This window comes from Bos indicus, chromosome 21, assembly GCF_029378745.1.
Source record: "Bos indicus isolate NIAB-ARS_2022 breed Sahiwal x Tharparkar chromosome 21, NIAB-ARS_B.indTharparkar_mat_pri_1.0, whole genome shotgun sequence".
Lineage (NCBI taxonomy): Eukaryota > Metazoa > Chordata > Mammalia > Artiodactyla > Bovidae > Bos > Bos indicus.
This window is the reverse complement of record NC_091780.1, coordinates 46,176,352-46,248,440: the sequence shown is the minus strand read 5'-3', so window position 1 is coordinate 46,248,440 and position 72,089 is coordinate 46,176,352. Positions and strand designations below refer to the sequence as shown.

At 38.6% G+C, this 72,089-nt stretch overlaps 1 protein-coding gene across 2 annotated transcripts; it reads right to left on the bottom strand.

Annotated features, from left to right (window-relative positions):
* Positions 1 to 17,312: 17,312 nt before the first annotated feature.
* On the bottom strand, positions 17,313 to 60,210 carry BRMS1L (BRMS1 like transcriptional repressor). 2 transcript variants are annotated; one of them, XM_070775462.1, is made up of 10 exons: positions 59,927 to 60,210; positions 56,080 to 56,170; positions 52,245 to 52,372; positions 50,385 to 50,464; positions 28,089 to 28,185; positions 25,403 to 25,486; positions 24,646 to 24,710; positions 23,903 to 23,942; positions 21,855 to 22,002; positions 17,313 to 17,628 (listed from the first exon to the last, which is right to left on the bottom strand). In XM_070775462.1, exons 1-10 carry the CDS (start codon positions 60,066 to 60,068, stop codon positions 17,511 to 17,513), a joined length of 993 nt encoding a protein of 330 aa, XP_070631563.1. In that variant the 5' UTR covers positions 60,069 to 60,210; the 3' UTR covers positions 17,313 to 17,510. The 2 variants fall into 2 exon arrangements, with proteins under 2 accessions (XP_070631563.1, XP_019839384.1); XM_019983825.2 differs by having other exon boundaries at positions 21,855 to 21,981.
* Positions 60,211 to 72,089: the final 11,879 nt, after the last annotated feature.

The window sequence follows — 72,089 nt, the reverse complement described above, 5'->3', positions numbered from 1 at the left end:
CTCAGTTGTATCCAACTCTTTGCAACCCCATGGACTGTTTGTAGCCCGCCAGGCTCCTCTGTCCATGGAATTCTCCAGGCAAGAATACTGGAGTGGGTAGCCATTCCCTCCTCCAAGGGATCTTCCAGACCCAGGGATAGAACCCAGGTCTCTTGCATTGCAAGCAGATTCTTTACTGTCTGAGCCACTGGGGAATTTCTACTTATATACTAAACATAGTTCCAGAAATCACTCCTTGAAGAACAAGAGGGCAGAGGAGTAGGTGGACGTGGGGTACATCTCTCTCCACGGATACATCAGGAATACACCTTCAGACACAGAACTGCATGCAGAACACCAGCTTAGAGGGGACAGGAGGACCTGACCAGTGGAAAGGAATATATAGAACCACGCAAAACTCGGCAGGAGGAAGGAACTAGGGGGGAAAACAGGAATGTTAGTAGGACTGGACCTGCCCTCGGTGGGTGGGGGAACTGAAGCAGGGGTCTGATCCTCACAGCGGGGCAGCTGTCTGAGTCAGAGGAGAAACATTTAAGGCTGAGAGTGAAACAGCAGACCTGTGGCATCCTTGCCACAGTCATATATACCCCAGATAGGAACCCTGGTCTCCGGGAAGGGGCAGAGGCTAGGAGCTGGAGTTTAGGGATTGTGGAGCAATCCCAGGGCAAGGGCTGCTGTTGACTGTGGAGAGACGGATTGAGGGGATGTGAAAGAGGGGATCATGGTGGGAAACGCCAGTGGAGAAAACTAGGCAGCCATGGAAGCAAGGCGATACTGCTGAGTCACGCATAGGGGGTAGAGCTATCACCGTAGCCTCTCTCTTCCCACACACCAGCATCCGCAGCTGAATAATAGAGAGGCTGGCCCACCAAACACCTGACCAATGAACTACACAGTAGGACCCCACCAGGATGTCCCTTTTAAGTGGCTGATGTGCTGATCTAGAGAGTAGGACCCCAACCAGGGGTCCCTCTCTATGTGCCTGATGCACCAAACAACAGAGAAGGACCCCAGGCAAGGGAACCCTCTAAGTGCCTGAACGGGACGGAGCTATGGAGAAAGACTGGCCAAAGAGGCCTTCTGATCGCCAGCTAGAAAGGCTCAAAAAAAGACCCTGATAGGGCCATAACGCCTGTGCTTGAGGCAGTCCATGTCCCTGCAAGCCAAGCAGCTGCACCACCTTCACACTCAACTCTCACTGGGACAGAGCTGCCCCCAGCAAAAAAAAAGTCTTGCGTCTATGCATGCAGGGTCACTTTGGTTGTGTCCGACACTTCGCAACCACGTAGACTGTGGCCTGCCAGGCTTCTCTGTCAGAGAGGCGGTTCTCCAGGCAAGAATACTGGAGGGTATTAGCCAATACTAGTTGCCATACCCTTCTAGAACACTATATTTCCTGCTGCCCTAGCCAACAAACCCCCTGAATACCTGGAGCTGCCAGAACCCCTGCGACCCAAGCAGCTGCACCACCTCCACACCTGGCCCTCACTGGGGTAGGCTCAAGTCCTCCAGGGCAGCTGCAGGAGCAAACTCCAATGGATGACTCATGTGCAGAGGTGGAAATAAAACCACAATTGAAACCCAGGGGCAGTGTGACTAAGGAAGAAGACCCAAAACCTTCCCATCAGCTGTACAAGCTGCAGATTAAATCCACACGATCAACTAAGCAGACTCTGTCAACGGAATACATAAAAGGCCACTGAGAGCTCCCACAAAAGAAAACACACCAGCTCTGATAGCTATTGACATTGGAGACAAGAACACAGAGGCGTAGGACCAGATTAGAATCTAAGCTACACCCACAGCAGGTCCAGAGATCAGCACAGTGTTGGAGGTCATCCTACGGAGGTGAGGTGGACTGTGACTCCCAGCGAGGGAAAGGACTCTGACAGCAGTGACTCAAGAAAAACATTTATTATTCTTATTTTTTGACTTGTTATGTAGATTCTTTGGGTCTTCTTTTTTTCCCCACCCCCTCTGTTGTAATTGTCAAATGTATTGGCACTAAAATCCAATTAAGCTTTCCAGCTTTTTTTTTTTTCCTCAGTCACATTTTTTGTTGTCATAAACCTCTGCCTCTATATTAGGCTTTTGCAGTGGCATTTTCCTCTTTTCTTTCTTTTCTCTTTTTTAACTTTTTAAACCTATTATTATTTTTTCCACATTTATTCCTTTGCTTTTCCTACTGTTCTTTTCCCCTTGCAGTTAATCGTTAATGTATATAAATCTTCCTTATCTACCTCTATTTAACTTTGCATATCTATTCTTTCTTTCCTTTCTCTCCTTTCATCTCAACATATTTGTTACTTTTATTTTCATTGCTTTATTCCCCAATTGGCAGCTTGCTTTAGTTTTGTTTCCCAGTTTGTGCTTTAATTAGTTTTGTTCTGGTAGATATAATTTTTGGTTTCCTTTGTTTGCAGGGTCAATCTATTGTACTTTATTTTGGTTGTACTGTTTTGATTCTTACTGTGTATATGTATATGTGTATATTCATTCACACATTCTATTGTTGTTATAAACCTCTGGCTTTACGTTGGGCTTTTGCAGTTCAGTGGAGGTTTCCCTTTTTTTTCCTTTTTTCTTTCTTCTTCCATTTTTTTTTTCTCTTTTTTCTTTTTTAAACCTATTATATTTTTTATACATTTATTCCTTTGTTTGCCTTTCCTACTGTCCTTTTCCCCTTGCAGTTAATTTTTAATGTATGTAAATCTTCTTAATCAACCTCAAATTAACTTTGCATATCTAGACTTTTTTTCTTTCCTTTACTCTCAACATATTTGTCAGTTTTGTTTTCATTGCTTTATTCCCCACTTGGCACCTTGCTTGAGTTTTGCTTTCCAGTTTGTGCTTAAGTTAGTTTTGTTCCTAACTGATAAATATAATTTTTGATGTCCTTTGTTCGCCAGGTCAATCTATTGTACTTTATTTTTGTTGGACTGTTTCACATTGCTCGTGGGTGTATATGTGTATATTCCATTATTTTAATTATTATTTCCCTGATTTTGTAACTGCCACTTGTCTGGGGTTCATCTTTGGTTTCTCATTTTTGGATATTTGTTTTTATCTCATGTAATGCCATAACAAACCATTTGTGGAATCTTTGTTCCTGACCAGAGATCAAGTCCTGAGTTTTTGGAGTACAGCACTGACTCCAAGACCCTAGGCTACCAGAGAACTAATCCTAGAGAGTATCAGATAGTGAGAACTCACACAAAGGAAACCACTTGAATACAAGATCCTGCATCACCCAACCACCAATAGCACCCTGTGCAGGACACCTCATGTAAACAACAAATAAAATAAAAATACAAATCCATCCATAAGCAGACGGGATTACCAACTCACTCAGCCTTGCTCATCAGAGGAAAAACAAACAAACAAAAATTCAGCACAAATCTCACCCTAAACAAAGCTCACACAAACCACTGGATGAATCTTAGAGGGCACAAACCAAAAGGAAGAAAGAATTTTACTTTCTTCAAGGAAAGAATTCAACTTTCCTTGAAGCCTGGGAACACAGACCTCAAACACAATAACTTAAAAAAATAATAATAATGAAAAGGCAGAGAAATGCTGCACAAATGAAGGAACAAACTAGAAAACCAGAAGTGCAAATGAAGGGGAAATAGGCAAACTACCTGAAAAAGAATTCAGAATAATGATAGTAAAGATGATCAAAAATCTTTAAAACAAAATGGAGAACATGCAAGAATCAATTAACAAAGACCTAGAGGAATGTGAAGTCAAGTGGGCCTTCGAAAGCATCACTACGAACAAAGTTGGTGGAGGTGATGGAATTCCAGTTGAGCTATTTCAAATCCTGAAAGATGATGCTGTGAAACTGCTGCTCTCAATATGCCAGCAAATTTGGAAAACTCAGCAGTGGCCACAGGATTGGAAACGTCAGTTTTCATTCCAATCCCAAAGAAAGGAAATGCCAAAGAATGCTCAAACTACCGCACAATTGCACTCATCTCACATGCTAGTAAAGTAATGCTCAAAATTCTCCAAGCCAGGCTTCAGCAGTACATGAATTTGAACTTCCAGATGTTAAAGCTGGTTTTAGAAAAGGCAGAGGAACCAGAGATCAACTTGCCAACATGCGCTGGATCATCGAAAAAGTAAGAGAGTTCCAGAAAAACATTTATTTCTGCTTTATTGACTATGCCAAAGTCTTTGACTTGTGTGGATCACAATAAACTGTGGAAAATTCTGAAAGAGATGGGAATACCAGACCACCTGACCTGCCTCTTGAGAAACCTGGATGCAGGTCAGGAAGCAACAATTAGAACTGGACATGGAACAACAGACTGGTTCCAAATAGGAAAAGGAGTACGTCAAGGCTGTATATTGTCACCCTGCTTATTTAGCTTATATGCAGAGTACATTATGAGAAACGCTGGGCTGGAGGAAGTACAAGCTGGAATCAAGAGTGCTAGGAGAAATATCAATAACCTCAGATATGCAGATGACACCACCCTTATGGCAGAAAGTGAAGAGGAACTCAAAAGCCTCTTGATGAAAGTGAAAGAGGAGAGTGAAAAAGTTGGCTTAAAGCTTAACATTCAGAAAACGAAGATCATGGCATCTGGTCCCATCACTTCATGGCAAATGGATGGGGCAACAGTGGAAACAGTGGCTGACTGTTTTGGGCTCCAAAATCACTGCAGATGGTGACTGCAGCAATGAAATTAAGAGACACTTACTCCTTAGAAGGAAAGTTATGACCAACCTAGATAGCATATTGAAAAGCAGAGACATTACTTTGCCAACAAAGGTCCGTCTAGTCAAGGCTATGGTTTTTCCAGTGGTCATGTATGGATGTGAGAGTTGGACTGTGAAGAAAGCTGAGCACAGAATTGATGCTTTTGAACTGTGGTGTTGGAGAAGACTCTTGAGAGTCCCTTGGACTGCAAGGAGATCCACCCAGTCCATTCTGAAGGAGATCAGCCCTGGGATTTCTTTGGAAGGAATGATGCTAACGCTGAAACTCCAGTACTTTGGCTACCTCATGCGAAGAGTTGACTCATTGGAAAAGACTCTGATGCTGGGAGGGATTGGGGGCAGGAGGAGAAGGGGACAACAGAGGATGAGATGGCTGGATGGCGTCACCGACTCAATGGACATGAGTTTGAGTGAAGTCTGGGAGTTGGTGATGAACAGGGAGGCCTGACGTGCTGCAATTCATGGGGTCGCAAAGAGTTGGACACGACTGAGCGACTGAACTGAACTGAAGAGGAATTAAAGAATAAACATACAGAGACAAACAACACAATTACTAAAATTAAAATGCTCTAGAAGGAACCAATAGCAGAATATCTGAAGCAAAAGAATGTATCAGTGAGCTGGAAGTAAAATGGTGGAAATAACTTCTGAAGAGCAGAATAAAGTAAAAAGATAGAAAAGAGCTGAGGAGAGTCTCAGAGACTTCTGGAACCATATCAAATGCACCAACATTCAAATTATTGAGGTCCCAGAAGAAGACAAAAGAAAGGGTATGAGAAAATTTTCAAGAGATTACAGTTGAGAATTTCCCCAACATGGAAAAGGAAATAGTCAATCAAGCCCAAAGGGCACAAAAAGTCAAATACAGGATAAACTCAAAGAGAAACATGCCAAGACACATACTAATCAAACTAACAAAGACTAAACACAAAGAAAGAATACTAAAAGCAGCAAGGGAGAAGCAACAAGTAACAAACAAGGGAAACCACATATGTTTAACAGCTGATCTTTCAGCAGAAATCTGCAGGCAAGGGAATAACAGGATATATTTAAAGTACTGAAAGGGAAATCTACAACCAAGATTACTGTACCCAACAAGGATCTCATTCAAAATTGATGGAGAAATAAAAAGCTTCTCAGATAAGCAAAAGTTAAGAGAATTCAGTACCACCAAACCAGTTTTACAACAAATGTTAAAGGGGCTTATATAGTCAAGAAATACAAGAGAAGAAAAAAGATGTACAAAATCAACCCCAAACAATTAAGAATGGCAATAGGAACATTTATATCAATAATTACTTTAAATGCAAATGGATTAAATGCTCCAACCAAAACACACAGACTGGCTGAATGGATACAAAAACAAGACCCGTATATATGCTGTCTACAAGAAACCCACTTCAGACCTCAAGACACACATAGACTGAAAGTGAGAGGATGGAAAAATATATTCCAAGCAAATGGGAAGCAAAAGAAACCTGGAGTAGCAATGCTCACATCAGACAAAATAGACCTTAAAATGAAGAAGACAAGAGATAAGGAAAGACACTACATAATGATCAAGGGATCAATCCAAAAGGAAGACATACCAATTGTAAATATCTATGCACCCAACAGAGAAGCACCTCAAAGCATAAGACAAACACTAACAGACATAAAAGGAGAAACCAACAGTAACACAATGATAGTAGGAGACTTTTAACTCCCCACTCACACCAATGGACAGATCATCAAAATAGAAAATTAAGAAAGAAACACAAGTCTTAAATGATACATTAGATGAGATGGATCTCATTGATATCTTCAGGACATTACATCCAAATGCAGAAGAATTACCAACAAACGTCCATCTAGTCAAAGCTACAGTTTTTCTAGTAGTCATGTATGGTTGTTAGAGTTGGACTATAAACAAAGCTGAAGAATTGATGTTTTTGAACTGTGGTGTTGAAGAAGACTCTTGAGAGTCCCTTGGACTGCAAGGAGATCCAACCAGACGATCTTGAAGGAAATCAGTCCTAAATAGTCACTAGAAGGACTGATACTGAAGCTGAAACTCCAGTAATTAGGCCACCTGATGCGAAGAACTGATTCACTGGAAAAGACCCTGATGCTGGGAAAGATTGAAGGTGGGAGAAGGGGACAACAGAGGATGAGATGGTTGGATGGCATCACCGATGTGATGGACATGAGTTTGAGGAGGCTCCAGGAGCTGGTGATGGACAGGGAAGCCTGGCGTGCTGTAGTCCATGGGGTCGCAAAGAGTTGGACATGACTGAGTGACAGAACTGAAATGAACTTCTCAAGGGCACATGGAACATTCTCGAGGATAGACCACATCTTGGGTCACAAATCTAACATCAGTAAATTTAAGAAAACCGAAATCATATCAAGCATCTTCTCTGCCCACAATGAGACTAGATATCAATTACAAGAAAAAAACTGTAAGAAACACAAACACGTGGAGATTAAACAACACATTTCTAAATAACCAAGATTATGGAAGAAATAAAAAGGGAAATCAAAAAATTTCTCGAAACAAATGATAATGAAAACACGACAACCCAAAACCTATGGAATGCAGCAAAAGCTGTTTTAAGAAGGAAGTTTACAGCAGTACAATCCTACTTTAAGAAACAAGAAAAACATCGAATAGATGACCTAACTTTACACATAAAACAACTGGAAAAAGAAGAACAAAAAACCCCCAAAATTAGTAGAAGCAAAGAAATCATAAAGATCCAAGCAGAAATAAATGAAAAAGAAATGAAAGAAAAAATAGCAAAGATTAATAAAACTAAAAGCTTTTATGAGAAGGTTCTATGAGAAGATAAACAAAATTGACAAACCTTTAGCCAGACTCATCAAGAAAAAAAGAGAAGAATCAAATCAACAAAATCAGAAATGAAAAAGGAGTGGTTACAACAGACGATGCAGAAATACAAAGGATTATAACAGACTATTATGAACAATTATATGGCAATAAAATGGATAACCTGGAAGAAATGGACAGATTCTTAGAAAAGTTCAATCTTTCAAGACTGAACCAGGAAGAAACACAAATTATGAACAACCCATTACAAGCACTGAAATTGAAGCTGTGATCAAAAATCTCCCAAAAAAACAAAAGCCCAGAACCAGATGGCTTCACAGGAAAATTCTATCAAACATTTAGAGAAGAGCTAATGCCTATCCTTCTAAAATTCTTTCAAAAAATTACAGAGGAAGGAACACTTCCAAACTTATTCTGCGAGGCCACCATCACCCTCATACGAAAATCAGACAAAGACAACACGAAAAAAAGAAAACTACAGGCCAATATCACTGATGAACATAGATGCAAAAATCCTCAACAGAATTTTAGCAAACAGAATTCAGCAATACATCAAAAAGCTCACACATCATGATCAAGTTGGGTTTATTCCAGGGATGCAAGGATTCTTCAATATACAAAAATCAATGTGATACATCATATTAACAAATTGAAAGATAAAAACCATATGATAATCTCAACAGATGCAAAAAAACCTTTGATAAAACTCAGCACCCATTTATGATTCAGTCAGCTCAGTTCAGTTGCTTGGTTGTGTCCAACTCTTTGCAACCCCATGGACTGCAGCACACCAGGCCTCTCTGTGCATCACCAACTCCTGGAGCCTACTCAAATTCATGTCCATTGAGTTGGTGATGCCATCCAACCATCTCATCCTCTGTCATCCCCTTCTCCTCCTACCTTCAATCTTTCCCAGCATCAGGGTATTTTCAAATGAGTCAGTTCTTCGCATCAGGTGGCCAAAGTATTGCAGTTTCAGCTTCAACATCAGTCCTTCCAATGAATATTTAGGACTGATCTCCTTTAGGATGGACTGGTTGGATCTCCTTGCAGTCCAAGGGACTCTCAAGAATCTTCTTCAACACCACAGTTCAAAAGCATCAATTATGATTAAAACTCTTCAAAAATGGGCATAGAAGGAACCTACCTCAACAGAGTAAAATATATGATAAGCCTACAGCAAACTTTATTCTCAATGGTGAAAAACTGAAGCATTCCCCTTGAGATCAGGAACAAGACAAGGGTGCCCACTTTCACCACTATTATTCAACATAGTTCTAGAAGTCCTAGCTACAGCAATCAGAGAATAAAAAGAAATAAAAGGAATCCAGATTAGAAAAGAAGAAGTAAAGCTCTCACTGTTTGCAGATGACAAGATGCTGGACACAGAAAACCCTAAAGACAGTATCAGAAAACTACTAAAGCTAATCAGTGAATTTAACAAAGTTGCAGGATACAAAATCTATACACAGAAATCACTTGCATTTCTATATACTAACAATGAAAAATCAAAAATAGAAATTAAGGAATCACCCTCATTCACCATTACAACAAAAAAATTAAATATCTAGGAATAAACTTACCTAAGGAGACAAAAGAACTGTACACAGAAAATTATAAGCCACTAATGAAAGAAATCAAAGATGACATAAACAGATGGAGAGATATTCCATGTTCTTGGGTAGGAAGAGTCAACACTGTGAAAATGACTATACTACCAAATGCAATCTACAGATTTAATGTGATCTGTATCAAATTACCAGTAGCATTTTTCACAGAACTAGAACAAAAAAATTCACAATTCATATGAAACACAAAAGATCCCGAATAGACAAAGCAGTCTTGAGAAAGAAGAATGGAGCTGGAGGAATCAACATTCCTGACTTGAGATTATACTACAAAGCTACAGTCATCAAGATAGTATGGTACTGGCACAAAAACAAAAATAGACCAATGGAACAAGATAGAAAACCCAGAAAGAAACCCATGAACCTATGGGTACCTTATTTTTGACAAAGGAGGCAAGAATATACAATGGGGCAAAGACAGCTGCTTCAATAAATGGTGCTGGGAAAACTGGACAGCTACATGCAAAAGAGTGAAATTAGGACACTTCCTAACACCATATACAAAGGTAAACTCAAAATGGATTAAAGACCTAAATGTAAGATGAGAAACTATAAAACTTTTAGAGAAAAACACAGGCAGAACACTTGAAGACATAAATCAAAGCAAGGTCCTCTATGACCCACCTCCTAGAGTAACAGAAATAAAAACAAAAGTAAACAAGTGGGACCTAATTAAACTTAAAAGCTTTTGCACAGCAAATGAAACTATAAGCAAGGTGAAAAGACAACCCTCAGAATGGGAGAAAATAATAGCAAATGAAATAACAGACAAAGGATTAATTTCCAAAATATACAAGCAGCTCATACAACTCAATACCACAAAAACAAACAACCTAATCACAAAGTGGGAAAAGACCTCAATAGACATTTTTCCAAAGAAGACATACAGATGTCTAACAGACACATGAAAAGATGCTCAACATAGCTCATTATTAGAGAAATGCAAATCAAAACCACAATGAGATATTACTTCACATGGGTCAGAATGGCCCTCATCAAAAAGGCTACAAATAATAAATGCTGGAGAGGGTGTGGAGAAAAGGGAACACTCTTGCACTGTTGGTGGGAATGTAAATTGATATAGCCACTATGAAGACAGTATGGAGATTCCTTAAAAAACTAGGAGTAAAACCAGAATAAAACCAACATATGACCCAGCAATCCCACTCCTAGGCATATACCCTGAGGAAACCAAAATTGAAACAGACACATGTATCCCACTGTTCATTGCAGAACTATTTACAATAGCTAGAACATGGAACAACCTAGATGTCCATTGACAGATGAATGGAAAAAGAAGTTGTGGTACATATACACAATGGAATATTACTCAGCCATAAAAAGGAATGCATTTGAGGCAGCTCTAATGAGGGGATGAACCTAGAACCTAATATACAGAGTAAAGTGAGTCAGAAAGAGATAGATAACGCACATATAATGTATTCTAACGCACATATATGGAATTAGAAAAATGGTACTGAAGAATTTATTTACAGGGCAACAGTGGAGAAACAGACATAGAGAATAGACATACGGACCTGGGAAGAGGGTGAGATGTATGGAAAGAGTAATGTGGAAACTTACATTACCATATGTAAAATAGAGAGCCAACGGGAATTGCTGTATGGCTCAGGAAACTCAAACAGGCTCTATATCAACCTAGAGGGGTGGGGTGGGGAGGGAGGTGGGAGGGAGGGTCAAAAGGGAGGGGATATATGTATACCTATGGCTGATTCATGTTGAGGTTTGACAGAAAACAGCAAAATTCTGTAAAGTAATTATCCTTCAATAAAAAATAAATTAATTTAAAAAAAAGTTCCTGGCACATAGCAGGCATTCAAATTACAAGCATTATTATTGTTGGCTGTCATGAGCCAGGGATCACACTGGGCCAATAAACAGGGCAGAGTGGCAAAGTACACAGTATAGAAAGAACTTGGAGGGGGGCTGTGCACCTGGCCTTCACAGTGAGATCCCAGTCAGCAGCGCACCAGGAAAAAACAAACCAAAAGCTAAAAATGGAGTTGCTATGATTCAGAAACCCCACTCTTGGGCATATATCCAGACAAAATTGTAATTAAAAAAGATACATGCACCTCTATGTTATGTTTATAGCAGCAGTATTTTACAATAGCTAAGACATAAAAAGACATTGTACAGGAAACAGGAATTAAGACCATGCCCAAGAAAAAGAAATGCAAAAAAGCAAAATGGCTGTCTGAGGAGGCCTTACAAATAGCTATGAAAAGAAGGGAAGCAAAAAGCAAAGGAGAAAAGGAAAGATAAACCCACATGAATGCAGAGTTCCAAAGAATAGCAAGGAGAGATAAGAAAACCTTCCTCAGCCATCAATGCAAAGAAATAGAGGAAAACAATCGAATGGGAAAGACCAGAGATCTCTTCAAGAAAATTAGAGATACCAAGGGGACATTTCATGCAAAGATGGGCTCAATAAAGGACAGAAATGGTAGGGACCTAAGAGAAGCAGAAGATATTAAGAAGAGGTGGCAAGAATACCCAGAAGAACTGTACAAAAAAGAACTGTATGCAGGTCAGGAAGTAACAGTTAGAACTGGACATGGAACAACAGACTGGTTCCAAATAGGAAAAGGAGTACGTCAAGGCTGTATATTGTCACCCTGCTTATTTAACTTATATGCAGAGCACATCATGAGAAATGCTGGGCTGGAGGAAGCACAAGCTGGAATCAAGAGTGCGAGGAGAAATATCAATAACCTCAGATATGCAGATGACACCACCTTTATGGCAGAAAGTGAAGAATAACTAAAGAGCCTCTTGATGAAAGTGAAAGAAGACAGTGAAAAAGTTGGCTTAAAGCTCAACATTCAGAAAACGAAGATCATGGCATCTGGTCCCATCACTCCATGGCAAATAGATGGGGAAACAGTGGAAACAGTGTCAGACTTTATTTTTGGGGGCTCCAAAATCACTGAAGATGGTGATTGCAGCCATGAAATTAAAAGCTGCTTACTCCTTGGAAGGAAAGTTTTGACCAACCTAGATAGCATATTAAAACGCAGAGACATTACTTTGCCAACAAAGGTCCATCTAGTCAAGGCTATGGCTTTTCCAGTGGTCATGTATGGATATGAGAGTTGGACTGTGAAGAAAGCTGAGTGCCAAAGAATTGTTGCTTTTGAACTGTGGTGTTGGAGAAGACTCTTAAGAGTCCCTTGGACTGCAAGGAGATCCAACCAGTCCATCCTAAAGGAGATCAGTCCTGGGTGTTCATTGGAAGGACTGATGTTGAAGCTGAAACTCCAATCCTTTGGCCACCTGATGCGAAGAGCTGACTCATTTGAAAAGACCCTGATGCTGGCAAAGATTGAGGGCAGGAGAAGAGGAGGAAGACAGAGAATGAGATGGTTGGATGGTATCACCGACTCTATGGACATGGGTTTGGGTGGACTCTGTGAGTTGGTGATGGACAGGGAGGCCTGGCATGCTGCAGTTCATGGGATCACAAAGAGTCAGACATGACTGAGCGACTGAACTGAACTGAAGGCATAAAAACAACCCACATATTCATCAATAAATGAATGGAAAAAGAAGATGTGGTGTTGGGACTTTCATGGTGATGCAGTGGCTGAGACTCTGCACTCCCAATGCACAGGGCCTGGGTTCAATCTCTGGTGGGGGAACTAAGATCATATATGTCTCAACATGAGTTCACATGCTGCAAGTAAGACCCAGTACAGCCAAGTAAGTAAAAATACACATTAAAAAAAAAAAAATGTGGTGCATGTGTACAATGGATACTAACCATAAAAAGAATGAAATAATGCCATTTTCAGCAACATGAATGGGCATAGAGATTAACGTACTAAGCGAAGTAAGAAACAGAAAAACAAATACCGTATCATATCACTTATATGTGGAATCTAAAATAAAGCATAAATGAACATATATATAAAACAGAAATAGATTTCCAGGCGGAAACAGATTTGCAGTTGCTAAGGGGGAAGTAGCGTTGGGGAGACATGGATTCGAAGTTTGGGACTAGCAGATACAAACTATACAAGATGGATAAATGACAAGATCCTAATGTATAGCTCAGGGAACTATATTCAATATCCTTTGATAAATCATAATGGAAAAGAATATGAATTAGAATATATATGTGTACTAGAATCACTTTGCTGTAGAACAGAAATTAACATAACATTGTAAGTCAATTATACTTCAATAGAATTTTTTAAAAATCAGATTATAACAATGTGTCCAGCATAATGAGAGGACGGGTGGACTCCCTAAGGTTTCAACAAAACAATCTTTGGATTCCAAGTTTGATTTCACACAGATTTTCCTAGAAGGAAACAATATGCCAAGTAGTTGACTTGAGTCAGGTCTCCTTCTCAGTTATATTTCCCAATGTAAATTATTAAATTGACACCCAGCTGTCACTTCAATCCACCATGAGTGAGTTGGTTTAACTTTCCCAGAGTGGTCAACTCAGGGCGTGTTACTAGTTTGACAGACTTGCCATAACAAATACCGGACTGGGTGGCTTAGACAACAGAAATGCATTTTCTCACAGTTCTAGAGGTTAGAAGTCCGAGATCAAAGTGTCAGCACGTTTGGTTTCTCCTGAAGCCTCTCTCCTTGGCTTGCAGGTGGTGGACTCCTGTCTTCATGTGGTCTTTCCTCTGCATGCACACATCTGCTATCCAAATTTTTCTGTGTCCAAATTTCCTCAAAAGAAATTTTGAAAATAAAAAATATAAGGACATTGGTCAGACTGGATGAGGGCCTAATGTAAACACCCTTTTTAACTTAATCACCTGTTCAAAGGCCCCATCTCCAAATACAGTCACGTCCTGAGGTAACGGGTATGATGGCTTTAATATATGAATTTAGGAGGAGGAGCAGACACAATTCAGCCCACAAAAGGGCATATGGATAAAGTTTAAGTCTGGGGCCTATGAAGGTAAAGGACAAGACTCTGAGCCACAGTGACCAATGACGGAAATGCCTCAATTAGTCCCACCTGATCTATCAGGCATACTTCTGGCAGCTCATCCATGAAGACAACGTAAGGAACATGCGTTTTCCCTAACTCCATTCTGAGCTTGCATGTTCTTTTAAAAATACTTCAGATTTCCTCATCTTTAGCAATTAAAATAGTTTATATTCCAACTTGGCAAGAAACTACATAAATCCTAACTAGTGTATTCATTCATCCTACATCCGTTTTCCTTATCTTATAAATTCATTTTAATTCAGTTTTAGTGTACTGGACTTAGTGGATCCAAAATTAAAATCAGAAATAACAGACAACATTCTTGTTGTTCTTTTAAAATAATTATCAATTATTTAAGATTGTATATGTTTCTGTCCAGGGGTGTCTGAGTACTGAGTAACAATACATATATCAAAATGACTTTTATGTGAAAGTTTGCAATGAAAAGTACTCAGTGGCCAGTGAGAAGAAGGGACAGAAAGGAGTGTGCATTTACCATTCGCCAACTAATTTTAGTGATGAACCAGATTAGTAATGATTAGATTCTTTTAATTGGAAATGCTGGGGAGGGATACTAAACATGAAATCCTGAAGGTTGAGACAGGAAAAGTCCACATACTGATCCTAAGACAGAGGCTGATTGTAAGGTTACCAGCAGCTGCTACATCACATTTTGCAGATTCTAACAATTCTCCTAGACAGCATATTAAAAAGCAGAGACATTACTTTGCCAACAAAGATCTGTCTAGTCAAGGTTATGGTTTTTCAGTGGTCATGTATGGATGTGAAAGTTGGACTATAAAGAAAACTGAGCACCGAAGAATTGATGCTTTTGAACTGTGGAGTTGAAGAAGACTTGAGAGTCCCTTGGACTGCAAGGAGATCCAATCAGTCCATCCTAAAGGAAATCAGTCCTGAATATTCATTGGAAGGACTGATGCTGAGGCTGAAACTCCAATACTTTGGCCACCTGATGTGAAGAACTGACTCATTTGAAAAGACCCTGATGCTGGAAAAGATTGAAGGAAGGAGGAGAAGGGTACAAGAGAGGATGAGATGGCTGGATGGCATCACCGACTCAATGGACATGAGTTTGAGTAAACTCCGGGAGTTGGTGATGAACAGGGAGGCCTGGCATGCTGTGGTCCACGGGGTCACAAAGAGTCGGACATGACTGAGCAACTGAACTGAACTGAACAGTTCCCCTAAACTATTTGACCAGAAGTCAAATGGCAAACTGACAACAATGAAATCTATTTTATAGTACTTCAATCACAGACAAGCATATGCTTACCTGAATCAGTATCAATATTATGAATTTGTTTTATTTGATATAAACATTGAAGTTCTGAAAGTAAATGTGCTAAATCATGGTTTTTAAAATAAAGACTTTTACTTAAAATTTCAGAACTTATACAATATATTTTTATTAAAGTAGAACATATGCGCATATATTAAAATTAAGTATAACTTCAGTTCAGTTCAGTCGCTCAGTCATGTCCGACTCTTTGTGACCCCATGAATCGCGGCACGCCAGGCCTCCCTGTCCATAACCAACTCCTGGAGTTCACTCAAACTCACATCCATCGAGTTAGTGATGCCATCCAGCCATCTCATCCTCTGTCATCCCCTTTTCCTCCTGCCCCCAATGCCTCCCAGCATCAGAGTCTTTTCCAATGAGTCAACTCTTCTTAGCTGTCTTAAATATCTGCAACAGAGGTTGAAACAGAGAAGCAGTAGCATTTGTTCAACACTCCATATCTATTAATGTAAATTGGCTCAAATCCTTCTCAGAAGTAGACAGGTTATAAAGAATAAAAGAACTCATGCACAAGTCATTCAAGACACTACGAATGACACTCAAACACATCTTTTTATTATATACTAAATTTAAAAATACAAATCTTATTAAAAATGCTTATGAAACATCGTATACATAAGTACTGTCAAATACTATCAGATTATGACATTATGTACACTTGCTAAGGTTAATTAGAAACAGAACAACATTCATAACTTTGCTGATAATGAATTTCAGAAGTCAATATTTTAATTAACATTTGGCAACTTTGAAGTAGTGATCTGCACAGGAAGATGTCTGCAGAGGTAAAACAGTGAGAAAACAAACGGAAAAATGCAGATATTCCTGCCCTAAGTGTTATTAAGTAGATCTCTTCTTCATCCTCTTAAGTCTCAATATAACAGAAATTAAAGTGCATAAGACCACCAGGAATACCTGATTCAGTTGTACCCTAATACATACTACAGCCAATTGTGCTGCCATACTGAGGGCTTCAATCTCTGTACTGTTCCTGAGGTTTTAGAAGTTAATTTTGAAGGTGACTAGGGGAAGAGAGGCCAATACTTTTTAAATTGCACAAAGTGGCCTTAAAGTGTAGAAACACCAAAGATAAAAATATTAATTTGGGAATAGATTCAAGGAGATCATCCCTGTCTATTTTGCCCTAGAAATAAAATTAGGATATGAACCTAGTTTTACCTCTGGAAAATGCTTACTAAAAATCTGTTTCAAAAGATCAGACATGTACAGCAAGTACCACAATACTGTCAGTTACTGTCCACCCACTTACATACTGTATCATAAATACCAGGCATCAATACCTGCCCTCCAAAGATTCACAAGAAACACAGGAAGAAGCATGTTATTACTTGACACTAATTTTGCTAATCAACATAAAGTATGATCTGTAAAAATAGGTCACCACCATATAATCAAGGAAGAGGAGAAGGAAAGCTGCTAGTCTACAAAAGTGCTCCTTTTCACTTTCAAGCCCAATAGCTTAATTTGGGGTAAAATAAGATTGTAAAGTAAGGCCATCAGTTATAAATAAGCTGATGAAGCCGTCTATACATACTCACGTATATATGTTTAAATTTCAGTTCTGATTTAACATGAATGTGCTATTACAAACCATTTATAGGAAACATTTTATCAGGCTTATTTACAAATATATGATCAGAGAAAAGATCTTGAAAATCAAAAAAACTGCAGATAAATGTAGCCATTGCTAACACAGTTCACTAAAGGTAAGACAGATTTACATAAAAACCAAAGGAAAAAGTTTAGTAAGAAACCCCTACCATATACACCTATTGGTCATTGGATCAAAAAGGCAAATAAATGTAATGATCATGACTAAACTTTTATTACTGTCTCTTTTAATAACATATCAACATGAGGTTTACTTAGAGTACTACCTATAAATACAGTCTCTCATGATTCAATGAGAATATTAAGTTATTGAATACATTTTTTTATTCCCATGGCACATCATACTTGGTAACACTAATAAGGTAGATTTAGATAACACTTAAATCATGATTACGAATGTTTAATTGAGTATTTTCCTTTCTGTAGCTGTGAAATGTAAAGCTTAGATTTGCTTCCATCAGGCCTCTTAAACCAAACTTCATCATGGTTAATTGTTGTAATTACAGCACTAAAAAGAAAAAAAAAATATGAATGAATGAATGACAATATGCCTCCCCTACTCATTTTAGAGCACTAGCTATAAAACCAAAATAGCTGGACTGTAAGGGTAGACTCAGGTATGTAACTGTCATTTATCAGAATGCTACTAGCAGGGCATGCTGCCAAAAATACCACATTCAGCAACACAATTATCTTTCTTTTCTTAATAGAGTTGGTAAAATTTACTCTTGGAACTATTAAAAGCACATTGTCCATTTCCAACCCACCTCCAAAAGACAAAAAAATGGAGCTAAAACCACTCCTTATATGGTATTACAGCTCCAACTCATATGAATATGGTTGTAGGATATGTTCTAAATACAAATCTTAATTCCCAGTGTCAAGCATTTTTAGTACTCATACATATTTTTTTTAACAGTATTAATCTTTATATATTAGGTTGGTGCAAAGGTAATTGCAGTTTTGCATTGTTGAACTTTGCCATTTGATATTGGAATACATTCTTAAATGCAGTTATGTTATACATCATTTTTTAACGTACATTTCTCACTTTATGCTTTTTTGCTAATGACTTATTACTTGCTGTGTATTTTGTATTTATTTTAGACAAGGGAAATGATGTTAGACAAAAAGCAGATTTGGGTAATTTTTGTTATTCAAGTTCAAAATGGGACATAAAGCAGCACAGATAACTCACAACATCAATGCACCTGACCCAGGAACTGCTAACGAACCTACAGTGCAGTAGTGGCTCAAGATGTTTTGCAAAGGAGCTGAGAGCTTGAAGATGAGGAATGCAGTGGCCAGTCATCAGAAGTTGACAATGAAATTGAAAGCCATCATCGAAGCTGATCCTATTACAACTACATGAGAAGTTGTTGAAGAACTCAACATTGATCATTTAGTTCAAATTGCCAACATCCGCTGGATCATCGAAAAAGCAAGAGAGTTCCAGAAAAACATCTATTTCTGCTTTATTGACTATGCCAAGCCTTTGACTGTGTGGATCACAATAAACTGTGGAAAATTCTGAAAGAGATGGGAATACCAGACCACCTGACCTGCCTCTCAAGAAACCTGGATGCAGGTCAGGAAGCAACAGTTAGAACTGGACATGGAACAACAGACTGGTTCCAAATAGGAAATGGAGTATGTCAAGGCTGTATATTGTCACCGTGCTTATTTAACTTCTATGCAGAGTACATCATGAGAAACGCTGGGCTGGAGGAAGCATAAGCTGGAATTAAGATTGCTGGGAGAAATATCAATAACCTCAGATATGCAGATGACACCACCCTTATGGCAGAAAGTGAAGAACTAAAGAGCTTCTTGATGAAAGTGAAAGTGGAGAGTGAAAAAGTTGGCTTCAAGCTCAACATTCAGAAAACTAAGATCATGGCATCCGGTCCCATCACTTCATGGCAAGTCGATGGGGAAACAGTGGAAGCAGTGAGAGACTTTATTTTTCTGGGCTCCAAAATCACTGCAGATGGTGATTGCAGCCATGAAATTAAAAGACACTTACTCCTTGGAAGGAAAGTTATGACCAGCCTAGATAGCATATTGAAAAGCAGAGACATTACTTTGCCAACAAAGGTCCATCTAGTCAAGGCTATGGTTTTTCCAGTGGTCATGTATGGATGTGAGAGTTGGACTATAAAGAAAGCTGAGCACCAAAGAATTGATGCTTTTGAACTGTGGTGTTGGATAAGACTCTTGAAAGCCCCTTGGACTGCAAGGAGATCCAACCAGTCCATCCTAAAGGAGATCAGTCCTGGGTGTTCATTGGAAGGACTGATGTTGAAGCTGAGACTCTAATACTTAGGCCACCTGATGCGAAGAGCTGACTCATTTGAAAAGACCCTGATGCTGGGAAAGATTGAGGGCAGGGGGAGAAGGGGACAACAGAGGATAAGATGGTTGGATGGCATCAGTGACTCAACGGACATGAGTTTGAGTGAACTCCGGGAGTTGGTGATGGACACGGAGGCCTGGCATGCTGCTGTCCATGAGGTTGCAAAGAGTTGGACATGACTGAGCAACTGAACTGAACTGAACTGAACTGATGGTCATTTGGCATTTGAAGCAAACTGGAAAGGTGAAAAAGCTCAGTAAGTGAGTGCCTCACAAGCTGACTGAAAATCAAAACACTCGTTGTTTTGAAGTGATGTCTTCTTCTCTTACTCTATGCAACAATGAACCATTTCTCAATTGGATTGTGACATGCAACAGAAAGTGGATTTTATATGACAACTGGTGATGACCAGCTCAGTGGCTGGACCAAGAAGAAGCTTCAAAGCACTTTCCAAGGCCAAATTTACACCAAAAAAAGGTCCCGGTCACTGTTTGGTGGTCTGCTGCCCATCTGATCCACTATAGCTTTCTGAATCCTGACAAAACCATTAGATCTAAGAAGTATGCTCAGGAAATTGATGAGATGCATTGAAAACTGCAATGCCTGAATCCAGCATGGGTCAACAGAAAGGGTCCAATTCTTCTCCACGAAAATCCCCAAACACACGTCGCACCACCACCGTTTCAAAGTTGAACAAATTGGGATACAAAGTTTTGCCTCATCTGCCATATTCACCTAACTTCATGCCAACTGACAACCACTTCTTCATGCATCTTGACGACTTCTTGCAGGGAAAATGCTTCTACAACCAGCAGGGTGCAGAAAATGTTTTCCAAGAAATAGTTCATCACATCTCGAAGCATAGATTTTTATGCTTCAGAAATAAACTCATTTCTCGTTGGCAAAAATGTGTTGATTGTAATGGTTCCTATTTTGATTAATAAAGATGTGTTTGAACCTAGTAACAGTGATTTAAAATCCACAGTCCAAAACCACAATTACGTTTGCACCAACCTAACAGAAGTCTTTCTAAAACTATGTTTGTGTTTAATCCTCTTTTATGCTATTTTATCTTCTTTTTAGTGCTATCCTGGTGACTCAATAGTAAAGAATCCACCTGCTAATACAGGAGACACAAGTTTGATCTATGGTGCAGGAAGATCCCCTGGAGCCTTCCCCTGGAGAATGAAAGGGCAACTCACTCCAGTATTCTTGCCTGGGAAGTCCCATGGAGAAGAGGAGTCTGGCCAGCTACAGTCCATGGGGTTGCAAAGAGTCAGACACAACTTTGCGACTGAGCACAAGCATTTCCTTTTTAACCATATTTATGCTACACAGTAGTAGTTATATGTCTCAAAAGCAATAAGATAAGGCAAAGAAGCTAGGGGTACTTTATATATATATAAGCATATATATATATGTGTGTGTATATATATATACACACCCCTAAGCATATATATATATATATATATATATATATATATATGCTTCCCAGGTGGTGTTAGTGGTAAAAAAAACCCACCTGCCAATATTGGATATCTAAGAGACATGGATTCAATCCTTGGGTCAGGAAGATCCCCTGGAGGAGGGCATGGCAACCTACTCTCAGTATTTTGCCTGGAGAATCCCATGGACAGAGGAGCCTGGCAGGCTACAGTCCATGGGATCACAAAGAATCCGACATAACTGAAGCAACTAGCATGCATACACACAGATTCTAAGTAGTAGTAGTTATATGACTCAAAAGCAATAAGATAAAGCAAAAAATCCAGGAGTATTATATATATAACCTAGTAATTAATTAGCTCAATGGACTTTTATGAGAAAAGTTTGCTCCTGAAATGAGTATTCAATATTAAATGCAAACACCTTATTTACTATTACTACCTAGAAAAAGTTATTTTCTTACTGTAGAGGATAAAAAAACTCTGAGGATTAAATAATAAACTATAAAGGAACTAAAGAAGTGATGCACATTAATATTTTCCAAAGGCCACACCAAAGAACACTTAGAAGGCTCTATAAATAATTATACAAACTTTATTTAAGCTCAGACAGGGTTGAATCCTTTAAAAGGCAATTTTCAGTTTTCATGTTGTACTTTAATTACCATCACTCTAAATTTTCATTAATTTCCAATTCCTTTCCCATTCTGATTGATGCAATTTTTTTTATACAAAATACTAAAATATACCCCCAAAAGTTAACATTAACACTGGTGTTCAAACATGCTAATCAAATCATACGTCAAGAAAAGAAAGAAATCCATCGCAATTATTAAGGTATTATGAATGCACCATACAAGCAGCAAAAATTTACTGACAACCACGCAGTACACTCTCATACTGAGCAGCAGTGAAACAATAAAGGCTTTTTACCTTGTAGGACATTCATCTTTTTTGTCAATACATATTGTCTGTCCACGTATATACCATTCACCGTCATAGTATAACCTTCCCTCTTCGGATCTAGCACTGTGCAGGTGTTTTTCCAGTTTCACAGGTGCTAAAGGGATCAGTTCAAAAACTGTTATATTAAGATATTGTCAGAAGAACAAAAGTGCAGAACACTTAAGCATTAATACCAATCCACCCATATATGTGAAAATACACTAAAAATATTTTTTTAGATAAGAAACCTATATCTAATAAAAACAAAGAGAATTTCATTTCCTACATTTTTTACATAATTCACTGTTTTTAATAGAGCTAAAAAATATATAATAAATTAATTAACTAGACAAGTGCAAGAGAGCAGATACATTATCCACTATTAATGCCAATTTTAAGTAAGATTGAAAATCTGAGTTGTCATATTTCCACTGAAAATTCCCTGATGGCTCAGACGGTAAAGAATCCGTCTGCAAAGCGGGAGACTCAGGTTCAGTCCCTGGGTGGGGAAGATTCCCTGGAGAAGGGAATAGCAACCCAGTATTCTTGCCTGGAGAAATTCCATGGAAAGAGGAGCCTGGAGGGCTACAGTCCATGGGGTGCAAAGAGTCAGACACAATTGAATGACTAACACACACACTAACAATATATAATAAATCAATAACTAGACAAGTGTTAGGAGAAAAGATGCATTTTGCTTTACTAGTGCCAATTTTAAATAAGATTTAAAATCTGAGTTATCATATTTCCACTGAAAATTATATTTTTTCATATTGTCTCGCCTGACACTTTTTATTGTCTCAACTGACATTTCAAAAAAGCAAAGTTTAACATGTATTCCAAGAATTTTCCAGGCCTTTGATTCTAAAAAGCAAATGTACTCAGTAGAATTTTCATTTTGAAATTCTAGAAATGGTTTGAGATTTCATCAGATAAACTCATGCAGGAAAAAAAAAAAAAAACCATTCTTTATGGAAGCACACTGTCAAAAGCACACCATGGAATAGAAATATACTCCTCTGCATCATTCAAATGTCACCACCTCAGAAAGGTCTTCCCCAACTACTCTACCCACTCCTCAGTTAATCTTCACCACAGCTTTATATTTCCTTCATAGCAATTATTACAATTTGTCATTATCTAGTTAGTTATCTATTTACATATACATTATCATTCTGCCTCCCTCAAGGAAGTTCCAGGAGATTCAACTCTTGCACCACTGCATTCACTGACCTCAAAAAGTACCTGGTATGTAAAAGGTTTTCAGTAAGTATTCACTCATTCATTCATTCAACAAATGTTTTCTGAGCACTGTGACTGAAACAGACAGATTTCTGACCTTTGTGGAGCTTACGATTCTCTCAGGAGACAGGTAAACATGTAAACAATCAAAAAATTACAAATTGTGGTAAGTGCCATGAAGAAAACAAAGAATACACATGCTAAAGATAACAGGGGCTGGGGAGGAGACCCACTCAACAGTGTAGCCAGACTCTTAAAGGAATCCATGGCTCAAATCTATACAGTGAAAGAACGTAGAAACAGAGAAATTATTCTAGACAGTAATGTCCATCACTACTTCAGCAGTGATTTCAGGATTTTTGATGAACCCTACTGCCAGCATTCTAATCTCTCTCATAGAAAATATAGGTACAGAAGTAATTTTGTGCACAATTCTAGAGGCTTGTGGAATTGAAATTCCACAATTCCTATTCACAGGCTCTCTGAAGGCCATCCACGGACTCCAGACACCTCCCCTATAGAATTATTGAGCCCATTAAAAAACACTAAATAAATACTTTTAAGATGACTGATCCATAATTAGCAATTGTAATGCAGTTGAAGCACTAAAGAAATACATTCCATTCATAAATCTTCAAACTTTTACATGAGGCAAAGACTCCAGAAGAATTTTTCACAGTTCTGCATATAGTGTTCACTGATGAAATGAAACCAGTGAGGGGGGAGTGGTTTAGTGTGTAGATGACTTAAAAAGTCTCCAAAGAGAAGATGTGAACTCAGACAAAATGACTTACGTTCTGTTTTCACTCTATGTGGACCAAGTGTAGCCATTGCCTTAATTAAAAGAAGAAGAAGAAAGATGTCTGAGTTCAAAATCAAAGTATATTTCAATATCCATTTAATATACAATACTTACAAGCTTAATAACAAACAGTGAAATATGATCTACTTCAATAAGTTGGTAATGTCTAAAACCATGGGAATATAAAAAGAATAAAAATTTCTTCTAGAGGTGTTATCAATACCTACTCTAAATTCTCAACTAAGAAGCTTTTGAGAATGGAAAATTTTAATAGGAAAACAAGTCTCCACTTTCAAACAAGCACAGAAAATCTTCTAACATTTCAATGTTTAATGACAAAATGCAAAAATGTATAATAAAGGTTCAAATATTCACTCACTCTCATTCATTCAACAAATACACCTGAATGCCTTCTGTGAGCCAGTACCAGGCTAAGAACTAGGCACAGAATGGTAATCCATTACTATTTTGGGGCAACCTAAATACTTTTGCATACTTTTGCATAAACTGTTAATTACATTATCACAGGAAAAAATACAATCAAACTGCTAACATGCCTCTCATAAAATACTCTTGCAATCCACAGTTATCTGTATTAGTAATGACTGCCTAGAGAGACTGTTGCAAAGTAAAGCATATTTACAATAATATTTTGATGTATTAGTGAAAAATTATATACTCTTAAAAAGTAGACTACAAAAAATATACTTGAATTCCATTGCTCTTTAAACATACCTTCCTTATTGTTGTCCAGTCTTCAAGAATATCAAGATCTTGTAACATATAAACTATATACGGACGTTGAAAAGTCAAGGTCAGTTTAGCTGTAAGAATTCCAATTTTAAACTATACTTCCAAATTTCTGTTTTTCAGAAACTGGAACAATGACTTCAGACAGAAACCATCAGCATGCTGAATTCTGACTCCAAATTGTTTTTCAAAAAACTTAGTACCAGCATAAGTATGTTCTAGTACTTCAGATGTTATAACCATATTCTCTTAATCCTATGGTGTCTCTGACAGTAAGATACACCAACAACCTAATCACTGTTTTGAGGTGGGCGAGGGGGAAAGCAGGAGCCAAGGGAGGGTACCATCGGGAATGCCAAGATTGAATGTATATATTAATTTAATTTAAAAACATACCAGTTTCAGAGACATTAAAAATGTCAAAAAGTACAATTGAGAATTTAGCAATCATGCTATATAATAAACAGCTGCTTCATTTCAAAGCCCTTGTGATCTACAAACCCATATTAATTTTCAGTGTTGAGATCATGGCTAAATTTCTTATCCACTCTACCTCCCTTAATCTAAACTATACCCTTCTGCTTTCAATCATTTTTAAAAAATCATCTGTTCTTATTACAGGATCATGCAAATAAAGATAAAGCATACTAATAAAAACTACAAAGATATGCACAGTGCAAAAACGTACATTAAAACAACTGAAAAAAAAATTTAAAAACCCAGAAAATTTGAAAAAGGATATCTGACACAACAACTGGCTTCTTTTTGTCAGGACTGAAAGGATCCTTCCTCTTTTTTCTTGACTGAAGCTCATCGTTCCACAGCTCTGGCAGGTAAAAATAAATTAAGTATTATCTGATTTCTTGAGATCAAAGGAAAAAAAAGACTAATTTCATAGTAGCAAAACTGCATTGGTGGCTATGTTTATATGCTATAAATATGGGTATATACTGTAATATATATGACTATATATAATTTAATGAGCAGCTATATATTTATGAATTTTCCTCTTCTTTCATTAGAGCAAAATTCAATTTGGCACTTAATGCCTAGTAACTGATGAACATATATGTCAGGCACTTAAATATTCATCACGTGAATGGTCTCAACTAATCTTTGAAGCTACCTCTCAGGCAGACAGTCTCATGACTTCAATTATACAAAGAGACTGACTTAGAAAAGCTAAAACTGTCACCCATGGTCAGCCGATGAGTCGAACAATGGCAGGAGAGCTCAGCTCGTCTGCTCTGCCTATTCTATACTGGAGAAACAGAATTTATAACAAGTAACACAATACACGTGCAAGAACCATAGGATAACCCAGTAAATCTTGCAAGGTGTAGAAAGACCTTCCCTGAAAAAGCCAATTTCACTTTGGCCTAATCTAATTATTAATAAGTATTTCCTTTTTTTGAGACAAAAACCTGCCTCCTTATAATATCCATCTTTGTGTCCTAGTTTGTGCACAACCAAGAGAAAAGACTTCTACTCCTTCTTCCACATGACAATCTTTCAAGACTTAGAGCAAAGAATATATACTGTAGCTGTCTTCCAATACTACTCTTATGTTGTAATAATATGCTTAACTATTCTTACAGTACATTATTCTTATGCCTGTTGTTCCAGTCACACTTCTATTTTATTCCTTTTCATGTGCTTCATTTTCTATATCTTTCTGAAGTATGAGTCCAAATTAAAGCAACAATCACAGCAAATTCTTTAGCAGTCTTCCTCCTTGCCCTCTCGTTCAGTTCAGTTCCGTTCAGTCGCTCAGTCATGTCCGACTCTTTGCGAGCCCATAAATCGCAGCACGCCAGGCCTCCCTGTCCATCACCAACTCCCGGAGTTCACTCAGACTCATGTCCATCGAGTCAGTGATGCCATCCAGCCATCTCATCCTCTGTCGTCCCCTTCTCCTCCTGCCCCCACTCCCTCCCAGAATCAGAGTCTTTTCCAATGAGTCAGCTCTTCGCATGAGGTGGCCAAAGTACTGGAGTTTCAGCTTTAGCATCATTCCCTCCAAAGAAATCCCAGGGCTGATCTCCTTCAGAATGGACTGGTTGGATCTCCTTGCAGTCCAAGGGACTCTCAAGAGTGTTCTCCACCACCACAGTTCAAAAGCATCAATTCTTCGGCATTCAGCCTTCTTCACAGTCCAAATCTCACATCTATACGTGACCACAGGAAAAATCATAGCCTTGACTAGATGGACCTTTGTTGACAAAGTAATGTCTCTGCTTTTGAATATGCTATCTAGGTTGGTCGTAACTTTCCTTCCAAGGAGTAAGCGTCTTTTAATTTCATGGCTGCAGTCACCATCTGCAGTGATTTTGGAGCCCAGAAAAATAGTCTGACACTGTTTCCACTGTTTCCCCATCTATTTCCCATGAAGTGATGGGACCAGATGCCATGATCTTCGTTTTCTGAATGTTGAGCTTTAAGCCAGCTTTTTCACTCTCCACTTTCACTTTCATCAAGAGGCTTTTGAGTTCCTCTTCACTTTCTGCCATAAGGGTGGTGTCATCTGCATATCTGAGGTTATTGATATTTCTCCTGGCAATCTTGATTCCAGCTTGTGCTTCTTCCAGTCCAGCGTTTCTCATGATGTACTCTGCATATAAGTTAAATAAGCAGGGTGACAATATACAGCCTTGACGTACTCCTTTTCCTATTTGGAATCAGTCTGTTGTTCCATGTCCAGTTCTAAGTGTTGCTTCCTGACCTGCATACAGATTTCTCAAGAGGCAGGTCAGGTGGTCTGGTATTCCCATCTCTTTCAGAATTTTCCACAGTTTATTGTGATCCACACAGTCAAAGGCTTTGTCATAGTCAATAAAGCAGAAATAGATGTTTTTCTGGAACTCTCTTGCTTTTTCCATGATCCAGCAGATGTTGGCAATTTGATCTCTGGTTCCTCTGCCTTTTCTAAAACCAGCTTGAACATCAGGAAGTTCACGGTTCACGTATTGCTGAAGCCTGGCTTGGAGAATTTTGAGCATTACTTTACTAGCATGTGAGATGAGTGCAATTGTGCTGTAGTTTGAGCATTCTTTGGCATTTCCTTTCTTTGGGATTGGAATGAAAACTGACCTTTTCCAGTCCTGTGGCCACTGCTGAGTTTTCCAAACTTGCTGGCATATTGAGTGCAGCACTTTCACAGCATCATCTTTCAGGATTTGAAAGAGCTCAACTGGAATTCCATCACCTCCTCTAGCTTTGTTTGTAGTGATGCTTTCTAAGACCCACTTGACTTCACATTCCAGGATATCTGGCTCTAGATGAGTAATCACATCATCGTGATTACCTGGGTCGTGAAGATCTACGCTTCATTTATGTACCATCTGTATAGGAGACTAGATGTGAGGAGACACCTCAGTAAACCAAAGGCTTAGTGTCACTTAAACATGACATCACAGCATTCCCCTCACCTGAGGTAATATCAATGCTGTGCCGGTCCTCTTCAAGCCTTCGTATCTTCTCCTCTAACTCACTCTGTACTGTATCATATAACAAAAGCTTTTCACTCTGAAAAAAAAAATAGATCACACATAAGTAGGAAGGAAAAAACTGTTCCATATTTAACTAACAGTACCAAATAACTCACTGTTAGAAGTATTTTAACATATGGTGCTTTTGTTTAAATTCAACTTAAAAGTTTTAATGATGAAATGTCAAATATATGAATGAACTAAAACTAGAAACTACGGAATCTAAGTATACAGAGAACTACATACAATTAAATTGTTTAAGAATATCTAAATCTGTATGTGATAAAGAGGCAAATATTTACTTCATAAAAAACTCATAGTGAGCTCCAGCCCCTTTTAAATACAGGCAGGTCCCCTGTCAGCACAATGGAGAGCCTGTCCTGTAAAATGTATCATTGTAAAACAAACTGTTTTTTCTCATATCAGAACAATTCCTCACTAATACGTCAATCATATTAAAAGAGACTAATATATCATCAAGAGAAAAATTCAAGTATAAATTTTATAATTATTTCAAACAATTCAATTAAAGATAAAATCATAATATTACAGACTAATTATATCCCAATTATATAGAAAGACTGAGCCACTGGCTAAGAGACAAGACAATTTACTAGTAAATCAGACTAGAATCCGGGTCCATTTGTTCTATCCCATAGTTTTTATTATAAAATACTGTATCCTTTATTTTAAAAGCCAGAGGATGAGCATCAGTGTGAGAATGAGCAATGTGTGTGTGTGCATGCGTGTGTGTGTGTGTGTATGTGTGCGTGCGTGTGTGCACATGTGCACATGTGCACTCAGTAGTGTCCAACTCTTTGCGACCCCATGGACTGTAGTCCATCAGGCTCCTCTGTTCATGGAATATTCTAGGCAAGAATACTGCAGTGGGTTGCCATTTCCCACTATAATTTTATATGACAAATAAAATCACATAGACTTATCATATAAAAGGCTGTGACAGATTGCCACCCACCTACCACATGTGTATCTCTAGTAAAGACAATAGCCTATTGGGATATAGCTAGATATAACTGTCTCATAGTAGCTACTGCTGCTGCTGCTGCTAAGTCGCTTCAGTCGTGTCCGACTCTGTGCGACCCCATAGACAGCAGCCCATCAGGTTCCACCGTCCCTGGGATTCTCCAGGGAAGAACACTGCGGCGGGTTGCCATTTCCTTCTCCAAAGCATGAAAGTGAAAAGTGAAAGTGAAGTTGCTCAGTCGTGTCCGACTCTTAGCGACCCCATGGACTGCAGCCTACCAGGCTCCTCCAGCCATGAGATTTTCCAGGCAAGAGTAGTGGAGTGGGATAGTAGCTACTAGAATACAGTTAGTTATGATTTCTTGTGGAAGGCATAAGCCATGCCCATTTTCAGCATTCCCAGTGTCAATCATGAAGTCTTCTCTTTTGGGTTTGAAATTTAGAGTCTACATATGCTTGAAGGTTCTCCCAAGTGGTAGAGAAAAGATGGTTTTTGTAAATTTGAAGCAATCCTGGAGGTAGAGAGAAAGCAGAGCTGAAGAAAGCTAAAACTAGATCCCCTTTGAAAAATTATCTCATTACATATTACTCTATGCTTACTTCCTTTTACTTTCTCCTCCGCTTTTGGTAAAATTTTATGGAATAGTCTAGCATTATCTACATTGTACTACAAGAACTGGGAACTGTTACATAGCAGATAAGAAGGGAGAACAGGCTACAGCTACAGTCAAGATCGTGTGATGGCTAAGAATAGAGCCAGATTCTCCAACCAAAGAGGACTCTGAAAGCTAAGCAGGAGTAATAAAGCCTTTGCTTTTAAAAATATTTCAATGAAAAAATGTTTTGTAAAAATTACCATTAAAAAAAGAATATGGACTTTTAACTGGTGAATTCTCTTTGTATTCCATTGATATATTTGCCCTAGGCCAAGCAGAAATTCTGAAATAAACCTACCAGTCATTGTTTACAATTGAAAAAAAAAGGTACAATGGGACTGAAATGTTTGAAGTTTTGAAGGCATCTCTAAAAAATATTACAGGTATACTTTAAATTACACAAATAGAATTGCCTTGACTCTATCCTCATTATTCCTTGTTCTTCTCTCCCTTATCCCCAGCCCCTCAACAGCCTTCCATAAGGAAACAAAGTCATAAATGAAGCAGGTAAAAAGACATTGGAAAAGAAAGAGACATTCAAACTCCCTTGCTTTGGTGCCTGTAGAGGCTTCTATACTCAATAGGTAATTTAGCTTTTTTAAAGTATTATTAATTATAACTACATATTTGACTTCAAAATCCCACACCCCTCCAATCTTCACACGTATACTTAGCGAACCTGCTCACTGACCCCTTTCACCAACTGAGACCATATTCCTTCTCATCAGGGACGTGTTAGGGAATGCCAGCAAAGTGGCTCCAAGGTTCCACGTTTGCACTGGTCTCCCTCTGGCCTGGGTTCAGAATCAACTGACTGTTGGCAGTTCCCTGATTAAGGCATCTCACAGTTTTGGACCTGGATAGCGTCTTGGGAGATTTTCAAGGACTAGCATTACCAGAGAAAGAACAAAACATATTAAAAGGCTACAGTCTTTTTTTTTTTTTTTTTTTAAGTATGCTGCATTGGAATAAAAAGATAAGCAGAATAGGATTTAAAAGCCAAGAAACAGACTCCGGTTGTGGGAAATGTTACAAAAAAGGTGACTTCAAATTATTTGAAAACCAGATGACAATAAATGACAAGAGAAAAATGAGTTTAACTGTACAGAGAAAAAAAGTTGGCTTAAAACTCAACATTCAGAAAACTAAGATCATGGCATCCAGCCCCATCACTTCATGGCAAATAGATGGTAAAACAACGAAACAGTGAGAGACTTTACTTTTCAGGGCTCAAAAATCACTGCTGGTGACTGCAGCCATAAAATTAAAGGACGCTTGCTCCTTGGAAGAGAAGTTATGACCAACCTAGACAGCTTATTAAAAAGCAGAGACATTACTTTGCCAACAAAGGTCCATATAGTCAAAGCTATAGTTTTTCCAGTAGTCATGTATAGATGTGAGAGCTGGACCATAAGAAAAGTGAGCACCGAAGAATTGATGCTTTTGAACTGTGGTGTTGGAGAAGACTCTTGAGAGTCCCTTGGAGATCCAACCAGTCCATCCTAAAGGAAATCAGTCCTGAATATTTTCAGGATTTTCAGGAAGGACTGATGTTGAAGCTGAAACTCCAATATTTTGGCCACCTGATGCAAAGAGCTGACTCACTGGAAAAGACCCTGATGCTGGGCAAGATTGAAGGCAGGAGAAGGGGACAATAGAGGATGAGATGGTTGGATGGCATCACCAACTCGATGGACATGAGTTTGAGCAAGCACTGGGAGTTGGTGATGGACAGGGAAGCCTGGCACGCTGCAGTCCATGGAGTCACAAAGAGTCGGACACAACTGAGTGACTGAACTGAACTGATACAGAGAAAAAATTCTATAACATGAGGTTCTTTGCCTTACGTTATACAAAACAATTAATGGACTAAACAGTTAAATTTACAAAATGAAACTTAAAGAAAGTAAGGAAAGATAGTGAATGATATTGGGATGAAGAAAGCTTTTCAAAGCATAAAAATCCAAAGGACAAGTTATGTTTTAAAAAACTATTTGTGAACACAGAAATTAAAGATACATTAAAAAGCAAACAAAGGTAAGAAGAAAGCAATAAAAAATATCTGCAACATGACAAAGCCTTAAAACCATCAGATGAAATTAAACAAGCATGGATAAATCAGTAAGAAAAATCTAAATACTGTCCATGCTGCTGCTACTGCTAAGTCCCTTCAGTCATGTCTGACTCTGCGACCCCATAGACGGCAGCCCACCAGGCTCCCCCATCCCTGGGATTCTCCAGGCAAGAACACTGGAGTGGGTTGCCATTTCCTTCTCCAGTGCATGAAAGTGAAAAGTGAAAGGGAAGTCGCTCAGTCGTGTCTGACTCTTAGCAACCCCATGGACCACAGCCTACCAGGCTCCTCCATCCATGGGATTTTCCAGGCAAGAGTACTGGAGTGGGGTGCCATCGCCTTCTCTGAAATACTGTCTATACTCACTACCAAAAACAGCCAAAAGAAGAGACAGAGAGACAAATACAAGTACAAATTAAAATGTACAGTATGTAATACTATTCTTCACTTGGCAAAGTTGTTTTATTCTTTTCAATTATAATAAACAATGCCTACCAGAAAAATAAATGACCCAATCAAAAAATGGGCCAAAGAACTAAACAGACATTTCTCTAAAGAAGACATACAGATAGCTAACAAACACATGAAAAGATGCTCAACATCACTCGTTATCAGAGAAATGCAAATCAAAACCACAATGAGGTAACATCTCACGTCGGTCAGAATGGCTGCTATCAAAATGTCTACAAACAATAAATGCTGGAGAGGGTGTATGGAAAAGGGAACCCTCTTACACTGTTGGTGGGAATGCAAACTAATACAGCCACTATGGAGAACAGTGTGGAGATTCCTTAAAAAACTGAAAATAGAACTGCCATATGACTCAGCAATCCCACTGCTGGGCATACACACTGAGGACACAAGAACTGAAAGAGACACGTGTACCCCAATGTTCATCGCAGCACTGGTTATAATAGCCAGGACATGGAAGCAACCTAGATGTCCATCAGCACATGAATGGATAAGAAAGGTGTGGTACATACACACAATGGAATATTACTCAGCTATTAAAATCAACGCATTTGAATCAGTTCTAATGAGGTGGATGAAACTGGAGCCAATTATACAGAGTGAAGTAAGTCAGAAAGAAAAACACCAATACAGTATATTAACACATATATATGGAATTTAGAAAGATGGTAACAATAACCCTATATGTGAGACAGAAAAAGAGACACAGATACACAGAACAGACTTTTGGACTCTGTGGGAGAAGATGAGGGTGGGATGATTTGAGAGAATAGCACTGAAACATGTATATTACCATATGTGAAACAGATCACAAGTCCAAGTTCAATGCATGAAACAGGGCACTCAAAGCCGGTGCACTGGGACAACCCAGAGGGATGGGATGGGGAGGGAGGTGGGTGGGGGATTCAGGATGGGGGACACAGGTATACCCATAGCTGATTCATGTCAATGTATGGCAAAACCACCACAATACTGTAAAGTAATTAGCCTCCAATTAAAATTAATAAATTAATTTAAAATAAATATACAATGCCAACTGATACAGAGAATATAAACCAACTCAACAATTTAGAAAGTAACTTACAAATAAGTTTTAAGGACTTCACTGACTACATCCTTTGATCTAGTAATTACGCTGAGGATTCCATTCTAAAGAAATAACAACCTTGGCCAATGTTCCATGGAAAAGGATGTCCACAACAGCAATACTTGTAATGCATAAAACCAGGAACAAAGTAAAATCCAATAACAGAGTATTGGCTACAGAAATTATTGTACATCCATACTACTACTCTGCAGATAACAAACATTCAGAATTCAAAAAGTAGGGGAAAATTCAAAAAGCTATGGGAAAATTCAAAAAGCTACAGTAAAATTACAAATGAATCCAGATCATAAACTCTCTCTTCCCAAAGACATAATAAAGTAAACAGAAAACAAGTACAAAATAAATCAACAAACACTTACAGTTATCAAACAAAGGAAGGAGCACAATGCCATGCCATAACCTCCGAACATAACTAAACTGAGACAGAACCCTAAGATCTGCATTATGTACACTATACACACACAGGCACTCTGTAAAGAAAGAAGTTGAGAGGGGCGAATATTCGAAAAGTCTGAGTCATACTTCCAAATCTACAAAGAAATGAAGAAGGGTCTGGATAGGGGAAAATACATGGGAAGCCCTAAAGAGAGAAAGGCTCACCAGTGAGAAGAAAACTTCTAGAGCTCAGCAGCTGACAAGCTCTGCACACAGGCAGATTATATTGACTCACTCCTAGATATGAATGATGGCCAAAGGTGGCTAGTTATTTGTGAAAAGCATCAAAATGAAACACAGAGAGACAAATGAACAAAAAAGAAGTATAAAGAAACAGGAACAAGTCAAGATACAGAAAAAAAAAGTTTAAAACAACTGCATTTAATACCCATAAAGGGATGAGATTACATCCATGAGAAAAGAATAGGAGTTGGAAAAAGTATAAAAAACGGGTAATCAGAGGACATAAGGGCTTTTGGAAATTAAATACAGAATGGAAATAAAATATTTAGTAAAAGGATTGGAAAAGAAAGTTGAATACACTCTTAAAAAGAATAAAATAAGAATGAAGGGAAAAGGTGGAGGGAAGTGCAATAAAAATATAATATATAAGATCTAAATACTATGTAATAATATAATATATATATGAAATATAAGAAAATTCAAAGATCAATCTTGGGGGTTCAGCAGCTAACCAAGAGGAGTTCCAAAATGAGAAAACAGAAAATAATGGAGAAGAAACAATATAAGAAATTCTCAGAGCAAAAGATATGTTTCCTGATATAAATGTTCCTCTGAGTATTCACATGAATGAAAAGAGAAGCACATATCACCTTGCTGTTCCATAGCATCAAGGATAAAGAAAACATCTTACAGCTATTCAGGAAGAAAACAGGTCATGTACAGAGGATCAAGATTCACAATGGTAACAGGCTTCTCAAAGCAATACTAGAGGCTAGAAGACAATGGAAAAATGCCTTCAAAATTCTGAGGAAACATCATTACTTACATCTAGAATTCCATACTCTGAAGGGTGAGTTAAAAGATGGTTCTGGACATGAAAGATGTAAGGGTTTTAAAACATGTCCAATAAATCTTTGACATGCCTCCCTTCAAAAGCAGGACCCTAATTCCTGTCTCCCTGAAAGTGGGCAGGACTTAATGACTCATCTGTAAGGAACAGAATGTGGCAGAAATCTAGGTTATTAAAAACACTGTCACTTCTATCTTGCTCTTGTAAACCATTCACTCCCAGAGAAGCTAGTCACAAGGTCATGGGGGCCCTCAGTAAGCCTGTGGAGAGGCCTATGGGAATAAGGCTTCCAACTAACAACCAGCAACAACCTGCCAGTCTTTAAGTCAGTCACCGTAGAAGCAGTTCCTGCAGTCCCAGTCAAGCCTTCAAATAGCTGCTTCCCTGGCTGACCTCTTCACTGCAATTTCATGTGATTCCCTGAGCCAGAACCACCCAGCTAATTTGCTCCCAAGTTCCTGACCATAAAGACTGAAAAATAAAATGCTTATTACTGTTTCAAGTGACTAAATTTTGGAGTAATTTATTATAAAGCAATAGATAACCAATACAAGAAGTCTCAAACAACTAACTTCTATACACTTTTTCCCAAGAAGCTACTCAACAAAACTGAAAAAAGAAAGCAAGACTAGCAGGGAAAGAAGTAAAGGGAATTACTTTACTTGTGAAGAGATACCCATGAAGACAGAGATGCAGCTGGCATAGAAAGTATCTGAAAGATGGAGCAGAAAGGAACGGGGTCCAGGGATGGAAGACCTGCTCCCAGGATGAAGAACTCCAGAAGGAAATGGGTCTCATGGATTACCTGATGCATCTGACCATGTGGAAAATGGCACTGGGGGTTTTCATAAATCTGCTCGAGTCTCTGGGGAGAACTGATAAACAAGAGAAAACTAACAAACAATAAATGAAGCAATTAATTCCAAGGTTAAAAAAACACCGTTGTACAAGAAGGGACGTTTAAGCAAAGCATAACTCTGGGATCAGTAAAAAATAATTATTGTTACAACAAAAACAAAAATTATGACATAACAATATCAGAAGAATGAGATAAGGGGAACTATTATGGAATCCTCAGCTTTCAAAAGGTACTATCCAAAACTGGTATTATTTAGAAATGAGGCTAACCTCCAGAAGCAGTAGATAAAAGATTTACATAGACAATTGCTGCTTGCATGTAGAACACAGAGATGGGAGTGAGACTGCTGTTTTGCATTACAAGCCTGTGCTTTCAGAAATATGTACACACATTACCCAGTAAAAGCAGATTTTTAAGAGTATTTAGGGAGGGGGAATCTGGTTGAAGGCCATCCAAAGATACAAACTTCCAGTTATAAAATAAACAAGTACAACATGATTAATTAACACCACTGTGTGTTATATACAAAAGTTGTTAAGAGTAAATCCTAAAAGTTTTCATCACAAGGAAAAATTTATTTTTCTATTTTTTAATTTTGTATCTATATGAGATGATGGCTGCCCATTAAACTTATGATATCATGATGCTTATAAATTAAATCACTATGATGCACACTTTAAACTTACACAGTGCTATATGTCAATTACATCTTCATAAAACTAGAAGAAAAAATTTTTTTTTATTTTTTTATTGATGGATAATTGCTTTACAGAATTTTACTATTTTCTGTCAAACCTCAACATGAGTCAGCCACAGGTATACATATATCCCCTCCCTTTTGAACCTCCCTCCCATCTCCCTCCCCACCCCATCCCTCTAGGTTAATACAGAGCCACTGTTTGAGTTTCCTGAGCCATACAGCAAAATCCTGTTGGCTAACTATTTTACATATAGTAATGTAAGTTTCCATGTTACTCTCTTCATACATCTCACCCTCTCCTGCCCTCTCCCAATGTCCATAAGTCCATTCTCTATGTCTGTTTCTCCACTGCTGCTCTGTAAATAAATTCTTCAGTACTATTTTTCTAGATTCCATATGTGCATTAGAATACAATATTTATCTTCCTCTCTCTGACTCACTTCACTCTATATAATAGGTTTTTGGTTCATCCACCTCATCAGAAGTGACTCACATGCATTTCTTTTTACGGCTTAGTAATATTCCATTGTGTGTATGTACCACAACTTCTTTTTCCATTCATCTGTTAATGGACATCTTGGTTGCTTCCATGTTTTAGCTATTACAAATGTACTGCTATAAACAATGGCATACATGTGTCTACTTCAGTTTTGGATATGCCTAGGAGTGGGATTGCTGGGTCATATGTTGGTTTTATTCTGATTTTATTCCTAGTTTTTTAAGGAATGTCCATACCGTCTTCCATAGTGGCTGTATCAATTTACATTCCCACCAACAGTGCAAGAGCATTCCCTTTTCTCCACACCCTCTCCAGCATTTATTGTTTGTAGACTATTTGATAGCAGCCATTCTGACCAGTGTGAGGTGGTACCTCATTGCAGTTTTGATTTGCATTTCTCTAATAATAAGCCTTTGACTGTGTGGATCACAAGAAACTGTGGAAAATTCTGAAAGAGATGGGAATACCAGAACACCTGATCTGCCTCTTGAGAAATTTGTATGCAGGTCAGGAAGCAACAGTTAGAATTGGACATGGAACAACAGACTGGTTCCAAATAGGAAAAGGAGTACATCAAGGCTGTATATTGTCACCCTGCTTATTTAACTTCTATGCAGAGTACATCATGAGAAACGCTGGACTGGAAGAAGCACAAGCTGGTATCAAGATTGCCAGGAGAAATATCAATAGCCTCAGATATGCAGATGACACCACCCTTATGGCAGAAAGTGAAGAGGAACTAAAAAGCCTCTTGATGAAGGTGAAAAAGGAGAGTGAAAAAGTTGGCTTAAAGCTCAACATTCAGAAAACTAAGATCATGGCATCTGGTCCCATCACTTCATGGCAAATAGATGGGGAAACAGTGGAAACAGTGTCAGACTTTATTTTGGGGGGCTCCAAAATCACTGCAGATGGTGACTGCAGCCATGAAATTAAAAGATGCTTACTCATTGGAAGAAAAGTTATGACCAACCTACATAGCATATTCAAAAGAAGAGACATTACTTTGCCAACAAAGGTCCGTCTAGTCAAGGCTATAGCTTTTTCAGTGGTCATGTGTGGATGCGAGAGTTGGACTGTGAAGAAAGCTGAGCACCAGAGAATTGATGCTTTTGAACTGTGGTGGTGGAGAAGACTCTTGAGAGTCCCTTGGACTGCAAGGAAATCCACCCAGTCCATTCTGAAGGAGATCAGCCCTGGGATTTCTTTGGAAGGAATGATGCTAAAGCTGAAACTCCAGTACTTTGGCCACCTCATGCGAAGAGCTGACTCATTGGAAAAGACTCTGATGCTGGGAGGGACTGGGGGCAGGAGGAGAAGAGGATGACAGAAGATGAGATGGCTGAATGGTATCACTGACTCGATGGACGTGAGTCTGAGTGAACTCCGGGAGTTGGTGATGGACAGGGAGGCCTGGCGTGCTGCGATTCATGGGGTTGCAAAGAGTCGGACACGACTGAGCAACTGAACTGAACTGAACTGAATAATGAGCGATGTTGAGCATCTTTTCATGTGTCTGTATGTCTTCTTTGGAGAAATGACTGTTTAGGCCTTTTTCCCACTTCATGATTGGGTTGTTTGTTTTTCTGGCATTGAGTTGTACAAGCTGCTTGTATATTTTGGAAATTAATCCTTTGTCCGTTGTTTCATTTGCTATTATTTTCTCCCATTCTGAGGGTTGTCTTTTCACCTTGCTTATAATTTCCTTTGCTATGCAAAAGCTTTTAAGTTTAATTAAGTCCCACTTGTTTACTTTTGTTTTATTTCCATTACTCTAGGAGGTGGGTCATAGAGGATCTTGCTTTATGTAGAGTTTTCTGCCTATGTTTTCTTCTAAAAGTTTTATAGTTTCTTGTCTTACATTTAGGTCTTTAATCCATTTTGAGTTTATCTTTGTATATGGTGTTAAGAAGTGTTCTAATTTCACTCTTTTGCATGCGGCTATCCAGTTTTCCCAGCACCATTTATCAAAGAGGCTGTCTTTGCCCCATTGTATATTCTTGCCTCCTTTGTCAAAAATAAGGTACCCATAGGTTCATGGGTTTTTTTCTGGGTTTTCTATCTTGTTCCATTGGTCTATATTTCTGTTTTTGTGCCAGTACCATACTATCTTGATGACTGGAGCTTTGTAGTATAATCTGAAGTCAGAACGGTTGATTCGTCCAGCTCCATTCTTCTTTCTCAAGACTGCTTTGGCTATTCAGGGTCTGTTGTGTTTCCATTTGAATTGTGAAATTTTTTGTTCTAGTTCTGTGAAAAATGCTACTGGTAATTTGATAGGGATCCACACTGAATCTGTAGATTGCATTTGGTAGTATAGTCACTTTGATAATATTGATTCTTCCTATGCAGGAACATGGAATATCTCTCCATCTGTTTATGTCATCTTTGATTTCTTTCATTAGTGTCTTATAATTATCTGTGTACAGTTCTTTTGTCTCCTTAAGTAAGTTTATTCCTAGATATTTAATTCTTTTTGTTGCAATGGTGAATGGGATTGATTCTTTAATTTCTCTGATTTTCATTGCTAGTATACAGAAATGCCAGTGATTTTGGCATATTTATTTTGTATCCTGCAACTCTGAGAAATTCACTGATTAGCTCTAGTAATTTTCTGATACTATCTTTAGGGCTATCTATGTACAGTATCATGTCATCTGCAAACAGTCAGAGGTTTACTTATTTTTTTTTATTTTATTTTTTAACTTTACAATATTGTATTGGTTTTGCCATACATCAAAACGAATCCACCACAGGTATACATGTGTTCCCCATCCTGAACCCTCCTCCCTCCCCATATTTTCTTCTCTGATTTCTGTAGCTAGGACTTCCAGAACTATGTTGAATAATAGTTGAGAAAGTGGACACCCTTATCTTGTTCCTGATCTCAGGGGGAATGCTTTCAGTTTTTCACCATTGAGAATAATGTTTGCCGTAGGCTTATCATATATGGCTTTTACTATGTTGAGGTAGGTTCCTTCTGTGCCCACTCTGAAGAGTTTTAATCATAAATGGGTGCTGAGTTTTGTCAAAGGCTTTTTCTGCATCTATTGAGATGATCATATGGTTTTTATCTTTCAAATTGTTTATATGGTGTATCACATTGATTGATTTTCATATATTGAAGAATTCTTGCATCCCTGGAATAAACCCAACTTGATCATAGTATATAAGCTTTTTGATGTGTTGCTGAATTCTGTTTGCTAAAATTTTGTTGAGGATTTTTGCATCTATGTTCATCAGTGATATTGGCCTGTAGTTTTATTTTTTTGTGTTGTCTTTGTCTGGTTTTGGTATCAGGTGATGGTGGCCTCGTAGAATGAGTTCGGAAGTGTTCTTTCCTCTGCAATTTTTTTAAAGAATTTTAGAAGGATAGGCATTAGTTCTTCTCTAAATGTTTGACAGAATTCTCCCATGAAGCCATCTGGTCCTGGGCTTTTGTTTTTTGGGAGATTTTTGATCACAGCTTCAATTTCAGTGCTTGTAATTGGGTTGTTCATAATTTCTTTCTGGTTCAGTCTTGGAAAATTGAATTTTTTTAAGAATCCATCCATTTCTTCCAGGTTATCCATTTTAGTGCCATATAGTTGCTCATAATACTCTCTTATAATCCTTTGTATTTCTCTACTGTTTGTTGTAATGTTTCCTTTTTCATTTCTAATTTTGTTGATTTGATTCTTCTTTTTTTCTTGATTAGTCTGGCTAAAGGTTTGTCAATTTTGTTTATCTTCTCAAAGAACCAGCTTTTAGTTTTATTAATCTTTACTACTGTTTCTTTCATTTCTTTTTCATTTATTTCTGCTTGGATCTTTATGATTTCTTTGCTTCTACTAATTTGGGGGGGGGAGGTTTGTACTTCTTTTTCCAGTTGTTTTAGGTGTAAAGTTAGATTGTCTATTCAATGTTCTTCTTGTTTATTAAGGTAGGATTGTATTGCTATAAACTTCCCTCTTAGAATGGCTTTTGCTGCATCCCATAGGTTTTGAGTTGTGTTTTGTCATTTGTTTCTAGAAATTTTTTGATTTCCCTTTTGATTTCTTCAGTAATCTGTTGTTTATTTAGAAACAGGTTGTTTAATCTCCATGTGTTTGTGTTTCTTACAGTTTTTTTCTTGTAACTGATATTTAGCGTCATAGCATTGTGGTGCTCCTATGTTGGGTGCACAGATATTTACAATTGTTATATCTTTCTCTTGAATTGATTCTTTGATCATTATGTAGTGTCCTTCCTTAACTCTTGTAGTCTTCTTTATTCTAAGGTCTATTTTGTCTGACATGAGGATTGCTAATCCAGCTTTGCTTTCCATTTGCATTTAATATACTTTTTCATCCTCTCACTTTCAGTCTATATGTGTCTTGAGATCTAAAGTGGGTTTCTTGTAGACAGCATATATACCGGTCTTGTTTTTGTATCCATTCAGCCAGTCTGTGTGTTTTGGTTGGAGCATTTAATTCATTTACATTTAAAGTAATTATTGATATAAATGTTCCTATTGCCATTTTCTTAATTGTTTGGGGTTGATTTTGTAGGTCATTTTTCTTCTCTTGTATTTCTTGACTATGTAAGTCCCTTTAACATTTGTTGTAAAACTGGTTTGGTGGTACTGAATTCCCTTAACTTTTTCTTGTCTGAAAAGCATTTTATTCCTCCATCAATTCTGAATGAGATCCTTGTTGGGTACAGTAATCTTGGTTGTAGATTTTTCCCTTTCAGTACTTTAAATATATCTTGCCATTCCCTTCTGGCCTACAGAGTTTCTGCTGAAAGATCAGCTGTTAAGCATATAGGGTTTCCCTTGTATGTTACTTGTTGCTTCTCCCTTGCTGCTTTCAATATTCTTTCTTTGTGTTTAGTCTTTGTTGGTTTGATCAGTATGTGTCTTAGCGTGTTTCTCCTTGGGTTTATCTTGTATGGGACTCTTTGTGCCTCTTACACTTGATTGACTATTTCCTTTTCCATGTTGGGGAAATTTTCAACTGTAATCTGTTCAAAAATTTTCTCATACCCTTTCTTTTTGTCTTCTTCTTCTGGGACCTCTATAATTCGAATGTTGGTGCATTTGATATGGTCCCAGAGGTCTCTGAGACTATCCTCAGTTCTTTTCATTCTTTTTACTTTATTCTGCTCTTCCGAAGTTATTTCCACCATTTTATCTTCCAGCTCACTGATTCGTTCTTCTGCTTCAGATATTCTGCTACTAATTCTTTGAAGAAAAGTTATGACCAACCTAGATAGCACATTGAAAAGCAGAGACATTACTTTGCCAACAAAGGTCCATCTAGTCAAGGCTATAGCTTTTCCAGTGGTCATGTATGGATGTGAGAGTTGGACTATGAAGAAAGCTGAGTGCCGAAGAATTGATGCTTTTGAACTGTGGTGTTGGAGAAGACTCTCGAGAGTCCCTTGGACTGCAAGGAGATCCACCCAGTCCATTCTGAAGGAGATCAGCCCTGGGACTTCTTTGGAAGGAATGATGTTAAAGCTGAAACTCCAGTACTTTGGCCACCTCATGCGAAGAGTTGACTCATTGGAAAAGACTCTGATGCTGGGAGGGATTGGGGGCAGGAGGAGAAGGGGACGACAGAGGATGAGATGGCTGGATGGCATCACCAACTCGACGGACATTGCATTTGAGTGAATTCCAGGAGATGGTTATGGACAGGGAGGCCTGGCGTGCTGTGATTCATGGGGTCACAAAGAGTCGGACACGACTGAGCGACTGAACTGAACTGAACTGAATTTCTTATAGAGTATTTTTAATTTCAGTAATTTTGTTGTTTGTCTCTGCATGTTTATTCTTTAATTCTTCTAGGTCTTTGTTAATTGATTCTTGCATTTTCTCCATCTTGTTTTCAAGGTTTTTGATCATCTTTACTATCATTATTCTGAATCCTTTTTCATGTAGTTTGCCTATTTCCTCTTCATTTATTTGGACTTCTTTGTTTCTAGTTTGTTCCATCATTTGTGTGGTATTTCTCTGCCTTTTCATTTTTTCTTTTTTAACTTACTGTGCTTGAGGTCTTCTTTTTCCAGGCTTCAAGGTTGAATTCTTCCTTCCTTTTGGTTTCTGCCCACCTAAGGTTGGTCCCAGTGGTTTGTGTAAGCTTCATACAGGGTGAGATTTGTGCTGTGTGTTTATTTGTTTGTTTTTCCTCGGATGGGCAAGGCTAGATGAGGCAGTACTCCTGTCTGCTGATGATTTGGTTTGTATTTTTTGTTTTGTTTGTTGTTTAGATGAGGCGTCCTGCACAGGGTGCTACTGGTGGTTGGGTGATGCAGGGTCTTGTATTCCAGAGGTTTCCTTTGTGTGAGTTCCATTTGATTCCACCTAGGGTTAGGTCTCTAGTAGCCTAGGGTCTTGGAGCCAGTGCTCCCACTCCAAAGGCTCATGGCTTGAACTCTTAAAGTGCTAAGGAGCGTGGCTTGATCTTACACGTACTGTTCTGCATCCTTTTCTGAGCTTTAAGTGCATAACTCTGTATTGTTCTGGGTTCCGGGTTCATCAGAGCAGTGAATGAGCCAGTGGTTTCCTGGATGCTCACTCAATTTTGAACTGAGTTGGAAGATGTCAAGTTTCTGCAGAGATTATAGACCTATCTCACGCAGGGCTGGGTTTGTCGTTAATGAAACCCTACAAACAAAATCCCAGTCTGTCAACTTGTAGAAGTTTGTCTGTTCCTTTTCTCAACTGCCAAGCACTGGGGGCAGCCAGGCCACTGCAGGGAATCTTGAAGGAAAGAACCTCTGGACAAATGGTCCCAGCAGCTGCTAGGGTCTTGCCCCAATATTCCTTGATTAGGATCAGCTAGCCACAAGCAGCAGGATCCTGGCTGGCTAAGCCAAATTGATACTGAGTCCATGCTTGATCTGCTCACTGCACAACAGGCCAATGAATCTGAGAGATAAGGGGCTGAGGCAAGAAAGAGACCTTTTTGGGGGGGCCAGCTGATCAAGAAGATGGCAGGCTAGCGCCTTATAAGAACCATCTTCTAATTTTTAAAAATAAACAAAAAACACAAAATGACCCTTAAAAAAAAAAGTATTTAGAGCAATAAAGATATGCTTATGAAATGCTGCTTATAAAAAAGTTAGAATACAAATAGTATACATAGAGTCACGCCAGCTATGTGAAAAACAATTATACAAACATACGCACAATTAGGGCTTCCCAGGTGGCTCAGTGATAAAGAATCTGCCTGTATGCAGGAGATTCAGGTTTAATCCCTGGGTTGGGAAGATCCCCTGAAGAAGGAAATGACAACCCACTCCAGTATTCTTGCCTGGGAAATCCCATGGACAGAGGAACCTGGTGGGCTACAGTTCATGGGGTCACAAAAAGTTGGATATGACTGAGCAACTGAGAATGCATGCACACTTATTAACAGTAATTACTTCTGCTTAGTAAATTATGGTTGCTTTTATTCTCTTCTTTAGACTTATTTCTCAAGTTTTCTCATCAAACACTTATTAATGTTATAATCAGAAAGAAAATAATCAAATGAATTGAAAACCAAAAAAAATCAGAGCTCTGAAGAGCTCTCACCAATTTTTAAAAATAGGAATGCTAACCCTGAACCCTAAGGGCCTGGCTGAAACCTTGCTACCACCTGCCATCACATCTTAAAACTCATTTCCAGCTCTATGGGGAGGCTTAAATGAGATAACCTAAATAAAGCATCTCTACCCATCTTAGTGTTTCAGGCACATTACAGTATTCTATAAATATGATTTTCTTCCTTAATTTGACACAAACCATCTGCTGCCTTGATTGCCTCTGTGGTTTTTGGAATACTCTCTGTGTGCATACCTGCGTGAACCTGTCTTAGTCTCTGGCCCTGGCCCCTCTTTTCTATCTGCTGCTAATCAATCTTTTATTCTGACAACTAGCAGTGTGTCTTCCTTCTTCCCACTTCCCTCGTCCCAGGGGTTGTTTCCATTATTAATAAATGAGTCAAATGAAGAACTAAGGAATAAGCAGATACAAAGCCTTGTATGAGAAAGTTCAGATTTAACACTAAACCACATAAATAACTAGAAAAACAAGGGTTTCAATCCTTGTTCTGCTGCTTATTAACTGTGTGACTCCCAAGCAAATTATTTAACCTCTCTGAGTCCTTGTTAACCCATTCGTAACAATCAAGACAATTCCTATTCTATAAAATTGTTGTAAGCATTAAAATGAAAGTGAATACAAAACACATAACACTCTAAATATTTAAAGCTCCTATTCACCTTCTATTTCCTATCTAAAAATGTCCTTGAACTACTGACGAGTATTTTCAAATTAGTTATATAATTAAACAGATTAATTATAATAGTAATTATATATTAAACATTTAAAATATCAAACCATAACTAAACCAGAAGAAATTGAGGTAACTATTCAGCATCTCTGTGAAGAAATGAGGACTTTCTAAAGCTGAAACACGATGGAAGAGAGAGAATATCAATACAATTGCCTAAGAAAAAACATTACTTAAATGTATCTTGTTGACTTTTATCTATGGCAATGTAGTGCACTAGATATTCACAAAAAACAAAACTAAATAAAACTCCCAACACATCTAGACATTCTAGATAGAATACCACAAAATCTTTTTAAAAATATAGCTAATCTCTCAAGAAAATAAGATATATCCCCAAGGATCAAACATAAACAAGGAGCTAGAAACCAGCACGCTAACCTGATACTGAAACTGTGGTTTCCTTGAGGGTATTTGTTGGTTACTGAACAGAGGAGGCATGGTTTTTAGTGACTGTTTGGTTAAAAGAGAAAGATCTTGGAGGTAGCTGAGATCCCTGTATGGTTCTGAAGGGTTACTACATTTTATGAAAAGGCTGACTTAAAACGATCCACCTGAGGAAAATTTAGCACAGAGCGTAAGCGGAGAAAAAAGTTTTCCCTAAACATATATCATCTCAGGTCTGATTTCTACATATCTGAGATTTAAACACAGAAAATCCCAAGCCAAAAAACTAAAGCAGTCATGTGCTGGTGGCAGATAAGGATACCTGGCTAAAAAAATTCAGCAGAAAAAAAAGCAGATACTATTTAAAGGGGGCTTCCCAGGTAGCACTGTGGTAAAGAACCTGCCTGCCAATGCAGAAGATGCAAGAGACAGGGTTCGATCCCTGGGTTGGGAAGATCCCCTGGAGGAGGAAATGGCAACCCACTCCAGTATTCTTGCCTGGAGAATCCTGGACAGAGCAGCCTGGAGGGCTACTGTCCACAGGGTTGCAAAGAGTCAGACGTGACTGAGCATATGCACACACACACACATACACACAACCTGAAGAGCCACGTCTTCTGTCCAAGGCTCACAGAATTCCTACCAATAAAGCCTCCAGAATCATGAAATAAGCAAACAAACTGTGAGGTTTGGCAGAAATAAGAAACAGCAGAATTAGGCTTTGAAGAATGTCTGATAATGACTTACTGAATAAAAATATGAATTAACTATTAAGCAGTATGAAAGACAGAATGAGGACTTACATATGACTTATTAGAGTTCCAGAAGACAGAAGTAAAGACAATGGAAGAGAGGCAATACCAGAAAAGTTAACAGCTGAGAAATTTTTGGAATTAATGGAGGGACTTCCCTGCCGGTCCAGTGGTTAAGACTTCGCCTTGCAATGCAGGCGGTGCAGGTTTGATCCCTGGTCAGGGAGCTAAGATCCCACATGCCTCGTGGCCAAACAACAAAAAAAAAAACATAAAGAGAATTAATGGAAAACAAATTCTGAGATGCAAAAGTCACAACAAATCCAAGTCAAGAGAGAAAAATAATCCTGTGGAGACACACAGTACAGAAATTGAAGAACAACAAAGAGAAGAGTCTTTGCAGCCAGTGAGGGAAAGGGAAAAAAAATCTACAAATGACTGTAGGCTTCTAGCACAGACTGTGGAAAGCAAGGTCCTAAAAATATTAACAGGAAGTAACTGTCATCCTAGAGTGTTATAACCCCCTAAACTGTTATTCCACAATGTTTACAAATAAAGCTATTTTGAACAAATAAAAACTGAACTAAAAGACTTTCAGGGAAGGAGTGCCTAGGATATTCTTCAAAAAGCAAAACATAAACCTGCAGGGAAGGGTTGCAACTCAAAAATAATGAACAAGGGGCTGCACTGGTGGTCCAATGGTTAAGAATCCACTTTCCAATGCAGGGGATACGGGTTCAATCCCTGGTTGGGGAACTAAGATCCCATGTGCCTCCAGGCAACTAAGCCTGCATGTGGCAACTACTGATCCTACGCTCTCTAGTGCCTGCGCACCACAAAGATCCTTCATGCAGCAGTGAAGATTCCGCATGCCACAACTAAGATCTGATACAGACAAATTAATTAATTTAATAATTAAAAAGCAGTGAACAAGTAACTAGTATTAATAAATTATGTATAAACTTAAACACAACTAAATCTATGAGATCAAAGTAACATCTCATCTAAAGTATGAAAGGTGAGAAATTGTGAACTATAACTTGTAATTTGGGAGGGAGTAACTGCAGTTAGAGTTCTAAGGTCCTTTATATAGGAATTTTATCGAGGAGAACAGAGCTATTGATTGGTATTTAGATTCTACTAATGGAGGTATGTATACTGAAAATTTAAGATAATCTTTAAAATATAGAAATGGAAAATGTGGAGGTAATCAATAAAATAGAAATAGAGGATATAAATTTCTGATGTAATTTTAAAACTCAATAAATCACACATACTTACCAAAAAAAGGTCAGGAGAGAATTTTAAAAAAGGATAGAGAAGAACAAATTAAAAACACAGAATAGGTTGGACTTAAATACCAAAATAATTGGACTAAATTTATCAGTTAAAAGACAAAAATTGTTAGAATAGTTTTATTTTAAATCAAGGTATATGTTATTTATAAGTAATACACCTAAAATACAAGGCCAGAAAAAAGTGAAGAGATGAAAAAAAATAAAGAATGAAAAAACCTCTTATCAGGCAGATGCCAAGCCAAATAAAACTAGGGTACCTGCTTTAACTGTCAAGACAAAATAGACTTTAAGGCAAAAATCACTGTTACAGAGACAAAGTGTATAAAAAAAGGATAAAATGTTACACTCATTAATAATACAAAAATTTTAATATGTGTGTGCTAATACAGACTCTCTTTCTCTCCCTCTCCCTCTCTCTCAGTCATGTTCGACTCTTTGCGACCCCATAGACTGTAGCCTACCAGGCTCCTCTGTCCATGGGATTTTTCAGGCAATAGTACTGGAGTGGATTGCCTTTTCCTGCTCCAGGGGATCTTCCCAACCCCAGGCTCAACTCGGGTCTCCTGCATTGTAGACAGACGCTTTACTGTCTGAGCCACCAGGGAAGTCCTCTCTCTCTCTATATATATATACACACACATATATAAAGTAAAAACTGATAGAATTAAGGAGATATGGGAAATTAAATATCTTATTTACAAGAGTATCTAAAATAATAAAATACTTAGGAATAAACTAAAGTGAAAGATTTGTATACTGACAATATAAAACACTGATGAAAGAAATTAAGGAAAACACAAAAATAAGTGGAAAGAAAGCCCATGTTCATGGGTTGGAAGACTTATTATTGTTAATATGTCCATACTACCCAAAGCAATTTAAAAAAATCAATGTAACCTCTATCAAAATTCCAATGACTTTTTAACAGCAATAAAAAAACAATCCTAAAATTCATATGGAAATACAAAGGACCCCAAGTAGCCAAAACAATTTTGAGGAAGAAGAACAAATGTGAGGAGGCCTCACACATCCTAATTTTAAAACATATTATAAAACTACAGTAATTATAACAATATGGTACCAGAATAAAACTTAGACCAATGGAATAGAAATAGAGAGCCTTGAAAATAAACCCATGCATGTATGGTCAACTAAACTTCACCAAGGGTGCAAAGAATATATACATCACTTTCACTGCAGCATTATTCACAAATCACATTATTACTTATATGATGATTTATTTATATTATTCACACTCTAAATTAAGAAAGGGTAACATGGTTGGATATAGTATCAATATATAAAACTCACTTTTTTATGCAGCAGCAGAAAATAAAAAGTAAAAAAGGTAATTTTAAAAAAGCTGTTACTAAACAACAAATAAAATTAATAATAATAACAACTGTAAGAAGGAAAAGAGCAAGGTAAAATTATTAGGCTATTGAGTCATCATCTCACTAGAATGAAAGCTGCAAAAAGAGAAATTGTGATACTGATGCAAGAGGAGCTAAACACACCACAGGAATAGATGGAAAAAACGCTAAAAACAAGCCAGCACACACATGGATATTTGGTATAAAAAAGAGATGGAATTGCTGATTAGTGGGGAAACAATGAAGTATGTAATAAACAGTGAGATCACTTATCCATAAGCAAAGAAGTAAAATTAGATCCATACTTTAATCACACAAAAATGAATTAAAGATAGTTTAGCAACAAAAAGCAAAATTTCAAATTTTAAAAGAAAACATATCGTTTTACTCAAAGTGGGGAAAACACAAGAAACATATACAGTATTATAAAGGAAAGATGATAAATTCAACCACATTAAAATGTGAAATTTTGTTTAAAAGGTCATTAAAAAGAGTGAAAAAGATTCCCCATTGCCTGGGTAAAAATATTTGCAAAGCTTATAACCAGCAGTGCATTTGTATCCAGAATATATGAAGACTCTCTACAGTCAATGAGGAAAAGACTAAAAGCTCAACATAAAGGTAAAAGATATGTACAGGTACTTCTTAGAAAAGAAAACCCAAACAGCCAGTAAACACCAAAAGATGTTTCATCTCAGTTATAACCAAGAAAATGACACAAGCTCCATCATTTTTATATCTATCTACTCCCAGTACTTTAATGGTTTATAAAGATATGGTACATTAAGATAAGAATCATCATAGAACTTGTTCTTATTTTCACTAGTTATTTATGATCTTGTCTAGGTCTTATGAAAAGTAATCTGCAAAATCAACACTATGTTTTCCAGTGCTAGAGAATCCATTTTTCCCCCATAGAGAATTTTGCCCTAAGATGTGGAGACAGATCAAAAAATTGAGAAATTAATACAACTACCGGTTATACATTTTTTGCGTCTTTAGCATTATCCTAATTATACTACTTTTGGTGATGCCAGATGACATAATCATTACAAAGTCTTTTTAAGGCGACAGCTGCAAAACTTCTAAAATTATATCACTTAGTTCTTTTGTATGATTCTTTCTTTGTGTCCTATTTCCAATATAGCTTCCAGTGAAACTGTATTAAAAAAAAAATTGCATAAGTGGGCTGAACTAAAGTACTATTCAATTTTGTTTCATTTATTTTACTTTTTTAACTGCTGCACTCAGAAGAAGACTTGAAGAACTGAAATCAGCTTAAAAGTTAAGCAAAATAACAGTACCTCACAATGCTGGCGAGAAGCTTGAATTTCACATTCATATTTGTTCTTTACAGATTCTAAGCAGAGCTCTCTATAGATTCCTGCAACCAAACACAATTACTCTGATTATGTTAGCAATAAGGAGTTTCATTATCACTTCCCTGTAAGAATTCTGTCCTATTTTATAAAATGAATCAAGAAGAAATTGGCGGGTCTAACTTTACCTTTAAAAACTAGAAATAACAAGGCTCAGTCAAAATATATGTCAAAGAAGACTACAAAACTAAGAGCTAGAGAGAAACTACACTGCAAATTTTAGTTCTTACCCATTTTTCTAAAAAATATTTCTAAATGCTTGTTAGAGAATGATTAAAACAAAAATAAAACTCTTCACCTATGAAAAACAATGTCTCAGGATTCATAAGGGAAATAGAGTCAAAAAACTCTGGTTTCTCAATCATATATACTCAAACTAACAACTGGATACCATAACCATGGAAACCACTATTTTTTAACTATTACTTATATTCAGAGTCCAAAGCTTCCAAGAAGACTAAATGTATAAACTAATATAACGAAATTTATAAATTAACACCATGTTTGAGTGCTCCTGACAGAGCTTTACCTAGAGAATAGATGTTCAAGAGAGTTTAACTTAGAGGTACCAAGACAACCACATAAAATAGGCACCCTAAAAAAACCACATAAAATAGGCCATGCAAATACACCATCACAAAAATGGCAAAGAGGTCTAGATGTACATACTTAACTCTATGCCATAGCTGCCTCTAGAACTGCAATACTCTTTCTTGTAAAATAAAGGCAAGGAACAGATATCTGGAACTATGCTGTCAGCAACACAATCACACACACTACTCTTTGTACAATCAAAAAGTACAGGAGGCCACCTAGTAGCAAAGTGAATAACTGACTCAAGTAATATTTTCAAAACATTAGGAAGTCCACTTAGTTCTTTTCAAATGTCAAAGAAAAGTAAGGACATGTTTACTTTTAAGGATGTGCTAAGTCAATATGCAAAGATAGCAGATTAAGCATCACATTATCTATATACTTAAGCACTCAAGACTAAAATTCGGTTTAAGGAGGATTCAGTATAAGAAGAACCTATTATCAACAATGCCATAGGTATTATTAAGATATAACAGGTGTATGAGGATCAATTATTGTTCCCCAAAAAGAAAACAATCAGCATCTCCAGTAAATTTCAGTTTTCAGTTTGACTATGAAAAATCATTAAATGATCTTCAAATAGATATATCCTTTGTTAGGCATGGTAGGACACAATTCTGAGGCCAGATCCCAGTTACAAACAGAAGACTGAAATTTAACCATACAAATAAAATACGTGTCCATTTATTCATAATCACAAATGCATCATCAAACTTTTCAAAATAAAAACTTATAACTGAACTACAGGTTTGAAGGTTAATTTCCTGTTCTGTAACATCCTGATCAAATTTTTTTTATGTTTTTATAAATAAGAACTCTTTATCACTCTTAAAGATGAAAAATACTAAGAGGACTTAAATTGAACATTAATAGAAAAATAAACTATGGTAGTAACAGTATCTCTTAATGAAAATATCCTGGTTTCTAATTGTTTCACATGTGGAAATACCTTTTCAACAACACTGTGACCAATTTGAGGGCTTTTTTTTTTTAACCCTCCACAGCAGCAGAGAAAAGCAGGAGGCATTTAATAAATTAAAATAACTGTGGGCTGATTGATAGTATAATGTTCTGTTCAATGTAAATACATTTGTACTTCTATTAACAACAACCACTCATTTGACAAACACCTTTTAAATCTATTGAAGAATTCATATTCTACTATATGGAAAAGATGTTTCACTTTCCTACCTGCTACCTTTGTACGAATTTGCATATTTTCCTGTAAAGTTGCCAGTGGTTCCAAATATTCTGGTGCTTTTCCAGCTATGACTTCTTGTAGTTTTGCATCCACCTGACTTAATCGTTCTTTATAAAGTCTTAACAAAGCAAAAATTAATATATTAATTTTAAAAGCCCAGCAAAGGCTAACAATTTATCATTTCTATATATTATCTCTTAATATCATTCATATTCTGATAGCCTACCAAATGTATTTTTTCCTTGATCTCAGGTGACAAGAACACAGTTACATCATTTGACTTAAATGCAAATCATCACAAAGAAATGTTTTTCTATTTTTTAGATATATCACTTTTTAATGGTGAATTTACAAATCAAAAAAATACAACCAAAATAACTACCTCTGGACACTGCAGATGTTTTTAACTGCAGAATAAATCAATTCTAAGAGAAAAGGTCAAATAAACACTGAGTTTAAAAGGAACAAATCATTTTGATTAATTTAGATACAGGCATTACTAGCTGTCAAAAATAAATAATTCCCTGTCTCCTCTCCAAATCTCCTGAAAAGAAGTCAGTATAACAATATTCAGCCTACTAATTTTTAAGAGAACAAAGCAGCAGCAGAGTAAAACCAAAGGCTAGGGAACTTAAGACCTGGCATATTCAGCTCATCTAGACTGCGAATGAAGAAGCTGTAACAACATGAGTTGCTTGGCAGATGGGGAAGTGAAAAGCGGGGCAAAGAATCCCCGTTGCTCTTTTTACGAGTCTACATGCAAACAGGCCGAATGTAACAGCTGTCCCATCAATACCTTCAGCTTGATTATCAAAGATGGTATATGAGGCAACTCAATGTTTATTTTTACCAATAGTCCTTCAGGATAGAACGTTTTTTTTAACAAGAAAATGTTGAAACTGTCATTCTTTGTGAGAAGCACTTCTAACCCTGGTTTTGTAGCATTTCAAAGGTATCCTAAAATTTCAAAGCAGATTAACAATTTAAGATCATTATGTAAAAAAAATTTTTGCCATTTATTACTGCATCATAAGTGACTATGTCACAATACATCACAAGGATGGCATATAGTAACTCCCAGAAGAAACCACTGATTATGCTTATAGTTGTTTGTATAAATAGCAATTGACTATTGAAAACATGATGATACTTGGCGTTCATGTAATATTCCACTCTTTCCTCTTGAAAATACCAACTAATACAACTAAGACAACTAATATTGTCTATTATTGATCATTATATTTAGCATAGCAATTTATATAATGATTTTAAAGGAATAAAGCAAGTTTGAGTGTTCATACTAGTTAATATTCTTTTTTTTAAATCAGAAAGGAAAAATTATTTGAATCAACTTCCAAAATAATACATTATCATGTCTGAGTTAAATTTTTCTAAAATTCAACATACAATGTATGAAATCCAAAAAGTATAACACGATACTAATAGTTTTTGAAATTATAAATACAACTTCAGACAAAATGCTAAAAAACTAATACAAAACATGACTGCACCTGAAAAACATCAAACTCATACAAAATATGGATAATAAGGTATCCTGTATAGGTGAACATCCTGAATGAAGAGGATATGTGAATTAACAGTATTCAATTAACTCACTTTTAAAAGAATAGGTTCCTCAAAATCAGTATAATTTCTACAACCTTGGAATCAAGTATAAACTCATCAAAGGCAAGGATCATGAGTCCGGCAGCAGCAACCACAATACTATTCACAGAATAGAAGCTAATTAATGTTTGTTGGATGCTGAACACTGTAATGAATGGACACTTGGGTGGGACAAGTCCCTCTTTCTTTTTAAGAAGGTGGAAGAACTCACCTTCCACCACTTTACAAACTGCAAATTGTGGATTTTCTGCCTTAGGAAAGGAGTGCTATATGTGCCCTATAGTGCTAGAACAGGCAAAAGCAGGATATTCATTATTATTATTAATATATCTCTCACCTCTTCCAAAGAGGATTTGAGACAGCTTAAAGAGATACACAGTATGAGAAGACAAAAATAAAAAACAAAGCAACCGGGCAAGACAAAAAAATAATTATAAACCTTGTGCCGAGATCTTTTTTCAAAAACATTTATAGATACCAATTCCTTGAGAAAGAATCCTATTAAATAGTGTTAATGAGTCTACTTTTAATACTTTCAGAAATGAATAATGCTGATAGGGGGAACTGGCTGGTGATCATGGTGAGCCATGAGAAAGCAAAAACCAAGGCAACTGCCTGCCCCAAGGGGAACAAGATTAGACCAAATGACTCACTAGATGCAAACTTCTCCTATGTAATATATTATACTAGAGCTTTACAACAATTTTAATTTCTTGGATAACCAAAAAAGGCTCTATAAAAGCTCAATAACTGTTTAAGAATCACTCGTTCATGGATTTCTTATGCTAAAATACAAATTTGCTTCCTCTTTGCCAGAATGACCCCAAATGAACTGAATGAAGTCTCTGTGTTGCCCAAATAATGGATTCCTGGGAATCCAAACTAATTTTAACTTCAAATTAATAATGTAAATCTTTAGCATTAGAAAGTATCATGCTTTTTAAAGGCAAAATTTTATACTATGGATTATTTTGGATTGCTTATATCAATTTGTCACACTAGCATAGAACATTATCTATATATTCATCACTAATACCAATGAAAGTTAACACCAGAAATGGCATAAACAGCAGGATTCGTCTGGTAACGAAATCTGTCTTATTTCAGGCTGGCAATTCCAGATATTAAATGGGCTTTCATCTCTTCTTTGGGCCTCTCTAGGGAAGAAGTAGGAAAAAGAGAATAAGCAGCAAAATCACAAAGAATCCATAAACTGAAGAGGCAGCTTCTGAATAAGTTAAGCTATCTATGGTCTCAAAGGTTTCTCCCTTTCATCTACGTTTCCTAAAGTATGCCCCATGACCTTGCCGGCAAGTTCCAAACTGAATGTTCACCTTTAAGATGTCTTTAAAATCTGCATCTATTCTATTCTCTCCAGTCACTGGAGCCCCTTCGTGCATTACCAACTTTACATAAGAGTTCTGGCATTATAAAGAGGGGGAAAAAACAGTATCTATAAACACACACTACATGCCAGACAAATGGCTGAGAATTTTATATACTGTTCATTCAATCTTTACAGTAGATAATAAAGAATCTATTATTATATTTTTAAAATCTATCAAGAAAGCCTGGATTCAGGGCCTGTGATTCCACTACGATTCCTCCAAAGTAATGTGCCTTAGTGGAAGGAACATGATAGCACCTAAGAGGCAAAGCCTAGCTTAATTTATCACCTTCTGATAAACTATGAACAAATCACTAAACCTCTGTAAGCATCAATCTTCTCAAGAGTAAATGAGAGAGAAAACTATCTTCCAACCTTACAGAGAAGCAAACTAAACAATGCATGTGAAAACATGCAATGTATACATTATCCAATGTTAAGATATAAATAAAAATCACCATGCCATCTATGGGAAATAACTCTTATTCTCAAATTTTTTAAAAAATGTTATCTTTATCCAGTTTTTTAACAAAGGAATGAATGAAGCATATTAGAACCAAGGGTGCAGCAATCCAAGGAAAACACTTTCATAACCAATACCCACATAAAAATCTTATTAAATCCCCCCCAAAACCAGCCTCAATTAGTTAATGAGGCCTTCAACAGGAAAACAATAGTTGAAGCCTTTTTCAGGGCTGTCAGTCCCATAAAAAACAAAAAGGAAAATAGAAAGAATATAATTTCTCTCATGCTAGTATACATGTGACAAGGTTGAGATCCAATGACAGTGACCTTCAGAAGTTACTACTTACTGATCCTTGAGATCGGTAAACTGTTTTTCAAGATTGGACATTTCATCTAAACATTCCATTCTTCTTCTTTCACAGTCTTCATCATCCATTTCTGTTAATAAAATGCAAATATCAAAGATAAAACTAATGTTATGTTCCAAATACATCTGAACGTTAATTCAAATGGTTAAAGAAAAAAAAAACACAGAAAAACTACATTAGGACTTAAATATTTATCAAAAATAATTTCCACTGTAGATTTAATGTAAAATACAGATAAAAGTTAAAACAGTCGCTAGTGTAATAGTGTAGTGTTAGTCGCTCAGTTGTGCCCGACTCTTTGAGACCCCATGGGCTGCAGCCCACCAGGCCCCTATGTCCATGGGATTCTCCAGGCAAGGATACTGGAGTGGGTTACCATTTCCTTCTCCAGGGGATCTATCGAACACAGGGATCCAATCTGGGTCTACCTGCACTGCAGGCAGATTCTTTACCGACTGAGTCATCAGTAAACAGCCATTTTACTGATGAAAACATCAGTAAAACAATCGCTGGACCTTCTTAATTTTATCCGTTTTTTAAAATAATTTTATTTATTTATTTTGGCTGTGCTGGGTCTTTGTTGCTGTGTGGGCCTTTCTCTAGTTGCAATGACTGGAGGCTACTCTCTAGTTGAGGCACATGGGCTTTTTATTGTGGCAGCTTCTCTTGTTTCAGAGCACAGGCTCCATGGCGCCCGCCCTTCAAGAGGTGCAGCACTCAGGCTACAGCTACGTAGTTAGGGTTCCTGGGCTCTAGAGCACAGTCTCGATAGTTGTGGTGCGTAGGTAGGCTCAGTTGCTTCATAGCATGTGGGATCTTCCCAGATCAGGGATCAAACGTGTCTCCTGCATTGGCAGGCAGATTCTTTATCACTGAGACACCAGGGAAACCTCTTTATTCACTCTTAAATCATTTTATTAAAGGGCTGATGGGCAGTGGTCCAGTGGTTAAGACTGTGCTCCCACTTGTAAGGGGCATAGGTTCGATCACTGATCAAGAAACTAAGTTCCCACATGCTGTAGCACAGCCAAAAAGAGAAAGGTTGACCTTAAACTATGACTATAAAGTAATTAATCCACTTTCAACTTGTTTTCCACCAACTCACCAGAACTTAAGCACCAAAATGATTATGTCCTTTAAAGGTTAATATTGCTCAAGAATACTTATGGAATTCCACTTATGGAATGCTCACATAGATAATTTGCAAGTCAAATAAAAAAAGAAAATTAATCTCATTATGTTTACCACAGAGTATCTTGGTTTCCTACTCCTAGGCTACCACTGTTCCCTCTCCCCAAATTTCTGTCAGTCAGTGAGAAAGAGGAAAGAGGAAAACAAGCAAACTTTTCAAGGAAAACAACTGATAGCTACCAGCTCTCTCCTATATTTCACATTGTCTGTTTTTATCAATACATCACATATAGTTGACAACATCAGAATAACTTAAGCACAAAATGATATTCGTATTGATCATCATCAAATAAAAGTCAAACTATGAGAAAAAATTAAATTATGTTCAGTTACTTTCTACAGCAAGAGAGTATGATTTTTTTTTTATTTTTCTGAAACAGATTAAAATTATTTCTGGCTCTTAAGAGCTTATTCCTTGACTCTTTAAAATGTGGTCCCTCAAGATGACTCACTCCCCAATATCTCTGGATGGAGTTTTTCTGTAGCCTTAAGACTGGCCCAGTACCAAGGTTGGAGAGGAATAAACCTGTGGGAGTTAAACATGCAAGATAAATGGTAGAAAAGAGATGAAAAACAACATGCAACTGGAAAATTAATTTCTTTGTACTTAAAAAATCTGACTTGTGCTTCAAATTATTATCATATTCTCCATAAATTAATGTGTTCATTATTTGGGGGGATAGAACAAAAAACAGTTAAAAAACAAAAGCCCACAAGAATCAACATAAAAATTAGAGAGGCAGAATTTTAGTAAATAGATGTCATTTTGAGAGATCCTGACTCCCATAAAAACAAAAACAAAGAACATGTGAAGATAAAATGTTTTACAGATGCAGAAAACGTACTCACATATAGTAGAGATGTTCTCTGTATTCTTCACTTTTGAAATCTCACCTATTTTCATGACTAAGCAGATGAGTTCCAAATTATGCTTCCCATCCCAGGCAGGTTCCAATGCCACATTACCACCTGTCAGTTGGGCACTCTGACTCAAATATACCATCAGGACCTCAAAAACAACATGTCTGTAATACTTTATCTTCTATCTTCATCTCAATCTTTTTTTTTTTTTTTTTTCTATTTCTGTTCAAACTACCACCATTCTCCTTGTATTTGGATTTTTCTTCTTACATTGACTCCTAAACTTGTAGTCATCAATCCCACTTTCTGCTTTTTCTGAAGTCTTTCACACCTATATCTTTTCCTTTTCTAGCTCAAATCCTTCTCCCAACCAAACTGGTTTTCTCACTCTTAAACAAGGCTTAAGCTCTGGCCTTGCACTTTTTCTTATATTCCTTCTTCTACAGAAACACCTGAACGTTACCACTCCAATCCAAATTCCGCCCATTCTTCAAGATAATTTAGGTAATCCCACTAGCTTTTGCTGACCACCCTGTAGTGAAAAGATTTCCTCTACCTCTGAATTTCTACAGTATTGTTTATAAAGAAGCATTCATTTGGCAATTGATTCAAGTGGTGACCTATGACAGCTCTTTAATTGTGGTCAGATCATAACTATTTATACCGTCCACTGAGTAGAACCCAATACTGCAAAAGGAAGTCACTCAGAAACACTTATTCGGGGTGGCTGATTTATTGACTGAAATTACATACTTCCATGGACTTTTCTTTGAAAGGGAAGCCTAAAAAAGGAGAGTGTCACGGTGATGATAGGCTGTCGTTAACCTGTCATCAATCCTTGCTTCACATGGCCAAAATCAGGCCAAAGCAAAGAATAAGTCTCGTCTTCGTCGTATAGATAGAAGGAAAAGAACCCATATAATCATGAATTTCATTTCTTTTTAAAATAACCGTTCCTAAAATTTTGCAAAAATTGATGTATGGTGTTAACCTGCCCCCCTCCACTCTACCCCATGCCACTCCCTTCAAAACAGAAAACAAAAACAAATAAACAAAAAAATCTGAAACAGCACAAAGTTAGAAAAGACTGCAGGGAAGAAAAGATTTGGAGAACTTCAAAGCTGCCAAAAATCAGCCAGTTATTTATAAGCATATGAAGATCTCCAATCAATCCTGATGTTGGGCTCTTCTTCTCAGTCTTGAAAAGTTCACAGAAATGATGCAGATGACCCAGCTCCCACGTCAGTCCCCCGAAAGAGGACGAATGTCAACTACTGACTGACACGCTGACTTGGAAGCTGACATTAATAAATTCTAAACCAGCCAAGAGCGAGTACCCTCGGCTCCTGACAACCCACACACGCTGAGAAGGGCTGCAAAGGTGCAATATAAGAAGTCGGCGGTGTGGGGAGAGGAGGCATTTCCAGCGTCTCCCAGATAAGATGCGGGACATTTTCCTCTCCGGATAGCCCGAGGCACTACCCAGAGGTCCCAAGGGCGGGGCGGATCGAGAACAGAACCGAGCAGCGTCCGTGAGCTGGACGAGTCCAGGCCCGCGCCCTGCTCCGCTCCGCCCCGCCAACTGGGACCGGCCAGGAGCTGGGCAGCGCCCCGCGAACAGTTTGGGTGCCACGGAGGGCCGGGAGCCAGTCTCCGCCCCCTCCCTCTCTCCCCGCCCCGCTCTCCCAGCAGGACGCAGCTGCCGGCGTGTGGAGAGCGGCCTTTCGCTATCCTGGCGCGAGGACTCGGGGTCCCAGCCCGCTGGGTCTCGTACCTGAGCTATCTCCATCCTCAGAGACCGACGAGCTCTCGGTGTCTTCGTCCTCGGAGCTGCTCCCCTCGTTTTCGGCGTAGTCCACCTCCATCTCATCGTGATGGTTCGTCTCCTTCTTATCCCCTCGGGAATGGACTGGCATTTTCCAGCCGCGCCGTCGCTTCCCACTCCCGGCGCCCAGCCCGGCCACCGCCGCTTCAATGAAGGGCGCGCCGAACGCCCCGACCCACCCAGCCGCCGAGCTCGTTCAGAACCCCCTCGGCTCCTCCCCGCCCCCGCCGGAGCCTCACAACCTAACCCGCAGGCTCAGCACTGAGAGCTCTGCCATTGGTGGAGGCAGTCCTCCCGAGCCGGGGGATGGAGCTAATCCTGCTCCGGTCCGGTTGGTTGCCGGTAATTACGGCGCGGCCTCGCGGTGTGTGTCGGGAATTGTAGTCCTTACTGTTCAGACCTGCAGAGGCCGCCGGCTTCGAAGCTTCAACTACCCTGATTGCTTCTCCCCTCTGGACTTCAAGTCCCACAAGGCACGAAAGCTGCCAGACTCGGTCGCAGTTTATAAACTAAACAGAAACAGATTGTGAGATTTTGTTCTGTATTTATTCTTTTCCCGCCAAGTGCTTGTCTGAGCTTCCAGGCCATCCAGGATGTTACTGTCAGATGTGAGAAGGTCTTTTGCCTGAGGGTTTTCCCTCCTCTTTAAGCCTACAGGAACTGGAGAAATGTCTCTTTACCTAAGCACTTTTATTACCACTATTAAACTATTGTTGAATTAGTTTCTGCAGACAACTTGCACTTTCTATGTTGCACAAAAATCTTTAAATTATTCTTGAAACTTTTGCAATATGAAAGGAAAGGAAGCTTTATCTTGGCACTTTTCTCTAGTACGTTTTACATTTGTGTTTTTTTTTTTTTTTTTTTTTACCATATGCGGGTTTCCCTGGTGGCTCAGACGGTAAAGAATCTGCCTGCAATGCAGGAGACCAGGTTCAATCTCTGGGTCGGGAAGATATCCTGGAGAAGGGAATGGCTATCAACTCCGATATTCTTGCCTGGAGCATTCCATGGACAGGGCAGCCTGTTGGGGTACAGTCCATGGAGTGAAAAAGAGTCGGACACAGCTGAGCGACTAACACAGTTCCAGTTTGCCATACGCAGCCTGAATATGCCTCCAGTCTTAACTGAAGTTTTCAATGAAAAATACATATTTGACTTAATGAAATGTTTGATTTTTTCAATGGTAGGAATGATAGACAAGGAAAACTCATTATGTATCTTAATCATAATAACATACTAATTGACCACTTTTCAGTTCAGATCAGTCGCTCAGTCGTGTCCGACTCTGCGACCCCATGAATCGCAGCACGCCAGGCCTCCCTGTCCATCACCAACTCCCGGAGTTCACTCAGACTCACGTCCATTGAGTCAGTGATGCCATCCAGCCATCTCATCCTCTGTCCTCCCCTTCTCCTCCTGCCCCCAATCCCTCCCAGCATCAGAGTCTTTTCCAACGAGTCAACTCTTTGCATGAGGTGGCCAAAGTACTGGAGTTTCAGCTTTAGCATCATTCCTTCCAAAGAAATCCCAGGGCTGATCTCCTTCAGAATGGACTGGGTGGATCTCTTTGCAGTCCAGGGGACTCTCAAGAGTCTTCTCCAACACCACAGTTCAAAAGCATCAATTCTCTGGTGCTCAACTTTCTTCACAGTCCAACTCTCACATCCATACATGACCACAGGAAAAACCATAGCCTTGACTGGACGGACCTTTGTTGGCAAAGTAATGCCTCTGCTTTTCAATATGCTATCTAGGTTGGTCATAACTTTCCTTCCAAGAAGTAAGCATCTTTTACTCTGTATCAAATACCCTAGTAAGTTCTTTACATCACTTACATTGAGTTGAATTCCCAATTTATTAGCCCTGAGTTAGGTGCTATTATACCCATTTTACAGATAAGGAAACTACTTGCAGACAAACCTAAAAGCTGTATTTTATCAATTATAAAGGCAAAGCTTCTTCCTGAAGTGGCAATTTGCTATTGAAAGAGATTTCATAGAATATTGTGGGTTTTAAATTATTTCTTTCTCAAATACAAGGTCCAAAGACATTTGACAGAGAATGGTAAGAGTATCCAAGAATAAATGCATTAAAGTTAGATTTAGAATTTAATGACAGAAAACATCTCAAGGGCTATCCATCTCTTGACCAAAATCCAAATTAAGGGGCTTTTATTATCTAGTGTCAGCCTATTTGTCCTTTTCTCACTGTAGTCTCCAAAACTGGACTCATCAGTTGAGAAACAGATGAACTGCTGGCCATTTCAATGTTCTTTGAGTATCCTATTTCTCCGCAACCCTCTTGCACTCCTTTTTTTCAAAGCCACTTTCTTGACAACATTCGTCACCAGCAACCCCTCCACCATTCAGTACATGCCCCTGTTCCTTCAGATTAGTGCTTGGCAACGTTGTACTTGTTTCTGTCGCACTGTATTGTGGGTTGTTTAGCTGATGCATCTCGCCTATTGGATTGTGAATTCCTTGAGAACAGGGATTGTCTTAGCCTGGGATGCAGTTTCAGAGGCAAGCATGTGCATACATTATGTGAGTGGTGTGGACTAAAGCTGGGTAGCTGCTTTTAGCTCCAGCCAGCTGTTGCTACATCTGAATTTGGGACTAGATGTCAGACCTTCTGATTTTCAAGAGAAACTGGAAATTTAGAACTTTATGTGAAATAACCAGATTTGTAAACATTATTTCAAGTGCATTTTTTGCTGTTACTTTGGTTTGGTTTGGTTTATTAAACTCCAGACCAAACAAAAGCAGCTGTGAGTAATATCCCTGGCCTCTGTTAATCTCTGTTATATCAGCAGCTAGCCGAGTGTGTGCTAAATAGTAACACTAACTTGAATTTCTGGTCGCTCTTCATGTTCCAAGCACTGTATGTGCTTTAAGGACATTAATTCATTTAATCATTATAACAACTCTATGAAGTAGATACAATTTTGCCTTCCATTTTGTAGATGGAGAAACTGAAGCACAAAGCAGTTAGGTTGCTTGGCCAAGGTCACACAGCCAATAAGTAGCAGATTTAAGATCTGAACCTCAGTAGTCTGACCTCAGAGCCTGCAGTCAACTATCAGTACACAGTGTCCCTGTAGCAGATGATTTCTGTGTTTCTGCTATTTAGAGAAAAACAGAAGGAAGTTGGAGAGGAGGCATGGATTCTAGCCCTGCTTCTGCTAGTAACCAGGCAAGACAATTTGGCAAATCATATACTCTCTGGTCAGTTGTAAAATGAGAAGTTTGCATTATGTTATCTTTAAGTTCTTGTCAAGCTCTAAAATTCCGGTCATTGATGTATTTATGTTTAAGGCAGACAAAATAATGGGAGATTAAGCAATTAGAGTTGCACGAAGATGTAGGGCTTAAAAGGAGTTTCTTTTTCCTCTCCCCAAACAGATTTTAGAAAAGATACATAGGAAATGTAAGAGGAACCATAAGGGGAAAAATGAATAAGGCTGGAAAAGAATATTGTCACTTACAGAAAATACAAATTAATGTTAAAAAAAAATGAAAGCAGAATGAAGTTTTCTCAGTTGAGGCATTTTAAAAGGTAGACATAATGCAACCATTGGAGAAGGCAATGGCACCCCACTCCGGTACTCTTGCCTGGAAAATCCCATGGGCGGAGGAGCCTGGTAGGCTGCAGTCCATGGGGTCCCTAAGAGTCACACATGACTGAGCGACTTGACTTTCACTTTTCACTGTCATGCATTGGAGAAGGAAATGGCAATCCACTCCAGTGTTCTTGCCTGGAGAGTCCCAGGGACGGGGGAGCCTGGTGGACTGCGTCTATGGGGTCACACAGAGTCAGACACGACTGAAGCGACTTAGCAGAATGCAGTCATTCAGATCAGATCAGTCGCTCAGTCGTTTCCGACTGTTTGCGACCTCATGAATTGCAGCACGCCAGGTCTCCCTGTCCATCACCAACTCCCGGAGTTCACTCAGACTCACGTCCATCGAGTCAGTGATGCCATCCAGCCATCTCATCCTCAGTCGTCCCCTTCTCCTCCTGCCCCCAATCCCTCCCAGCATCAGAGTCTTTTCCAATGAGTCAACTCTTTGCATGAGGTGGCCAAAGTACTGGAGTTTCAGCTTTAGCATCATTCCTTCCAAAGAAATCCCAGGGCTGATCTCCTTCAGAATGGACTGGGTGGATCTCCTTGCAGTCCAAGTGACTCTCAAGAGTCTTCTCCAACACCACGGTTCAAAAGCATCAATTCTTCAGCGCTCAGCCTTCTTCACAGTCCAACTCTCACATCCATACATGACCACAGGAAAAACCATAGCCTTAACTAGACGAACCTTTCTTGGCAAAGTAATGTCTCTGCTTTTCAATATGCTATCTAGGTTGGTCATAACTTTCCTTCCAAGGAGTAAGCGTCTTTTAATTTCATGGCTGCAATCACCATCTGCAGTGATTTTGGAGCCCCCCAAAATAAAGTCTGACACTGTTTCCACTGTTTCCCCATCTATTTCCCATGAAGTGGTGGGACTGGATGCCATGATCTTCGTTTTCTGAATGTTGAGCTTTAAGCCAGCTTTTTCACTCTCCACTTTCACTTTCATCAAGAGGCTTTTGAGTTCCTCTTCACTTTCTGCCATAAGGGTGGTGTCATCTGCATATCTGAGGTTATTGATATTTCTCCTGGCAATCTTGATTCCAGCTTGTGTTTCTTCTAGTCCAGCGTTTCTCATAATGTACTCTGCATATAAGTTAAATAAGCAGGGTGACAATATACAGCCTTGACGAACTCCTTTTCCTATTTGGAACCAGTATGTTGTTCCATGTCCAGTTCTAACTGTTCCTTCCTGACCTGCATACAGATTTCTCAAGAGGCAGGTCAGGTGGTCTGGTATTCCCATCTCTTGAAGAATTTTCCACAGTTTATTGTGATCCACACAGTCAAAGGCTTTGGCATAGTCAATAAAGCAGAAATAGATGCTTTTCTGGAACTCTCTTGCTTTTTCGATGATCCAGCGGATGTTGGCAGTTTGATCTCTGGTTCCTCTGCCTTTTCTAAAACCAGCTTGAACATCAGGAAGTTCACGGTTCACATATTGCTGAAGCCTGGCTTGGAGAATTTTGAGCATTACTTTACTAGCGTGTGAGTTGAGTGCAGTTGTGTGGTAGTTTGAGCATGCAGTCATTAGATACATTTTAAGTCTCATTTTTCATTAATCCTTAATAAGCACTCATTTATTGAGAGCCTTCTAAAACTCATGGTTGGTCATCAGCAAAATCTGCTATATCGTTACCCTCTTCTCTGGAAAGGTCCCTTAACTTTCCTGTTCTAAAGGGAACATGGCGCTCCCCTAGGAGCCTTGTCATGGAGTAGGTATGCTTGGTGTCCTCGTTCCTTCTAGATGATCATTTCCACCTCCCCTCCCTAAAAGCCCCCAGCTTGTCATCAGGATATACCACACAGTCTCTTTACTTGTGGCTGTTCTGTACATACCTCCCAGGCTCACCCCCCCTCATTTTTTGGAGATTCTAGTTCTTGGCTCATTCTCTCCCATGGTATGCCCACCATAATCCTTAGTCATTTTAGTATTCAGTAAATAGGCCTATCACTTTCATGCATTGGAGAAGGAAATGGCAACCCACTCCAGTATTCTTGCCTGGAGAATCCCAGGGATGGGGGAGCCTGGCGGGCTGCCGTCTATGGGGTCGCACAGAGTCGGACACGACTGAAGTGACTTAGCAGCAGCAGCAGCAAATAGGCCTATACCACTCCATTTCCTACTGGGTTTGCTCTGGCTTGTGAAAGTCGCTCTGACTCTTTGTGACTCCATGAACTATATAGTCCGTGGAATTCTCTAGGCCAGAATACTGGAGTGAGTAGCCTTTCCCTACTCCAGGGGATCTACCCAACCCAGGGATCAAACCCAGGTCTCCCGCATTGCAGGCAGATTCTTTACCAGCTGAGCCGCAAGGGAAGCCCACTCTGGCATAGAGTAGACATAAAATAATTCTGGCTTTTTCTTTCTAGTTTTTCTCCTATACCTTCTTTGGTATAACTTTTAAATCTGCCTTATTAAAATTTTAATATTGACATGATAATTTAAACACATAGAAAGGTAATTCAGAATATTATATATACAACAATAGAATACCCTCTAAGCTTTGTCAGATCTTATCATGTTATTGCATTTGTTCCACATCCCTCTTCATTCCCAATTTTCTCCTTCCCTTTCCAGAATAACCATTATTCTGACTTCAGTGTTTTGATTGCCATGCATGTGTACATTTCATTTTTTCTGTATTTAGAAATGATTATGTGTACATTTCAGTTTTTGTATATTATAGAAATGATTATTTAACATGTTTTAAACAATCATGTAGTAGTGTAATGTTAGTCACTCAGTCATGTCTGATGTTTTGTGACCCCATGAACCATAACCTCCAGGCTCCTCGGTCCATGGGATTCTCCAGGCAAGAATACTGGAGTGGGTTGCCATTTCCTTCTCCAGGGAATATTCCTGACCCAGGGTTCGAACCTATGTCTCTTGCATTGCCAGCGGATTCTTTATCATCTGAGGCACAGGGAAGACCTAAACAATTATATCATGCAACATTGCGCGGGCGCAGGAGGGCCTAGAGGAGCTATCCCACGTTGAAGGTCAGGAAGGGCAGTGGTGAGGAGATACTCCTCTTCCAAGGTAAGGAGCAATGGCTGCGCTTTGCTGGAGCAGCCGTGAAGAGATACCCCACGCCCAAGGTAAGAGAAACCCAAGTAAGACGGTAGATGTTGCAAGAGGGCACCAGAGGGCAGGCACACTGAAACCATATTCACAGAAAACTAGTCAATCTAATCACACTAGGACCACAGCCTTGTCTAACTCAATGAAACTAAGCCATGCCCGTGTGGCAACCCAAGACGGGCGGGTCATGGTGGAGAGATTTGACAGAATGTGGTCCACTGGAGAAGGGAATGGCAAACCACTTCAGTATTCTTGCCTTGAGAATCCCATAAACAGTATGAAAAGGCAAAATGATAGGATACTGAAAGAGAAACTCCCCAGGTCAGTAGGTGCCCAATATTCTACTGGAGATCAGGGGAGAAATAACTCCAGAAAGAATGAGGGATGCAGCCAAAGCAAAAACAATACCCACCTGTGGATGTGACTGGTGATAGAAGCAAGGTCCGATGCCGTAAAGAGCAATATTGCATAGGAACCTGGAATGTCAGGTCCATGAATCAAGGCAAATTGGAAGTGGTCAAACAAGAGATGGCAAGAGTGAATGTCGACATACTAGGAATCAGCGAACTGAAATGGACTGGAATGGGTGAATTTAACTCAGATGACCATTATATCTACTACTGTGGGCAGGAATCCCTCAGAAGAAATGGAGTGGCCATCATGGTCAACAAAAGAGTCCGAAATGCAGTACTTGGATGCAGTCTCAAAAACGACAGAATGATCTCTGTTCGTTTCCAAGGCAAACCATTCAGTATTACAATAATCCAAGTCTATGCCCCAACCAGTAATGCTGAAGAAGCTGAAGTTGAATGGTTCTATGAAGACCTATAAGACCTTTTAGAACTAACACCCAAAAACCTACAAGACCTTTTAGAACTAACACCCAAAAAAAGATGTCCTTTGCATCTGGAATGCAAAGTAGGAAGTCAAGAAACACCTGGAGTAACAGGCAAATTTGGCCTTGGAATACGGAATGAAGCAGGGCAAAGACTGATAGAGTTTTGCCAAGAAAATGCACTGGTCATAACAAACACCCTCTTCCAACAACACAAGAGAAGACTCTATACATGGACATCACCAGATGGTCAACACCAAAATCAGATTGATTATATTCTTTGCAGCCAAAGATGGAGAAGCTCTATACAGTCAGCAAAAACAAGACCAGGAGCTGACTGTGGCTCAGACCATGAACTCCTTATTGCCAAATTCAGACTTAAATTGAAGAAAGTAGGGAAAACCACTAGACCATTCAAGTATGACCTAAATCAAATCCCTTATGATTATACAGTGGAAATGACAAATAGATTCAAGGGCCTAGATCTGATAGATAGAGTGCCTGATGAACAATGGAATGAGGTTCGTGACATTGTACAGGAGACAGGGATCAAGACCATTCCCAGAGAAAAGATATGCAAAAAAGCAAAATGGCTGTCTGGAGAGGCCTTACAAATAGCTGTGAAAAGAAGAGAAACGAAAAGCAAAGGAGAAAAGGAAAGATATAAACATCTTATTGCAGAGTTCCAAAGAATAGCAAGAAGAGATAAGAAAGCCTTCTTCAGCGATCAATGCAAAGAAATAGAGGAAAACAACAGAATGGGAAAGACTAGGGTTCTCTTCAAGAAAATTAGAGATACCAAGGGAACATTTCATGCAAAGATGACATCGATAAAGGACAGAAATGGTATGGACATAACAGAAGCAGAAGATTTTAAGAAGAGATGGCAAGAATACACAGAAGAACTGTACAAAAAAGATCTTCAAGATCCAGATAATCACAATGGTGTGATCACTGACCTAGAGCCAGACATCCTGGAATGTGAAGTCAAGTGGGCCTTAGAAAGCATCACTACGAACAAAGCTAGTGGAGGTGATGGAATTCCAGTTGAGCTATTCCAAATCCTGAAAGATGATGCTGTGAAAGTGCTGCACTCAATATGCCAGCAAATTTGGAAAACTCAGCAGTGGCCACAGGACTGGAAAAGGTCAGTTTTCATTCCAATCCCAAAGAAAGGCAATGCCAAAGAATGCTCCAACTACCGCACCATTGCACTCATCTCACACGCTAGTAAAGTAATGCTCAAAATTCTCCAAGCCAGGCTTTAGCAATATGTGAACCGTGAACTTCCTGATGTTCAAGCTGGTTTTAGAAAAGGCAGAGGAACCAGAGATCAAACTGCCAACATCCGCTGGCTCATCGAAAAAGCAAGAGAGTTCCAGAAAAACATCTATTTCTGCTTTTTTGACTATGCCAAAGCCTTTGACTGTGTGGATCACAATAAACTGTGGAAAATTCTGAAAGAGATGGGAATACCAGAACACCTGATCTGCCTCTTGAGAAATCTGTATGCAGGTCAAAGAGCAACAGTTAGAACTGGACATGGAACAACAGACTGGTTCCAAATAGGAAAAGGAGTTCGTCAAGGCTGTATATTGTCACCCTGTTTATTTAACTTATATGCAGAGTACATCATGAGAAACGCTGGACTGGAAGAAACACAAGCTGGAATCAAGATTGCCGGGAGAAATATCAATAACCTCAGATATGCAGATGACACCACCCTTATGGCAGAAAGTGAAGAGGAACTCAAAAGCCTCTTGATGAAAGTGAAAGTGGAGAGTGAAAAAGTTGGCTTAAAGCTCAACATTCAGAAAATGAAGATCATGGCATCCGGTCCCACCACTTCATGGGAAATAGATGGGGAAACAGTGGAAACAGTGTCAGACTTTATTTTTGGGGGCTCCAAAATCACTGCAGATGGTGATTGCAGCCATGAAATTAAAAGACGCTTACTCCTTGGAAGGAAAGTTATGACCAACCTAGATAGCATATTCAAAAGCAGAGACATTACTTTGCCAACAAAGGTTCATCTAGTCAAGGCTATGGTTTTTCCTGTGGTCATGTATGGATGTGAGAGTTGGACTATGAAGAAGGCTGAGCGCCGAAGAATTGATGCTTTTGAACCGTGGTGTTGGAGAAGACTTTTTTGTGAGTCCCTTGGACTGCAAGGAGATCCACCCAGTCCATTCTGAAGGAGATCAGCCCTGGGATTTCTTTGGAAGGAATGATGCTAAAGCTGAAACTCCAGTACTTTGGCCACCTCATGCGAAGAGTTGACTCATTGGAAAAGACTCTGATGCTGGGAGGGATTGGGGGCAGGAGGAGAAGGGGACGACTGAGGATGAGATGGCTGGATGGCATCACTGACTCGATGGACGTGAGTCTGAGTGAACTCCGGGAGTTGGTGATGGACAGGGAGGCCTGGCGTGCTGCGATTCATGGGGTCGCAAAGAGTCGGACACGACTGAGCGACTGATCTGATCTGATCTGATCTGACATGTAATACTACAACTTCCTTTATCCTCAACAATGTTTTTGAGATGTATCTATTATGATACAGGTAGCTCTAATCCAGGTAACTTTGATGTGTTACGGTAGTCTCTTGAGTACACATATTCCATTGAATAAATATTAAAAGTTTCACTCACACACAAAAAAGTTTCACTCACCTGTTAATGGACAGGTAGGTTGCTTCCAATTTTTTCATTACTGAAAATGGTTGCCTCTGTGAATATTCCTGTATTTATCTTTTGGTGCCTGTGTGTGAGGTTTTCTCTAGGTCAATGTCTCCAAAGTACAGTGTGTGTATTCAGCGAGTATAGCCTAGGGGATAGGAAGAAAGATTAAAACTTCTGTGTATAAAATTTTGAATTTCATTTTTATTTGGAATAAAGTAGATATAGGGTAGAAACAGTGCCAGACTTTATTTTGGGGGGCTCCAAAATCACTGCAGATGCTGATTGCAGCCATGAAATTAAAAGACGCTTATTCCTTGGAAGGAAACTTATGACCAACCTAGATAGCATATTGAAAAGCAGAGACATTACTTTGCCAACAAAGGTCCATCTAGTCAAGGCTATGGTTTTTCCTGTGGTCATGTATGGATGTGAAAGTTGGACTGTGAAGAAAGCTAAGCGCCAAAGAATTGATGCTTTTGAACTGTGGTGTTGGAGAAGACTCTTGAGAGTCCCTTTGGCTGCAAGGAGATCCAAGCAGTCCATTCTAAAGATCAGTCCTGGGTGTTCTTTGGAAGGACTGACGCTAAAGCTGAAACTCCAGTACTTTGGCCACCTCATGTGAAGAGTTGACTCATTGGAAAAGATTCTGATTCTGGGAGGGATTGGGGGCAGGAGAAGGGGACAACAGAGGATGAGATGGCTGGATGGCATCACCGACTCGATGAACATGAGTTTGAGTGAACTCCTGGGAATTGATGATGGACAGGGAGGCCTGGCGTGCTGTAGTTCATGCGGTCACAAAGAATCGGACACGACTGAGCGACTGAACTGAACTGAGGGAGGAAGCTACAAGCCCATTTTTTTTAACTCTGATTTATCCTCATTAGGGTTTCCCTGGTGCGTCAGGGGTGAAGAATACACCTGCCAATGCAAGAGATGCAGATTTGATCCCTGTGTCAGAAAGATCCGCTGGAGAAGGAAATGGCAACCTGCTCCAGTATTCTTGCCTGAAAAATTCCATAGACAGAGGAGTCTGATGGGCTAAAGTACACAAGGTTGCAAAGAGTCAGACGCAACTGAGCAGCACACACAAAGTTAATTCCAAACACTACCACATGGTGGAGCTGAGACATCAACTGTACATCCACAAACCTTGTCACAACTGAGGGACTCAGGCCAGATGCCAGTAGCTAGAAAAACAAAGGCAGGAGGCAGTAACTAATGGCTAATACTCAAATCAGGGGAAACATTTTAATCATTCAAACTAAATCTAGGTCTTCAGAGATCTACATTGACAAGTAAATAAGACCAATTTATTATCAATTATATGAGACCGTGATAAAGAACCTGCCTGCCAATACAGGAGACATAAGAGATGCAGGTTCAATCCTTGGGTCAGGAAGATCCTGGAGGATGGTATGGCAACCCATTCCAGTATTCTTACCTGGAGAATCCCACGGACAGAGGAGCCTGGCGAGCTACAGTGCATAGGGTTACAAAGATCAGACATAAATAAAGCACATTAGCATGCACTATGATTTCAGTTGCTTAAGAAAGAAACTTTTTTTAAATGTTAATCATTTTATTGTTATAATAAGACAGATGACAGTTTTTCATATCACCATTGCACTCATGCTAGGGATAACAATGCTTCCTCTGCTGATAATGCTACTTGATCTTTTTAAAACATGTTATTTACTAAGTTTGGACTATCTGGGCATGCTTAATGAAATAAAAAATTATAAAACATTCCAAATTGTTATTTTACGTAAGCAAAATACCTAATTTTATTCAATTTACACACAACTTTTCACTTAGAAAGAATGAAACTATTTCACTTCTGACATTTAACAATATAAGTTAAGTATAAGATGATTAACAAT

Bases quoted from the DNA above. Each gene is read 5' to 3' on its own strand.
- BRMS1L (XM_070775462.1), bottom strand. From the start codon at position 60,068: ATGCCAGTCCATTCCCGAGGGGATAAGAAGGAGACGAACCATCACGAT. The intron at 50,465-52,244 runs GTAGGAAAGTGA...GTTTGGTTGCAG, and splicing joins AATTCGTACAAAGGTAGCAG to GAATCTATAGAGAGCTCTGC. The intron at 17,629-21,854 runs GTAAAAAGCCTT...TTTTCTTTTTAG, and splicing joins AAAGATGAATGTCCTACAAG to TGCTGTAATTACAACAATTA.